This window comes from Microcebus murinus, chromosome 12 (assembly GCF_040939455.1).
Source record: "Microcebus murinus isolate Inina chromosome 12, M.murinus_Inina_mat1.0, whole genome shotgun sequence".
Lineage (NCBI taxonomy): Eukaryota > Metazoa > Chordata > Mammalia > Primates > Cheirogaleidae > Microcebus > Microcebus murinus.
Window position 1 is genome coordinate 65,680,567 of NC_134115.1, and position 72,089 is coordinate 65,752,655.

The 72,089-nt window shown below is 33.8% G+C and overlaps 1 protein-coding gene across 1 annotated transcript; it reads left to right on the forward strand.

The window, feature by feature from the left end:
* Positions 1-18,532: 18,532 nt before the first annotated feature.
* CYLC2 (cylicin 2) lies at positions 18,533-49,111 on the forward strand. Its single transcript, XM_012768939.2, has 6 exons — positions 18,533-18,602; positions 24,571-24,611; positions 33,511-33,632; positions 35,051-36,787; positions 37,185-37,286; positions 48,952-49,111. The coding sequence occupies exons 1-4, from the start codon at positions 18,586-18,588 to the stop codon at positions 36,101-36,103; spliced, it is 1,233 nt and encodes a 410-aa protein (XP_012624393.2). The 5' UTR covers positions 18,533-18,585; the 3' UTR covers positions 36,104-36,787; positions 37,185-37,286; positions 48,952-49,111.
* The last annotated feature ends 22,978 nt before the right edge of the window (positions 49,112-72,089 follow it).

Here is a 72,089-nt window from a genome sequence, read left to right on the forward strand (position 1 = left end):
GCTTTTTGTTTTACCACATAAATGATTCTACTTGAGATTTATTTAATTTATTGTCATTAATAGTGACTTGTTTGATTTAATTCATTTGAGTTTCATATTTTTATTACTAAAGTAAACAGATTTCTTTAATATAAAGACATCTCAATTCTCTTTCATCCAGGATGCTTTATTAGACAGTCCAAGATAATTTTTCATGCTAGAGAAAAGAAACAAAATAAAGCAAAACAAACAAAACAATCTAGCCCCAACAAGCTTCTGTTGTAAACTCAAAATGAAGATAAGTTTTGGTGAACTGACATAATTATACAATTGTGATAGTTATATATAGAGATACATATAGTTATGTATGTAGATATAGATGTCTCAATTTTCTGATTTCTAGTTGTTTATAACTCTAAAGTGATAATAACTGGCAAGCATTAGTATCATTTGTTGATGGCCTTAATGGGAGATTTGGCTATATTTGCTCTTGAGAGAATATTCATTCCTATATACAGAAACTCAGGAGAAATATGTGTGTGTGCATGTCTATATATATTAGAGTACTTACTGCAAGTCAAGCACTGACCTTCCCTTTGCGGGAGTTACTTTCTCTTGTGGAAGGGATAGATAATAACAAAATAAAGGCAAATAGATGAAAGTGACCAATTGCAGGAGGAGTCTGTCTATTTTGGGTGAAGTTAGGCAGACCACTTGCATGATGTTACACCTAGGCAGAAACCTAATAAAGTGAATATGAAAGTTCTGTAGGTAACTGGAAAAGAGTCAGGGCTGGCTGTACATAGCCTCAGACATGGGCTCATATCAACCTATCTTCATGTTCTGATGATTTTTATGAACTCTCTGATACCAGGAATGGTTACTTAAAATACCTGAATCTTAGTATACCTCAATCCCCAAACTGTGATGTGAATATGTATTTTAAATGTTGGTATAAAGATTAAAATAATCTAAATATATTAATTAGGAAACAGTGCCTGAATATAATAAGCATTCCAAAATATCAGTTCCATGTATTGCATTTTTTGCATTCTGAATATTCTAAGCTGCTTTAAAGCTTTACAATATCAAATATTTGATATTTGCTCTTTCTTTCTCTCTCTCTTCTTTCTTTTTCACTCACTTAAATTTATTCAGCATCAACATTTAACGCTATGTAAGTGGCCTAGCCACTTTTATAAACAGACACCTTATACACATTTCTAGCATAACCTTGGAACTGCTTGTACTTTCTTTTCAGCACACCAATGTTAGGACATTTACAATTCATATTATCAGAAAGTCTTTTCATGTCTATATACAGCCCCTGGCATTTTGTACAATACATGTTAGTCCTTGAAACCAATGCATGGTAGCAACATAAATATTTTCAGAAGCAAATATGATTTGAATTTGTTTTTGTCCACACACTAAACCTCCACCTTTGTGGCCTCATTATATATTACAAACAAAAATTTCCTTGAGTTGTTTGACAAATGGCTCGGTTCTATATGTACGGGAGCTGTTCCAGAGTGGTTTCAATAGTGCTTACACTTTCTCAATAGCATGTTTTTAGTAGGGGAAAAGATAAAATAAAAAATGGCTCAGCTGTCCTGAGATGGTAACAGCACCAAAAAAACAGATGGATATGGTTAAAACTAAAGTGAGGTTAATTTAGCATCTTTCACACCACATTATTATTTAATATTCTTTGTTTTCCTATTTTAGAGCATTAGGTAAATGTGGTATATACATAGTCCCATACTGTTACAGAATAAGAAAACCTACTCTTTATATTTTCAGTGTGCACAAATGAATTAGAATGTACAGTCTTGTGATGATATTCACGTGTTCATAGATTATAGAGTCATCTAGTATACAGTATGAGAAGAACACTTTTGGAAAATAAAATGATAAGATATATAAAATGCCCACGCTCTTGAATCTAGTAATTATATGTCTTGAGACTTATCCTAAAAAGTAGTTTATAAAATAAGAAAAAATAAATACATGCTTATATGCTTAAAATAGCTTGAATATTTGTTACAGGTTGAATATACCTCATCAAAAATGCTTGTAACCAGAAGTGTTTTAGATTTTAGAGTTTTTTGGATTTGGAATATACATAATGAGATATCTTGAGGATGAGATCCAAATCTAAATACAAATTCATTTTTGTTTTGTATACATCTTATACACATAGATTGAAGGTAATTTTTTAAATTTTTTAAATAATTTTGCACATGAAACAAAGTTTATGTATATTGAACCATCCAAAAGCAAATGTGTCACTATCTCAGGCACCTGTGTGGACAATCTGTGGTTGTTGGGCACCACCATCATTCCTGACTCTGAATTTGTATGCTACTGATGAGCAATCATTTTCCTATAGTTATTCACACATAAGTACTTAACTTTAAAAACATGACATAGCATTAATATTATGAAAAATTAATATTTTCTTGCTAACTAACCAGGATAATAGTGTCACCAGAATACCTGTATCAGATGTTAAGCAACAAGAATAATGATGGCTTTCCTTATACCTATGAATATGTGTTTTGATTAGAACATTACTGTTCATTGCATTTTATATTTTTGAAGTGAGAAGAAACATCAGAAGCAGTTGAGGGATCAAAAAGTGGGTTCTCTTGTGATGGGGAAGCATTCTGCTAAATAGTTTTAAAATGTTTCCTCAAAAAAATGCTTAATATCACTAATCATCAGAAAAATGTAAATTAAAACCACAATGAGATATCACCTTACTCCTGTTAGGATGGCTTTTTAAAAAAAGTCCAAAAATAATAGATGCTGGTGTGGATGTAGAGAGAAAGGAACACTTATACAATGCTGTTGAGACTGCAAATTAGTATAACTCCTATGGAAAACAGTATGAAGATTTCCCAAAGAACTAAAAGTAGACCTACCATTTGACCCAGCAATCCCACTACTGGGTATCTACCCAAAGGAAAAGAAGTCATTTTATCAAAAAGATACCTGGACACAAATGTTTATTACAATACAATTCACAATTGCAAAGATGTGAAATCAACTCAAGTGCCCATCAGTTCATGAGTGGATTAACAAAATGTGGCATATGTATATCATGGAGTACTGCTTAGCCATAAAAAAGGGTGAATTATTGTCTTTTGCAGCAATTTGGAAGGACCTTGAGTATACTATTCTAAGCAAAATATATCAAGAATAGAAAAACAAACACCACATGTACTCTGTAATAGATTGGAAGTAATCAATGGGCACACAAGTGCACAGAGGAAGGTAAAAATCATTGGAAATCAAGCGAGGAGTGGGAAAGAGGGGAGGAGAAAAAACGCCTAATGGGTACAATGAACACTATTCAGGTGATGGGCGTATTTATAGCCCTAACTCAAGCCATGTATCAGAAACATCTGTACCCTCTTTATATTTTGAAATAAAAATATAAACAAATAAATAAATGTAAAGAAATAAAATAAAATGTTTCCTCTGGAGTCATCTGCCTCATTAAAAATGTCCATTATTAAAAAGTAAAAAAAATAGATGTTGGCATGAATGTGGTGAAAAGGGAATGTTTATACACTGTTGATAGGAATGTAAATTAGTACAAGCTCTATAGAAAACAATATGGAGATTCCTCAAAGACCTAAAAGCAGATCTACCATTCGATACAGCAGTCTCACTAATGGGTATCTACCCAAAGGAAAAGAAGTCATTTTGTTAAACAAGGCATCTACACCTGAATGTTTATTGCAGCACAATTCACAATTGCAAAGATATGGAATCAACTGATAAGTGGATAAAGAAAATGTGGGGTCATGCATACACACATACACACACACACACACACACACACACACACACACACACCCATAGTGTAATATTCAACCATAAGAAGCAATGACATGATATCTTTTGCAGCAACATGGTTGGAACTGGAGGCCATTATCTCAAGTGAAATATCTCAGGAATGGAAAAAAAAAACATGTTCTCTCTTACAAGTGGGAGCTAAATGATGGGTATATGTGGTTGTAAAGTGGTGTAATGGACATTTAAAACTAAGACAGAGAGGTTGGGAGGGGGGTGAGGGATAAAAATATACTGTATCAGGTACAATGTACAGCATTCTGGTGATAGGTACACTAAAAATCCTACCTTCCACATTATGCAATTCATCCATGTAACAAAATCACTTGTACCTCATAAGTCTATTGAAATAAAAATTGAATGATTTTTGTCTTAGAATTTTCTCTTTTATTTTATAAAATGACATAATTTCTCCTTTAATTTTTTAAAAAACATTTTCACAAATGCATAATAGTTGTATATATTCCTGAGATACATATTATATTTTCATACAAGCATAAAATGTGTAATGATCACACCTGGGTAACTGAGACATTCATCACCCCTAACATTTGTCATCTTTGTGTTGGGGACTTTTCAAATCTATTCTTATAATTATTTTGAAATATACAATACATTATTGTTAACTGTAGCTGCTCTACTGACTACCAAACACTAGATCTTATTCCTTCTATGTAATTGTATATTTTTTACCTTTTAGCAACCCATTTTTATCCCCTCCTGCTAAACAATACTCCACAGAAAGACAAATGTCACATGTTCTCACTCCTATGTGGGAGCTAGAAAAGTTGATTTTATGGAGGTAGTGAATATAATGATGGTTACCAGAGGCTGACATTATTTCTTATTCTCTTATTAATATATACTGCTCTAATCCTTTAATGAGCCTGTCACACATTTTTACCATGTCATCTATAGGCACTCTTTCTGCAGTGTTAACAATGTCATCTTTATCATCATTACTATCATGATCACCTAGATTCAGAATCATTTAGGTAATTTTCCCATCTGTCAATGAAGGAATAACTAGTTTCATTATCAGTGTTTAAAACGTTTCTGATATCCACTTTTTCCAGATTACTGATGGACTCTGAAGGTATGTTTTGCATATGTAAGGAAGTTAGACATCATTTATGTTCTCCTTTGACATACAGATGTTAATCCTTCAAAGTTAACATTTTCTTTGTCACCATCAATGAACATAGTCATAGGCCAGAGGTTGTGCCACGTATACACAACTGTGTTTTTAGTCACTGGGTTCCAAGCATTGTCAACAGACTATACAGCATACATGCTAAGCATTTTTGAAAATCTTCTACATCCATGCCTCTGTCCACTGCTGCTAACATACTATTCAATAAAGTATTTATATATTTACTCCTCACTGATCGAAGGATGCCCAGTCACATGGCTAGATTAATGAATTCACATTTGTTGAAAAGTACCTGGTACAAACATTATTTTTGATGGGAATTTCAGCTGGAGGATGTGCATAAGAATTGTCAAGAAATAACAAAATCCTGCTATTGTCATCCAGTCCAGCTTCCCTGCAGTGAGCATAAGCCACTGTTATAGAATGTTTATGAAACCAATCAGAACAGACGTCCCTGGTGATCCATGCATCTTGTTAGAATAAAGGACTGATAAGAAATTCATTCCTTGAAACCAATGAGGATGCAAGCTTTTGCTTATCACAGCAAGTTTATACTTAGGCATGTCTGCTGCATTGGCATATCCCAGCATAGTTATTCTGTTCCTTGCATCCTTAATTCCCATAAGGCCTGTCTCATCAGCTGTAATCAGTGTCTTTCTGGGGCAGTATCACCAAAATAGTGATGTTTTATCATCATTATAGACTTGTTCTGGCATCAAATTTTCCTTAGCAATAACTCTGGCAAACTCATCAATGAATTACTCTACTTCATGATTAGTAGATGCTTTATCACCAAAAATCACTAAAAATGTAATGCCATGTATTTTCTTAAATTTATGCAACCAACCTGTTGGACAGTCATCATGGTTTCTTCAATTTCCAGTTCATCGTGATAGATCTTTGCTTGTTTCATGATCAGCACACCATGAAGTGGCATGTGTTACTGCAATTCTGATGGATCTCATCTTTCAGTACATGATTGAGATTTTAATTTTTAGCTTCATGCAGTTTTTTTTTTCTATTTTTCATTAACTTCTGTTCATCACTCTTGGCACAGAACTTCAACAGTTTATCCTCCTGTTTATTCAGATCATATATGGTGGTCATTATAATACCATACTCTTCTGTAAGACATTTCACACTTACACTGATGCCCACTTTCTTCAAAAGCATGACTTTCTGTGCTATAAATAAACATACATAACATATTGCCTATTTTTCTTATCACTATTACTCATAGGGATATCTGCAACCCTGTTGACATTTTCAACAATATCTTTAAATCACAAAGTGGAGAATAAACAAACAAACAAAAAACACAGTGAGAAATACATGTAGGTCTTGGCCCCATTATGGAGAACCTGCCATTACTGCATTTGACTTGCACATGTGCCATTTTATTACTCTTTGTGGGTGTTCTTTCATAGGGGAATCTGGGCGTGCACTGAGGAGAAATATCACAGCAGAAGGGGACTAGAACAGTCCCCCCCTTAGGGATGCTGAATAAACTGTGTTATGTGCCTGTGTTTTAACTACGACACATTACATGAGGTCATGTGTGGAATTTTCCACTTGTGACATCATGTTGGCACTCCCAAAGCTTTGGATTTTGGAGTACTTAGGATTTTGGATGTTTTAGATTAGGGATGCTCAACCTTTATAGGCCAGAATATCGCTGTTGGAAACCTAGTGATGTTATAAGAAATAGAACATGGAAATATAGAAATATGGTATAGCAAGAACATCCTATATGCTAGGGGCTTTGAGTGCCAACTTGGCCCTTCCCACAGCATAATAACAATAAAACAGTACATTCCAATAGGCAATCATTCCAATAGGCAATTTTCTTATTTTGTGTAAATTACATTGACCACAAATATCAGAGTCTACCTCCAAAGAACTAGGGAGAAAGCAAGGTGCTAGGACTATTATATATTTATTGCCATGTTTGTTTTCTGGTTCAGTAGTAAATGCAAGTAAAAGTGACTTTACCTGAGTATCTCCAAATTTCTTATAGACATGGTTTTGTATTCTGGTTTATATCAATTGGTGCATATAGCAGGATTGGCAAGAAGATAAAAGTTTATTTTCCAGCCCCCACCATCTAGTTGAAAGAATTTATCACGTAGTATTTGGAAGCATTTAGGCTACATTCTATGGAAGTCCTTTGTAATTTTATTGGGACATTTTATATTAATAGTTGGAAGAAAATCCTTTCTTAACAGCTAGGGCAGAGTTAATGGTCTCAAAAGTACAGATAAAAATGGAGGCACTTGGCAAATAGGAAGTATCGGAGGCCAAGATAACAGCTGAGTGAGGGATGAGGCTGTGAGTTTAGAGGGGTTAGCATTAGTGACTGGACCCATCAGAGCTTTTCATCAGGATGCAGCTGTGGTTGTTCTTAAGAGCATGTACCAAAAACCTGGGAAGCTAAGCCTAGTCTACTTGTCCCTGGCCCCTTTCCTCTCCATACCCTATAACTTCATGGCAGTGTAACACCAGAGAAAGGCTTCATTCCAATGATAGACTTTCTCTTTTCCACTTAGCTTTGTTGAAATATAACTGAAAATATTTAATAAAAATTGTACATATTTACAATGTACAACATGATGCTTATATGTATGTATATATACACCTTATGAAATGACTACCATAATCAAGCCAATTAACACATCTATCAACATATAGTTACCATTTTTGTGTGTGGCCAAGAGCACTTTAAGATATACTCTCTTATCAGATTGCAAATATATAATACAGTATTAACAATTATAGACACCATATTGTACATTATATTGCAAATATATATTCATCTTATAACTAAAAGTTTGTATTCTTTGACCAACATCAACCCATCCCTTCCCAATCCCAGACCCTAGAAACCACCATTCTATTCTCTACTTCTATGAGTTCAGCCCTTTTGGATTCTACATATAAGTTGAGATCATATAAGTATTGGTCATTCTATGTCTGGTTTATTTCACTTAGCATAATGTCCTATACGTCATCTATATTGTTAAAAATAATAGGATTTCCTTCTTTTTATGGCTGAATAATATCCCTTTGTATGTATATATCACTTTTTTTATCTATTCATATATCATAGGCACTTAACTTGTTTTTATATGTGGCTATTGTGAATAATGCTGCAATAAACATGGGAGGGCAGATATCTTTTGAGAGACTGATATCATAAAAATGGTGAACAGTTATATAAAAAAGTACTGAAAATCACTAATCACTAAGGAAATTAAAATAAAAATCACAATGAGTTATCATCTCATACCTGTTAGGGTACCTCTTATCATAAAGACAAGAAATATTTTGATATAAGCATAAATTGTGAATTAATCAAATCAGGGTAATTGGAGCATCTGTCATCTCAGGTATTTTTTATGTTTCTTTGTGTTAGGAATATTCTAATTCCACTCTTTTCCTTATTTGAAAGTATACCCTAACTTACTGTTGATTATAATCACTTTGTTTTGCTATCAAATATTGTATATTCTATTTAACCATCTAACTATATTTTTGCATACATTAATCATCCCACTTTATCCCCACCTACTCACTACCCTTCTCAGTCTCTGGTAACTGTTGTTCTACTCTCTGTCTCCATCAGATCAATTGTTTTTAATATTTAGCTCCTACATATGAATGAGAACTTTTGAGCACATCACATGTACCCTATAAAGATATACAACTACTATGTACACGTAATAATTTAAGAATAAATAAATAAATAAATAAAATAAGAGATAAAAAGTATTGGTGAGGATGTAGATTAAAGAGAACCTTTGTATATTGTTAGTAGTAATGCAAATTGGTGCTGCCATTACGGAAAACAGTATGGAGGTTCCTTAAAAAATTAAAAATAGAACTACCTTATGCTCAAACAATCCCAATTCTGGTTATATATCTAGTCAAAGCCTTCCTATTGTTTCTTTCCAGGTGACAGTTTCTCGCATGTTTATAATCTCTTTCCCATTACAACACTTCAGTGGACATTATGCATCAAACAAGAACCTGGAGAAAATCTCTAAATGGAAAGATTGTTTACTAAATTTTACAGGCTTTATTGATGAGTCTACCTGTGGTTTTATGATCTTGTCTGTGACTTCTATTAAGGCCAAAAGATCTGATTCATAACATAGTAATTTTATTCTTTTAAGTATAAGCAGAGAACAATTTTAGGGAAAGTGACTGATCTGGATTCTTTAGTCGTACAACAGGTTTATTTGGTAGTTTTGGAAAATTAACCTAATATTTGCCATAGGAAGGAAGAAAGGCCAGCTCAACAGGATGATGGCCAGCTTAACGGTCAGCTCTGAGAGCACAGAGTCAAGGAGAAAAGTCTGCACTTAAAAATGCCCAACCTACTGCTCTTTGTAGAGTTGGTTGGGTGGCCAGTAATGCCATGGCTAAACTTTTGTTCTAAAGTCTCTCAAAAATAAAAAAATGTAAGCGTTGTGTCCACTCTAGTTCTCTAGGGAGAGACTTGATCTGTGTAGACGGATGAGGACTGAATGTCCTATCAGATTACTAGGTTGCCTTTTGTTGAAAGATGCTGTCAGTAGTGGCAGCATCCATGGAACCTGTCCAGTGACAAGATTCTGAGTGGAAGTACCTGGCACAGCAACTGGTATGCATACTGCAGCACCTTCTGCAAAGCATACGACTAAATAAACCATAGCTGATGTGGTAAGACAGGTGCTAGCTAAGAGTCAGGAGGCACCAAACTGTATCTCCTAGATATCTGGGATTGCATATATGAGTGGTCATCCATAATGATACCTTCATAGTGTTTTTTATTAACTTCTGCATAAATTCAGATATTGGATAGTTGTTTTATTTGGGGGGGGGTGTTTTTTTTACTCAAGAGGTGTCCTGGACTATGAATCTGACTTCTTAGTCTTTGAGGTCCCAAGGATAAGTGTGCGAAGAGAGCAGCTGCCATGACTAGCAAGCGACAGGGCATCTCAAATTTTTTTTTAATTTATTCTTTTTTTTATTTTAGCGTATTATGGGGGTACAGGTGTTAAGGTTACTTATCTTGCCCATGCCCCCCTGACCCCTCGAGTAAGAGCTTCAAGCATGTCCATCCACCAAACGTTGCACATCTTACTCGTTGTGGTTGTATATACCCCACCCTTTTGCCCCCTCCCACCCTCCCAACACACAATAAATGTTACTCCTATATGTCCACTTAGGTGTTGATCCGTTAATACCAATTTGCTCGTGAGTACATGTGGTGCTTGTTTTTCCATTCTTGAGATACTTCACTTAGTAGAATGGGTTCCAGCTGTATCCAGGAATATACACGAGGTGCTATATCACCATTGTTTCTTAAAGCTGAGTAGTATTCCATGGTATACATATACCACATTTTATTAATCCACTCATGAATTGGTGGGCACTTGGGTTGTTTCCGTAGCTTTGCAATTGTGAATCGTGCAGCTATAAACATTCCAGTGCAGGTGTCTTTTTCATAAAGTGACTTTTGATCTTTTGGGTAGATGCCCAGTAGTGGAATTGCTGGATCAAATGGTAGATCTACTCGTATTGCTTTGTGGTATCTCCATATTGCTTTCCACAGAGGTTGAACTAGTTTGCAGTCCCACCAGCAGTGTAGGAGTGTTCCTCTCTCTCCACATCCACACCAACATTTATTGTTTGGAGACTTTTTGATAAAGGCCATTCTCACTGGAGTTAAGTGATATCTCATTGTGGTTTTGATTTGCATTTCCCTGATGATTAGAGATGTTGAATATTTTTTCATATGTTTGTTGGCCATTATTCTGTCTTTTTTTGAGAAGTTTCTGTTCATGTCCTTTGCCCATTTTTTGATAGGGTTCTTTGATTTTTTCTTGCTGATTTTCCTGAGTTCTAAATAGATTCTAGTTATCAGCCTTTTATCAGATGTGTAGCCTGCAAAAATTTTCTCCCATTCTGTGGGTTGTCTGTTTGTTCTCTTGACAGTTTCTTCAGCTGTGCAGAAGCTTTTTAATTTCATTAGGTCCCATTTGTTTATTTTCGTTGCTGCTGTGATTGCCTTTGGGGTGTTCTTCATAAATTCTTTGCCTAGGCCAATGTCTAGAAGAGTATTTCCAACATTTTCCTCTAGAAAAATAGTTTCACACCTAGGGTTCAAGTATGTTACTCAGCGTGAGTTGATTTTTGTGAGAGGTGAAAGGTGTGGGTCTTTTTTCAGTCTTCTACATGTGGCTATCCAGTTTTCCCAGCACCATTTATTGAATAAGGGTTCTTTTCCCCAGTGTATGTTTTTGTCTGCTTTGTCAAAGATTAGTTGGCTATATGAGGATGGTTTTATATCTGGGTTCTCTGTTCTGTTCCACTGATCAATGTCCCTGTTCTTGTGCCAGTTAAAAGCTGTTTTAATGACTATAACCTTGTAGTATAGTTTGAAGTCTGGTAAATTGATACCACCTATTTTGTTTTTATTGCCTAGGATTGATTTTGCTATATGGGGTCTTCTCTGGTTCCATATGAAGCGTAAAATTATTTTTTCTATATCTGTGAAAAATGATGATGGTATTTTGATAGGGATTGCATTGACTCTGTAGGTCACTTTGGGTAGTATAGACATTTTAACAATGTTGATTCTGCTGCCCCATGAGCATGGTATATTCTTCCATCTGTTTACATCCTCTGCTATTTCCCTCTTCAGTGTTTCATAGTTCTCCCTGTCGAGGTCTTTTACCTCCTTAGTTAAATATATTCCAAGGTACTTTATTTTCTTTGTTGCTATTTTGAAGGGAATTGAGTCTTTGATTTTGTTCTCACTTTTACTGATGTTGGCGTATATGCATGCCTCTGATTTCTGTGTATTGATTTTGTATCCTGAGACTTTACCAAATTCATTTATCAGTTCAAAGAGTCTCTTGGTTGAATCCTTGGGGTTTTCTAGGTATAATATCATGTCATCAGCAAAGAGTGAGAGTTTGATCTCTTCTGCTCCCATTTGGAAGCCCTTCATTCGCTCTCTTGTCTGATTGCTATAGCAAGGACTTCCACCACTATTTTGTACAGAAGTGGAGATAGTGGGCAACCTTGTCTTATTCCAGTTATAAGTGGGAATGCTTTCAATTTTTCCCCATTCAGTATGATATTGGATGTGGGTTTGTCATATATAGGTTGTATCATTTTTAGGTAAGCCCCATCTATACCTATTTTGTTGAGCGTTCTTATCATAAAAGGGTGTTGAATTTTGTCAAATGCTTTCTCTGTGTCTATTGAGAGGATCATATGGTCATTGTTTTTGCTTCTGTTTATATGGTGAATTACATTTATAGATTTGTGTATGTTGAACAATCCCTGCATCCCTGGGATGAAGCCCACTTGGTTGTGATGAATTATTTTTTTGACAAGCACCTGGATTCGATTGGCTAGGATTTTGTTGAGAATTTTTGCATCTATATTCATAAGGGAAATGGTCTGTAGTTTTCTTTTTTTGTTGTATCCCTTCCTAGTTTTGGTATCAGGGTTATGTTCACTTCATAAAATGTGTTAGGGATAATTCCATCCTTCTCAATGTTGTGGAATAATTTCTGCAGGATAGACACCAGTTCTTTGTAGGTGTGGTAAAATTTAGGTGTGAAACCATCTGGTCCAGGACTTTTCTTTTTAGGAAGGTTTTTATTGCTGTTTCAATCTCAGTACTTGATATTGGTCTGTTCAGGAATTCTATTTCTTCCTGGTTGAGCCTAGGGAGGCTGTGTGTTTCTAACAAATTGTCCATTTCCTCCACATTTTCCAGTTTGTTTGCATAGAGGTTTTTGTAGTATTCATAAATTATATCTTGTATCTCTGTGGCATCAGTTATAATTTTCCTTTATTGTTCCTGATGGAGCTTATTAGAGATTTTTCTTTTCTGCTTTTCATTAGTCTAGCCAATGGTGTGTCATTGTTTATTTTTTCAAAGAACCAACTTTTTGTTTTATTAATCTTCTGTATCGTTTCCCTGTTGTCAATTTCATTTAGTTCTGATTTGATCTTAATGATTTCACTTCTTCTGCTGGGTTTGGGGTTGGTCTGTTCTTCTTTTTCCAACTCTTTGAGACGATTCATTAGGTTGTCTATTTGTGATCTTTTCAACTTTTGGATATAGGCATTTATGGAAATAAACTTTCCTCTCAGGACTGCTTTAGCTGTGGCCCATAGGTTTTGGTAACTTGTGTCAGTTTGTTGTTTAGTTCAAAGAATCTTTTGATATCTATCTTGATTTCCTCGTTTATGAAGTGATCATTCAGCAGAAGGATGTTTGGTTTCCATGACTTTGTGTAGAAATGAGGACTCCTGTTAGGATTGATTTCTACATTTATTCCATTGTGGTCTGAAAAGATACATGGTATAATTTCTATTTTTTAAAATTGTTTCAGATTTGCTTTGTGTCCTAGGATATGGTCAATCTTAGAGAATGACCCATGAGCTGATGAGAAGAACACATATTCAGTGGTTTTGGGATAGAATGTCCTGTAAATGTCAGTCAGGCCCCTGTGTTCTAGGGTCCTGTTTAAGTCCATTATTTCTTTGTTGATTTTCTGTTTGGAGGATCTGTCCTGTGCTGTCAGTGGGGTGTTAAAGTCTCCAACTATTATGGTGTTGTTGTTTATCCATTTGTTTAGATCAAGTAGAGTTTGATTTATGAATCTGGGTACATCAAGGTTGGGTGCATATATATGTAGAATTGTTATGTCTTCTTGTTGAACTGTACCATTCACCATTATATAGCGACCTTCTTTGTCTTTTTTTTTTTTTTTTTTTTGAGACAGAGTCTCACTTTGTTGCCCAGGCTAGAGTGAGTGCCGTGGCATCAGCCTGGCTCACAGCAACCTCAATCTCCGGGGCTCAGCGATCCTACTGCCTCAGCCTCCCGAGTAGCTGGGACTACAGGCATGCGCCACCATGCCCGGCTAATTTTTTGTATATATATTTTTAGTTGGTCAATTAATTTATTTCTATTTTTGGTAGAGACGGGGTCTCGCTCAGGCTGGTTTTGAACTCCTGACCTTGAGCAATCCGCCCGCCTCGGCCTCCTAAAGTGCTAGGATTACAAGCGTGAGCCACCACGCCCGGCCTTCTTTGTCTTTTATTACTTTTGTTGATTTAAAAACTAAGTTATCTGTAATCAGCACCGCCATGCCAGCTTTCTTTTCACTTCCATTTGCTTGAAATATCATTATCCACCCCTTTACCTTTAGTCTAATTGCATCCTTGCAGGTTAGATGTGTTTTCTGAAGGTAGCAGATACTTCGCTTGTGTTTTATTATCTATTCGGCCAGCCTATGTCTCTTGAGTGGGGAGTTCAAGCCATTCACTTTTATTGAGATAACTGATAGGTGGGGCAGATTTCTGTTCATTATGTTCAGTTGAACTTTGTTGCTCTGTTTTCTCTCTTGAGCTATTGTAGTGTCTGGGCTTTGATCTTTAGCTTTGAGTAGGTTTACATTCGTGAGTGTTTATTGTGCTGATCTGTGGGTAACACTGTTTTGAGTACTTTGTGAAGGGCTGGTCTTGTCTTGGTGAATTCCCTCAGTCTTTGCTTATCTGAGAATGTCTTGATTTCTCCTTCATATACAAAACTTAGTTTTGCAGGGAGGAAGATTCTAGGCTGGGCATTATTCTGTTTTAGAAGAGTGAGAATGGGGCCTCAGTCTCTCCTTGCTTGTAAAGTTTCAGTATAGAAGTCTGGTGTTATTCAAATTGGCTTTCCCTTGTATGTTACTTGCTTCTTTCATCTTACAGCTCTTAGAAGGGCCTCTTTAGTTGATATTTTGATCAGTCTTATGACTGCATGTCGTGATGTCTTCCTGTTTGCATTGAATCTCACAGGGGTCCTCTGACCTTCTTGAACTTGTATATTGAGATTTTGAGCAAGGCCTGGGAAATTTTCCTCTATTATATCTTCGAATAGCTTGTCCAACCCTTTAGTGTTGTCTTCTGCCCCTTCTGGTAACCCTATGACCCTCACATTAGGTTTCTTCACATAATCCCACATCTCTTGTAGGCTTTGCTCTTTTCTCTTATTTCTCTGCTCTATCTCTGTGACTGATTTATTTAATTGGAGGGTGTTATCTTCAATCTCTGAGATTCTTTCTTCTGTTTGATCTACCCTGTTCTTGAGACTTTCCACTGTATTTTGTAGTTCCCTGAATTGATTCTTCATTTCTAGGAGTTCGGTTAAACTTTTCTTCATTGTGTCGATTTCTTTAGTGAACTTTTGTTCCAGGTTCTGGAGGCTTTTTGTGGTTTCTTTGTGTTGGTTATTGAGTTGTTCTTGAGGTCATTGAATTTTCTTATGATCCACATTCAGGATTCCTCTTCTGTCATTTTGGTTGCCTAATTTTGGTTGGTGTCTGTTTCTAAGGGGCTAGTGCTCCTCTTTGGGGGTGTGTTTTCGTTTGGTTCTTCATATTTCTGGAGTTCCTTCGCTGATTTCTTCCCATGTCAATCAGTTGTTGCTTCTTTCCTTTAGGTTTTCATTTGGGTATTCACATGCCTTGTTTAGTTTCTGATCCAGTAGGTGGTGTCTGTGGGTGAGATTCGATCACTCCTGCTCACTGTTGGTGGCCATCTCTGGGCTGGTGTCCGCAGGTCTCTCCACCTGCTGGGGAGCCCACCACCAGTCTGAGATGCAAGGGAGGGGACAGTTAATTGCTGTGCCTACCTTTGCCACTGGTCTCCAGGCTGCTCTGGCGGTCTCTGATTCCAGTTCTCCTCTGCAACCTTCTTCCGTGGAGTCTCCCGTGGTCTCAGGTACCCCTCCTTCTAACCCTCGTCCGATGTATGCTGGTCTGCTTGCTTCTTTCTTCTAATTTCTGCTAGAATCTGTCTTTTCTTCAGATACACTGTGTCTGGCGGTGTTTCTCGTCTGCCATCTTTCAAGAAGCCCCTTGGATCAGGACATCTCAAATTGAAAACTAGTTGCAGGCTGCTATGGTTGGAAGTGAATAAAGCCCTTATATCTGCAATTGCTGTTTTCTTCTTTTCCTTATTGAAATCAATTCAGACCATCAGAGTAAAACATTGTTATCTTGTATGTATATAATTAAAGGCTCACTTTATGAGAACTACATTGACCATCAACCTTCAGCTACGTGTATATGAAAATCAACAGGCAACCAGACCCTTTCTTTAATCCTAGATTGCACATCCTTCCCACTGCATATTTTCTGCAATTGAAAAAAATCTTAAAATAATCCCAGACACTTAGGTTGATGCCATTATCTTGGCTATTTTGAGCAATAATGCTGCCATAAACATGAATGTACAGATATCTCTTCAACATAGTGATATTATTTCTTTTGGAAGGAAAGATTATATAATGTTAAAAAGGTGTGTATTATATTTTAAAAATCAGTTACATAAACAGTCCCATTTTATATAAAAATAAAAAATAAATAAAAATAAATAAATTTACGAACGATTCTCATCAATTTTTAAACTCAGACAGCCATTTTTGATCTAGACAAGCTCACATTTAGGAGCTTAATTTTTGTGGACTTTATGATTAGAAAACGACTAGATATATCTTATGAGCTAATTAGTATAAGCCATTTAATAACTCATGTACAGAAAGGACAGTATCATTTTGTGGAAAATAATCATTTTCATTTAATGTTCAGAAACAGTTGAACAAACAGTCCTGGTCAATTAGCATGCTTCAATTGTCCAATTCCAATTATACGGATAAATAGAATATTTAAAAATTAGAGTAATAAGTGTACAATATCAATGATATAGAAATTTTATATTTGGAGGTTAATTTGTGGATATATATTTGTGCTGTCTCAAATTACACACAATAAAAAAATGAATAAAATATCAATTTCTATTTCAGAATACCTGAGAAAGAATAATAGAACATATGAACAGAAGCAGCAAATATTCCTTAATATAAAAATGAAAGAAATAAACAAAAAGTAAGTGAATATTAGTGGTAAAATGATTATACATTGATAAATTGAACATTTGGGAAAAAAAATGAAAATGGATCACTTGGATCACTTCAATCCAAGATACAGGAAAAACAAAAAATAATAAAAATGAGAAATGGGGGCGGGCGCGGTGGCTCACGCCTGTAATCCTAGCTCTTGGGAGGCCGAGGCGGGCGGATTGCTCAAGGTCAGGAGTTCAAAACCAGCCTGAGCAAGAGCGAGACCCCGTCTCTACTATAAATAGAAAGAAATTAATTGGCCAACTGATATATATATAAAAAAAAAAAAAATTAGCCGGGCATGGTGGCACATGCCTGTAGTCCCAGCTACTCGGGAGGCTGAGGCAGAAGGATCGCTCCAGCCCAGGAGTTTGAGGTTGCTGTGAGCTAGGCTGACGCCACGGTACTCACTCTAGCCTGGGCAACAAAGCGAGACTCTGTCTCAAAAAAAAAAAAAAAAAAAAAATGAGAAATGGGATAATCAAAACTGAACAGAGGATTAAAGTGAATGAAGTGTGTGTGTGTATGTGTATATTTTATTTTTGAGAAAGAGAAAGAGAAAGACATGGCATTTCATGATGTTGCCAATGTCGTTCTCGAATTCCTGGCTCACATGATTCTTCTGCTTCAACCTCTCAAATAGCTTTGACAAATTATATTTTCTATTCCATTGTTATTAATCTGAAAATTATGATGAAACTGTAAAAGTTCAGAATAATCGGTATTATAAAAATCTACCTAAAAACAAATTTAAAAGCCCAAATTAACCTATAGTTATGGGAGAAAGTCTGTAAAAGTCATGAAAGAATTTCTTTCAAAAAAAAGTTGCCATTCTTATTTTATAAAAAAAATCTTTGAACTTTAAAAAAAATGTTTATGAAACAAAAAAAAAAATGAAAAATGAGAAACATTTCAATTCACTTAAAACTTTCCTTGAGTCAAAACACAGAGATTTTTATAGTTTATCTCTTACTGAAGTTTAATAAAAATTTTTCCCTGAGGAAAAAAACTAGTTGAAATGCTCTAAAAAGAGTTAAATAAGACATGTTTAAATCACACTTTATACAGTACTTATATTCATTTATTAATGAGGTAGAATTATACATGTACTAAAAATGTACTAACTCAAATCTGACTTTATGTTTATAAGTTCAATAAGCATTTCCAAGTTTATAAGTAAAGTTATTGTTTAAATTTTATATCAATGAACTAGCTATAAGAATAAGATAGAAAAAGGAAATATAAAATTATGCAAAGTATTTAACAAAACTTACACGTATATAAGGATATATAGATTACAATTGATCTTCGTGGATAAATGTTTAGATTTATCTTTTTTCTCATATATCAACAAATCACAACTACATGAAAATTAAAACAAGTATTTTATTAAGATATAAAATCAATTTGTTATTTTTAAAACTCCCAGCTAAATTTAGTCTGGAATAAGGAGTAAGATTATCCTCCAATTCTAAGCATTAACCTTAGAATTTTAGAAAGCATAAAACACAAGTGCCTTTTCTTGGTTTTCCCCTTTAATTCCCAGTGCTCTTGGCCTCTTTATGATGTCACCTATCATCATCACTAATTTGAATTAACATACTTAAGTCCTGGCAAGTAAGAGGTGGGAATAATGTCTGTACCAAGATTGTAAGTCAAATTTGTCAAATTTTATGTTTTAAAATAACTGAACTACTCTAGTTAGCTTTACATTTATCCTCTTTATTATGAAGAGATGTTTATTTATTATTGTTATGCCATCGATAAGCAAGAGACAATGTGTTTAAGCAAAAATATATGCTCTGAAGCAACATCAAAAGTTGTTTAAATCCAAGATCAAAATAGATACATAGCTTTTGATTTTTTTTTACATTATTCAGTTAATGTAAGAATAATGTATTTCTTACATTATTTCTCATCACATTGTATTTTGGGGAATATAAAATAAAATAATTCATGATTCTCAGTCGGAAGATTATCAGCCCTTTAGGATCCATTTGGAAATTTCTGGGAACAATTTTTGTGTATGTGACAATGACAGAGAAGTGTTACTGACCTAGAGAGGGCGTAAGTCAGGAGTGTTAATCTTTAGTAATAAGTAGGGCAGCCCTTCCCAAAGAAGACCAACCAAATGCTAATTGTATTCTCCCTTGAGAAATATTGAGTGTACAAAACTACTTTTTAATGTAAAGTACATTATCCAGGCATGAGAAGTAAGTTTGATGACAGTAGTTTGCTTATGCTTAAATTATTTTGTGTTTCTAAAAGGTAGGCAAAGAACAATTTTCTATTATGCATACATTTTTGCAGAGGGCATGGAACAAAGATAAAGGAATGGAATTTTGAAATATTAAGAAAAGTGTGGCTGATTTTCTTTTTCTTTAACAGTGACTAGGTACTGTTAAAGAGACAAAATGTAAATCTTGAAAATAGGCTTTCCATAGGCACTTGTGTCTATTTGCTATAACATTACTTTAAAGGCCATTTTTTGATAAAGCTTTGAATGCATTTGTTGTGATTGCTTTAGAGACCAAATGACTTCATGATTGTTGCACAGTAGTAAACTGTGTTCTGGCACCTAACATTTCCAGAAATATACTGTACGTTAATTATTTCTTTAAAATATTTAAATCATTGTATAGCTTTCAGAAGACTTTATCACAATGTGTGAAAATGTATTTTTAGGTTTATGATTCTTTATGGTGTTATTCTAGTGTAATCTCAAAACTCTCGTTATTTTAGAAGGAAAGTGTGATAGAAATCGTAATCAAATGGCGTCACCATTAGCCAAAGCAGCATACACAAAAATCCTTAATAACAAATTAGTGTATTTTTAGAATCAAGTGACAACTGCCAATTTATTTAATACAGAGAATTTAAGATGCAGAAAATAATTTTTCTTTTTTCTGAATTCTTCTAAGAATGACAGAGTCTTAGTTTTAGACCTAACATTTCTGTGCCCATGGATACCAACTTGAACCTGATAAAGAAAATTTTCCTCATTGAGCTCAGTTCTCCCCTCCCCACTTACTCCTCTTTAATAACTTTGCTCTGTTTATACCTTAACTGCCCCGCTTACTGGTTTTACCTCTTTTTGCCTTGGCCTCCAACTCAGGTTGTATTAGTCAACTCAGTCCTCCATTTCTAATGTTGAATAGATCTAAGAAGACTTATGAAGCAAGTGGGAGATATTCTCACAAACATTTGGTATCAGACAGGGTGCCTAAAAATATGAACATTTAACTTTCAGTGTTAGCTTTCTGATCTCATATCTACTGTATATTTTATATTTTTCTCTCCCTTGAGCAGCATTAATAAAGTCTTCCCTTACTGTCTTGGCTTAGGAATTTACTTTAATCTAGAAAAGTGTTTATCAACCTTGGCACTACTCATCTTTTAGGCCAGAAAACTCTTTTGGAGTGGGGAAGGGAAGCAGTCAGAGGCTGAGAGAGGGTTATACAGCATTCTGTGCATTGTAAGATGCATTTTAAAATGTTTAGCAGCATCCCTGGTCTCTACCCTCTAGATGCCAATATCACACACACACACACACACACACACACACACACACACACACGCACACACACAGACAATTGTGATAACCAAAATGTCTTTAAACATGGCAAAATGTCTTTGTGGAGGCAGTTTCAAAATAAAGGTATGCTGAGAATAACTGCTCCAGAAAATGTTTGTGAAAGATAGAAAATTTTACCACACACAGAGCCATCCCTCAGCCAAACAATAATTGTGGGGAAGTTGACCTTTGCCTGTACACAAACACTCCTCTAACATATATAGGAATGACGCGAGCTGCAGTCCCAGTCCCTGGAAAACTTTCTACCACATCTTTTATGGTCTTATTTTCCCTGAGCTTATGTAGAATTCAAAAATCTAAAGTCATCTGGCAGTGTACCTGGGGATATTTATACAAACAGGAGGACTGTTGACAATTTACATGAAACTAGGGGAGATATCAGATTGTTTAGAACCCTTGACTTTTAAATTTATTATACATTTTTAAAACACATCCAAGCAAAGATACAATCACAGGCAAAATAAAGGCAGGTGTATTTTTAATTTAGAATAAAACTATTTCAGACTAAAATGGAAAAAAATAATAAATACAAAGTTGGTTAAATATTTACCCCTTTAAAAAACTTTTTATGGTAATAATATAAAAAAAACAGATTTTGTCTTTTAAGAAAACAAAGTCCCACATATTTCCTACACTGGAATGTAAACTTTTTGTTTAGGAAAACACAAACCTAGTTTCCCTTTCTAAGTTGCAAATACATTATATTCCACATTGCTAAAAATGGGATACCTTCTTTACTTCAAAAAACTTACAGATAACTTAAAAATATTTTAAAATGATTAAATAGGTTTAAAGTGAAGGCAGAATTGTGGCTTCTATATTCCATTTCATCTTGTTTCCTTACATATATGTAGAGACTTTAATTCAAGTCCTAGTCATAGTGAGAAAAAAATATCTTTTTGACTTGTCACATTTTTTTCCTCTTCTTAAGGTAAGTCATTAAATTAGATCTTATTCTTGGGAGACTTAATTTTAAATGATGCAAATATATGTGCAATCATATAAAATGTTTCAAAATCAAACATTTAAAAAACTAATAAGTGATAAACTTTGTTATGATTTTTTAAAATAAAAAATATCAAATATTGAATCCAAATGCATCCTAATCTAGAGAATTTCTTGACTGTCCCAGAGAGGCAAGGAAAGAGATATACTTTCACCACCAGAACCAAACTTGAGAAAAAGGGCGGGGAAATGCCATCTAGTCCAAAAGATTAAATTAATTTAATTGCTTATGACATATGCAAATTTACATAGTGAGTGGTGACTGTGGTATTTTGATCATTGCTATTTTGGGTTCCTATAAATTCTTCTTAGAAAAAATGCAAGAAATCAAAATATATTGAATGGTCACTAACACTAACTTAATCAACCCTAAGAAATATTAATATATAGAAAATTTTGACCACACCAGAAAGTTACATTGTGCCAGATTCCAGTCAATACACCTTGTCTCTCTCCAATAAATGTCTGTTCAGTTACTATAAACTAACTTGCCTAAAATAAGTTGCACATATCAGTAATTCATAGTGTTAAATTGCTGAGGAGTATTGCATTGTATTAATATACCACAGATTTTGTCTTTTAAGAAAATAAAGTCCCACATATTTCCTACACTTGAATATAAAGTTTTTGTTTAGGAAAACAAAAACCTAGTTTCCCTAAGTTGCAAATACATTATATTCCACATTGCTGAAAATGGGATACCTTCTCCTGTTACTGGGCACTTGTTTTTAGTTTTGGGGTTATTGTGAATAAAGCTGCTATAAATATTGTGTCTATGTCTTTTAATATACTTCTCTTTTTGGTTGTTTTTCTTTTCTTGTTCTTTACTTTCCTGAAGAAAATTTTTATATTTCTTATCCAGGTCTTGTATATATTTGAATAACTTGTTTCTATATAATTTGTTTTTATGTTATTACAAATTATATTATTTACTTAAATTTATATCTTCCAATTTTCCTGGTATATAGAAGTATAATTAACTTATGTAATTAGACTCTGTATTATATAATCTTACTATATCTGCTTATCAGGTCTAATAATTATTCATGTAGATGTCATTAGATATTCTATTTATCCAATCATGTCCTCTGCAAATAAAGACAATTTTACTTATTCTTTTCTAACCTGATGCTTTTATTTTCTTATGGAACAAAATAGAGTCTGGATTACAATGTTTAGTAGACATGGTAGGAGTGAGCATATTTGCTTTATTTCTTATTTATAGGGAAAGACAATCAACATTTTACCATTAAGTTTGATTTTAACAGTAGGCATTGTCTAGATACATTTTATCCATTTGAGGACTATGCTTTGTGTTACCAGTTTTCTTAGAATTTTTTATTATGAGTGAATGTTACTTACCTTTTTTGTTAAATTTTAAGAAATTGTGTATCTATACTAATGGAGGGTATTCATCTGTAATATACATTTCTGAAAATAAAAATTTGGGAGGTTTGGGTTATTTATATTGGTCTCAGAAATGAGTGGGAACATATTTCCCCCTCCTCTACATTTTTCCTCATACTATTTTCCTAATTTTAATACAGAGATTTAAAACATTGATTTAATTGTTATCCTAATGCAAAGCATTAAAACTATAAATTCTCCTCTATGCACTTTTAGCAGTAGTCCAAAAGTTTTGATAAGTAATTGGTCAGTTGATTCTTAAATAGATTCATATTGTGATTTCTGTTTTACCATTTGTTCTTTAGAGGGAGCTATTTATTTTTTAAATATTTATGCATTTTCCAGATAATTTTATTATTGCTTTCTAATTCAGATTCTTGGTGATCAAAGAATATGTCCTAGAGATTATACAAGAAATTAATGAATAATTCCTATGTAACATTTAAAAAATGTCAAGTTTAACAGTATTGTTTCATGAAACTGAAATACTTCCTCTTTCAAGGCATTTGTAATACATCAGCTGAGAAGCAAAATTTCTTTAGCAGTGTAAAAATGTATATTGGATGGATCTAAACTTAGAGATTCAGATATAGTGGGGCAAGTAATTTTGGTATATATACTCAGTTAAATAAATACTGGGCTGGATAACATATTGTTCAACAAATATTAAATTTCATGCAATTAATTCAAATTTTTATATGACAATAAATATGTGCAAATTTCATGCTTTGGATTTCATTTTTTAATCAAGGTATTAAGATACTGTTTTTATGTACTTAATTCTTAATATACATATTGTCAAACTAAATAAATTATATAAATGTGTGTGAGTATGTGCATGTGTGTGTGTGTGTGTGTGTAAGTTTCAAATTTATTATGATCAACAATGGCTCTATGTTTGTAATATAATAAAACAATATGAAATAATATTTCTTTATCAAGTCTTATGATTGGCCTCAATTACAAACAAATAAATATTAAATTATAAAACTGTCCTTCATGGGAAAAACATGTTTATATAGTAATAAATGGAAATTTATAAATGAAAAATAATTTGCAACTTAGTTTATTTTTCAGATATTTTTAGAGAACAAAAACAATGAAATTCCTTATTAATACTTGTGGTGCATGCTGACATATATACACACACATATATTGAAAGACACACATATATGCCATTTAATAATTTGGAATTGGTGGAGTTTTCATAATGTTTGAGGACCCCCTTTTGCTTAAGCATAGTGTTTATAAACTTGTATCTTGTTTCAATTACAAGAGAATATGGAATATGAGGTGGGAAAATAATTCAAACATAGTTTTGCAACTAAAAATGTATATATTTCAAATGAGCAATTTGCTGAGTTTATATATCTATTGTATATTTTAAATATGTATATATATGAATATTTGGTAAACTGGTTTGGTTCTATTGAAGTTTGAAAACACATGTGCTTATCACTACTATCATGGGGATAATTACATAATAATGGAGCTCTGAGAATGCAAAATATTTCTCTAGTTATTGGTTGAAAGTGTTTATGTATAGTAATTATCATTAAATACAGTGATTTTGTATAAATTAATAAAAACATTTTCCTTTTATTTTAATAGCCAAAAAATAAACTTTGGGACATATGATAATTACATTCCAGGTAAGAAACAGTTCAATAATTATTATAAAACATGCATGATTAATTTTAGAGATAAGTGATTATTATCCTTCATTCAGAGAGAAGAAAGCAAAACAGCGATGGAATAGAATTAATAATCAACTTTTATTTCCCAGGGAGCCATTCTCATGGGCTCAGCAAATACCTTTTAAATATGTTTTGTTTTGTTTTAAATTCAAGGAAGTTTAAGAAAATAAGTTCAGCAACATAAAGGTGGACATAGTTATATATGAGAAATCATACAATCAGATAATCTTATGGTTGAAATGTAATGTAGAAATTGTTTCTTTTTCTTTTATATTTTTTTTTTTTTGAATTTCAGAATATTACAGGAGTACAAACATTTAAGTCACATATATTGCCTTTGCACTACCCAAGTCAGAGCTAGAGTACTCATCCCCAGACAGTGTGCATCACACCCATTAGGTGTAAATATACCCATCTCCTTCTTCCCCTCTCCCACCTGCCACACACCCAATGAATGTTACTTCCACATGTGCACATAAGTGTTGATCAATTAGTATCAATTTGATGGTGAGTACATGTTTTTCTATTCTTGTGATTCTTGCTTAGAAGAATGGGCTCCAGCTCTACCCAGGATAATACAAAAGATATTAGTTCACCATTGATTTTTGTGGCTGAGTAGTACTCCATGGTATACATGTACCACATTTTATTAATCCACTCATGTATTCATGGGCACTTGGGTTGTTTCCACATCTTTGCAATTGTGAATTGTCTTTTTTTATAGATTGTCTTTTTTTCCTTTGGGTAGTTGCTCAGTAATGGGATTGCTGGATCAAATGGTAGTTCTACTTTTAGCTCTTTTTTTTTTTCTTTTTTTTTTACTTATTATTATTTTTTTATTTCGGCATATTATGGGGGTACAGATTTTAAGGTTTCGATAAATGCCCATTTAGCCTCCCCCCACAAGTCTGAGTCTCCAGCATGACCATCCCCCAGACCATCCCCCACATCTCACTCATTATATATGTATATACCCGCCCCCCACCCCCCTGCCCAATACCCTATTACTGAAGTACCTATGTGACCACTTAGGTGCTGTTCAGTTAATACATATTTGCTGGTGAATATATGTGGTGCTTGTTTTTCCATTCTTGGGAAACTTCACTTAATAGTATGGGTTCCAGCTCTAACCAGGAAAATATAAGATGTGCTATATCACCATTGTTTTTTAGAGCTGAATAGTACTCCATGGTATACCATGGAGTATACATGGTATACATATACCACATGGTATACATATGCCACATGGTATACATATACCACCATGGTATACATATACCACATTTTATTAATCCATTCTTGGATTGATGGGTACTTGGGCTGTTTCCACAGCCTTGCAATTATGAATTGTGCTACTATAAACATTCGAGTGCAGGTGTCTTTTTTTTAGAGTGTCATTGGATCTTTTGGGTAGATGCCCAGCAATGGGATTGCTTGATCAAATGGTAGATTCACTTGTATCGCTTTAAGGTATCTCCATATTGCTTTCCACAGAGGTTGACCTAATTTGCAGTCCCACCAGCAGTGTAGGAGTGTAGAATTTTTTTATTTCCATCTAGATTTCTTCATTTATGAATTAGTCATTTACTAGGAGGTTGTTTAATTTCCACGTTTTTGTGTAGAAATGTGAGTTTCTGTTAGGGTTGATTTCTACTTTTATTCCACTGAGATCTGAGAAGGTACATGGTATGATTTCTATTTTTTTAAATTTCTTGAGATTTACTTTGTGTAAATCTCTAGGATATGGTCAATCTTACAGACTGTCCCGTGAGCTGATGAGAAGAATGTATATTCAGTGGATTTTGGGTAGAATGTCCTGTAGATGTCAGTCAGACCCAGTTGTTCCAGGGTTTTGTTTAAGTCCATTATTTCTTTATTAATTTTCTGTTTGGAGGATCTGTCTTGTGCCGTCAGTGGGGTGTTGAAATCTCCAGTGATTATGGAGTTGCTAATAATCCTTTTGCTTAGATCCAGTAAGGTTTGCTTTATGAAACTGGGTGCACCTAAGTTGGGTGCATATATATTTATAATTGTTATCTCTTCTTGTTGAAGTGTGCCCTTCACCATTATATAATGACCCTCTTTGTCTTTCACTACTTTTGTTACTTTAAAAACTAAATCATCTGAAATTAGAACTGCCACGCCAGCCTTCTTTTGGCTTCCACTTGCCTGGAATACTGATCTCCACCCTTTTACTTTTAGTCTATATGCATCCTTGCAGGTTAGATGTGTTTACTGAAGACAGCATATACTTGGCCTGTATTTTCTTATCCATTCAGCCAGCCTTTGTCTCTTGGGTGGAGAGTTTAAGCCAGTCACATTTATTGAGATAACTGACAGGTAAGGTAGATTACTGTTCATTCTGTTGGGTTAGATGTTGTTGCTTTGATTTCTCTCTTGAGCCATTGTATTATCTGGTCTTTAATCTTTGGGTTTTGGTTGTTTTTATATTCGTGAGTTTTTATTACGGTGTTCCGTGCGTAGCACTGTTTTGAGTATTTCTTGTAGGGCTGGTCTTGTCTTGGTGAATTCTCTGAGACTTTGCTTGTCTGAGAATGTCTTTATTTCTCCTTCATATATGAAGCTTAGTTTTGCAGGAATAAGATTCTAGGCTGGGCATTGTTTTGTTTCAAAAGAGTGAGAATGGGGCCCCAGTCTCTCCTTGCTTGTAAAGTCTCATTAGAGAAGTCTGGTGTTATTCGAATTGGCTTTCCCTTGTATGTCACTTGCTTCTTTCATCTTACAGCTCTTAGAAGGGCCTCTTTAGTTGATATTTTGGTCAGTCTGATGACTGCATGTCGTGACGTCTTCCTGTTTGCATTGAATCTCACAGGGGTCCTCTGACCCTTCTTGAACTTGTATATTGAGATCTTGAGCAAGGCCTGGGAAATTTTCCTCTATTATATCTTCAAATAGCTTGTCCAACCTTTGAGTGTTGTCTTCTTCCCCTTCAGAGAGAAGAAAGCAAAACAGCGATGGAATAGAATTAATAATCAACTTTTATTTCCCAGGGAGCCATTCTCATGGGCTGGTAACCCTATGACCCTCACATTAGGTTTCTTCACATAATCCCACATCTCTTGTAGGCTTTCCTCTTTTCTCTTGTTTCTCTGCTCTATCTCTGTGATGGTTTTATTTAGTTGGAGGGTGTTATCTTCAATCTCTGAAATTCTTTCTTCTGTTTGATCTACCCTGTTCTTGAGACTTTCCACTGTATTTTGTAGTTCCCTGAATTGATTCTTCATTTCTAGGAGTTCAGTTAAACTTTTCTTCATTGTGTCTATTTCTTTAGTGAACTTTTGTTCTAGGTCCTGGAGGCTTTTTGTGGTTTCTTTGTGTTGGTTATTGAGTTGTTGTTGCAGTTCGGTGAGTGTTCTTATGATCCACATACGAAATTCCTCTTCTGTCATTTTGGTTGCCTGATTTGGGTTGGTGTCCGTTTCTAGGGGGCTGGTGCTCCTCTTTGGGGGTGTGTTTTCTGTTTGGTTCTTCATATTTCCTGATTTCCATCGCTGATTTCTTCCCATGTTGATCAGTTGTTGTTTCTTTCCTTTAGGTTTTTGTTTGGGTATTCACACACCTTGTTTAGTTTCTGAGCCATTAGGTGGTGTCTGTGGGTGAGATTCGACCACTCCCTGTATAATGAGTCAGTGGGTACCGTGAAAAGGCTGTGCAGGATGCCGTCCCTGTCAGTAGGTGGCGCTTGCTTGGAGGAACAGGCTATGCTGTTGTTTTTGTGTCCTGTTATCAGCTCTTGTTCTGGGCAGAGCTGGATTGGATAAACCTGCCCTCAGGCACCACCAATGCCCTTAGCAGGGGTCAAAGTTCTGTTCTCTTCTTCCAGGAAAAGCTGTCAGGGTGGGGCTGGAATGGTCCTGCTCAGCCAGAAAGTCTGCTTGTGGGGGTGGGGCTGTCTGACACGGCAGTCTGGAGCGGGCCTGGCTTCTTTCCACCCTCCCAAACTCCGCAGCTACTCCTGGGCCTCTGCCAGCAGGCCAGACCACACACCACCAGGCCTCCCGGGATTGTGATGCTGGCGGGGAGGTTCCCTGCGCAGGAACGTCACCTGGGCTGGGCACACGGCCTCCCTTTGGGGGGAGGGTTGCCCTCTAGGATGCTGCTCTGCCCCTGGAGGCACACACACCTCAGTAGGCTGTTCATGAATATCCCTTCTGTGCCCTGGGCAATGCTAGACCTCGGTGCACGGGATCTGGTCTGCAGGTCCGACCTCTGGGTCCCAGAGTTCAAACTGTATCCCCACCAGGGAGAGGAGTTCTGGTCCCAATTCACCCACGGGGAGCCCAAGCTGTGTCTGTGTCTCTCAGCCTCTGAGTCGGCACCGTTCTCCTGGGACACCGTGCCAGCAGCACCTGGGAGAGCTGGCGGGTAGGGAGCTCACAGTCTGAGTTCCCCTTAGTCAGCTGTAGGGTCCCAAAAGGGAAGGTCCTGTTCCCTGGAGGTGCCTCCAGCTGGTGGCTGTATTGTCTCTCTGGGCAGCCGCGGGTAGGGTTGGTGGAGGGGAGAAGGAGGCAATAAGGCTCGGGTCTGTGCACACGGAGGTGCCCCAAGGGATTTGGGAGTCTGGTGCCACGTCCGCTATAGGCTCACCGCTAGCTGGCGGTGGCTGTCTCTGGGCTGGAGTCCGCAGGTCTCTCCATCTGCTGGGGAGCCCACCAGCAGTCCCAAATGCAGGGGAGGGGAAAGCTGATTTATCCACCTACCCTTGCCGCTGGTCTCCGGGCTGCTCCGGCGGTCTCAGCTTCCAGTTCTCCTTCGCAGCCTCCTCCCATGGAGTCTCCCCGGGGTCTCAGGTACCCCTCCTTCCATCCCTCGTCCGCTGTATGCTCGCCTTCTTGCTTCTTTTTTCTAATTTCTGCTAGAATCTTTCTTTTCTGCAGAGACACTCTGTCTGGCGGTATTTCTCGTCTGCCATCTTGATCCTCTCTCTACTTTTAGCTCTTTAATATATCTCCATATTGTTTTCCACAGAGATTGTACTAGTTTGCAATCCTACCAGGGGTGTGTTAGTGTTCCTTTCTCTCTATATCCATGCCAATATTTATTGTTTTGGGACTTTTTGATAAAAGCCATTCTCACTGGAGTTAAGTGGTATCTCAGAGTGGTTTTGATTGGCATTTCCCTGATAACTGGAGATGCTGAGCATTTTTTTCATGTTTGTTGGCCATTAGTCTATCTTCCTTTGGAAAGTTTCTCTTCATGTCCTTTAGCCAATTTTTAATTTGGTTGTTGGATTTTTTTCTTGCTGATTTTTCTGAGGTCTATATAAATTCTAGTTATTAGCCCTTTGTCAGATGCATAGCATGTAGATATTTTCTTCCCTTTGTAGGTTGTCTATTAGCTCAAGTGATAGTTTCCTTTTGTTGTGCAGAAGCTTTTTAATTTAATCAGTTGCCATTTACTTATTTTTGTTGATGGTGGAATTGCTTTTGTGGACTTCTTTTCAATTCTTTGCCTAGGCCAATTTCTAGGACAGTTTTTCCAAAATTTTCTTCTAGAAATATTATGGTATCATGCCTTAAGTTTAAGTCTATTATCCATTGTGTGTTGATTCTTGTGAGAAGTGAGAGGTGTGGATCCTGTTTTAGTCTTCTTTGTGTGGCTATCTAATTTTCCCAGAACCATTTATTAAATAGGGATTCTTTTTCCCCATTGTATGTTTTTGTCCACTTTGTCAAAAATCAGATGGTTATATCATGATGGTTTTATGACTGGGTTCTCAGTCCTGTTTATTGGTCTAAGTCTCTATTCTTGTGCCTGTAACATGCTGTTTTAGATACAGCATGTACATTTGCAGTCTGGTCAATTGATGCTTCCCAATTTGTTCTTTTTGCTTAAGAGTGCTTTTGCTAAATGGGGTCTTTTGTGGTTCCATACAAAGTGTAGGATTATTTTTTCTAGACATGTGAAAAATGATGTTTTTATTTAATAGGGATTGCATTGAATCAACAGATCATTTTGGGTAGCATAGACATTTTAACAATGTTGATTCCATCAATCCATGAGCATGGTATGGTTTCCCATCTGTTTTCATCCTCTGGTATTTCCTTCTTGAGTGTTTCATAGATCTTCCTGTGGAGGTCCTTCATGTCTTAAGGTAAATGTATTCTTGGGTATTTTTATTTCCTTTGTTGCTATTGCAAAAGGTATTGAATCTTTGATTTGGTTCTCAGTTTCACTGTTCTTGGTGTACAAAAATGCTATTGATTTGTGTAATTGCTTTTGTACCTGAGACTTTGCTGAACTTATTTATCAATTCCAATAGTCTCTTGGCAGAATCTTTGGGGTTTTCTAGATATAAGGTCTGCAAAGAGTGGTAGTTTGACCTTTTCTGCCCCGTTTGGATGCCCTTGATTTCCTTCTCTTTTCTAACTGCCCTGGGACTTCCAGCACTATGTTGAATAGAAGTGATGATAGCAGGCAACCTTGTCTGGTACTAGTTCTGAGTGAGAATCCTTCCAATTTTTTCCCATTCAGTATGATATTGGCTGTGGTTTTATTTTATATATATATATATATATATATATATATATATATATATATATATATATTTACCTGACATTTACAGAACATTCTACCCTAAAACCACCAAAACACATTCTTCTCATTAGCTTACAGGACGTTCTTTAAGATTGATCACATCCTAGGCCACAAGACATTTCTCAAGAAATTTACAAAAATGGAAATATCAGGCATCTCCTCAGACCACAGTTAAATAAAATTAGAAATCAACTCCAACAGAAACACTCATATTTACTCAAAGTTATGGAAATTAAACAAGCTACTGCTGAATACTAGGTCAAAGTAGCAATTAAGATGGAAATCGAAAGATTCTTTGAACTAAATAAAAAAGGGGATACAAGTTATCAAAATCTGTGGGATACAGCTAAAGCATTCCTGAGAGAAAAATTCATAGTGATAACTGCCTACATCCAAAAGACAGAAAGATAACAAATCAACAATCTAATGAATCATCTTAAAGATCTGGAAAAGGATGAGCAAACCAATCCCAAGCCCAGCAGAAGAAAACAAATAACAAAGACCAGAGCAGAACTAAATTAAATTGATAATCAAAGAACTATAAGGAAGATTAATAAAACAAAAAGTTGGTTCTTTGAAAAAATAAGCAGAATTGAGATGCTTCTTAATGAGAAGCAGAAAATAAAGGACTCTAATAAGCTCAATTAGGAGTGAAAAAGGAGAAATTACAACTGATATCATATAAATATAAAATATCATCTCTGAATACTATAAAAATCTCTATGCACATAAACTTGAAAATATGGAAAAAATGAACAAATTCTTTGAAACATACAGACTCACTCACCTCAATCACGAAGATATAGAATTCCTGAACTGATCAATATCAATTACCCAAATTTAAGTGGTAATAAAAAAAACCTTCCTAAAAAAAAAAGTCCCAGACTCAATGGTTTCACACCTGAATTCTATGACATCTACAAAGAAGAACTTTTTTAGGTGCCCATCCTACACAAATTATTCTACAATATCAAGAGGGAAGGAATCCTCCCAACATGGTTTACAAAGCCAATATCACCCTAATACCAAAGCCAGGAAAAGGAACAAACAATAAAAGAAAACAACAGACCAATATCCCTTGTGAATATAGATGCAAAAAATCTCAACAAAATCCAGCTGCTCATCAAAAATATTTTCATCATGATCAAGTGGGCTTCATCCCAGAAATGGTTCAACATAGGCAAATCTATAAATTTAATTCATCACATAAATAGAAATAAACACAAAGACCATATGATCCTCTCAATAGACGCAGAGAAAGCATTTGACAAAATTCTGCACCCTTTTATGATAAGAATGCTTTACAAAGTAGGCATAGAAGGGACTTGCCTCACAATGATAAAAGCCATATATGGCAATGTAGAAATTAAATAAACAATTTCTCATCTGTGTCAGCTATTTCTTCTACTACATCCCTGATAGATTGTATCTGGCTTATAATTGGCCAAAAATTTCATTGCTAACCAAGGCAGATTTATATGATTTTCAGGGACTTCAAATATGTGGTTTTCTCTCATACATTGAGCTTAGATATGACTTTCTTTCTGTATATTATTTTCTATTGATCCTGATACTGTCTTTAGGAAACTAACAAGAAAAGTCTATTTTCTCCACACAGTAATATTACAAATATTTAAATACAGTAATGAACTCTCCCATTGGTCTAATGACTTAAATATTTTAATTATTTCTATTATAGCTTCAGGTAAATTTATCCTCTCAGTCACCTTTCTATAGACTTTTTATTTGCCAGTATATATATATATATATCCTATATCAATACAGTTCTTGTGTGCATCTACTCTTGTAGCTAGGAAAATGATTACAAACTAAGGAGATCTGAAGCCTTAGCACTTAGATTCAATCATATATTTGTGAATATTTTATGCCAGACATTGTGCTCAGTACTCTGGGGGCTACAGAAGGGGTTAACATATTTTTGTTCTCAGTAGAATTGTATGCTAACTAAAAGAATAAAGCAAAAACCTAGGTTGGAAGAGATAGATGCAAAACGAAGTAGTAAAACTATTTCCTTTTATTTATATTATAGACTATATTCATTTTGCAATGAATATTTCATATAGTTATCTGCACAACTGATCAGAATAGAAAAATCAATTTTATTTGCTTATATTGATATTTAATAACATAAATTTTCAAATATTACCAAATACGTGAAACCATAATTTTAGTTACTTATTTGTTCATTTGTATGATATATACTTATTGCCTTTTCACTTCTGATTAAATTCTAACTATTTATGCCAAAGTGTATGTTTTATCTTTCTTATTTTAGTCAGTGAATTAAGCAAAAAATCATGGAATCAGCAACACTTTGCCCTGGTTTTTCCCAAACCACAACGGCCAGGAACAAAAAGGAGATCAAAACCTTCTCAAATACGGGACAATGCAGCTACTGTAAGTATTGAAAAAAATCATATAAATGTTAGTAATAAGTAATTATTAATTACTTAGTAAGAATTAGTTATATGTGTATAGTTATATGTGTTATAGATCAGAGCTCACCAACACAATTTCTGTAGAGACGAGAATATTTTCTACCTTTCTAGTGTAATGTGGCTATTGAACATTTGAATTGAAGCTAGTGTGACTGAGGAAATAAATTTTACATTTAAATTAAATTAAAGTACAGTAAACTTAATCTGTGGCTGTTAAGTGCCATATTGGCAGCATAGTTAAAGATAATTCAAATTCTACTACTTGGAAAAAATAGAAATATTTTATTTGCTTCCTTGTTTTATATTGTTAAGTAACCTCACATTATTTAAAAAAAAATATGTCCAGGAAGCACAGAAATCTGGAGACCCTAATTTTACAGTTAGTATAAAACTTCAGCAACTCTTCACCAGCTGGAGAAAGCCCCTTATTAGAGTCATAGGAATACATTATACTTTGATGAAGTTTCAATTTTTCCTCAGTTCCTGTAAAACAGAATTCATGATTATAAGTATTGGCAGATAAATATTTTCCAATGTTTCTGAAGTCAATATGGGATATGCAAATATTCAAAGAAATGTTTCCACAAAATGAATGTATCATCAGCTCTTGTTTGTTTTAGGAAATGTATCCCATCAGTAATGATCAAAGTTCTTTTCTATTCCTTTTTTTTTTTCTTTACTGAATTTATTTCTCCATTATTTGTTAACATTTCAACTAAAATGAGCTATTATTGCCATTTAGTTTTTGCAAATGTTAAATTAGGAGGTGAAACATAACATATCATTTCTCTCAAATTAGCATGCACTGTTACACATTTTATTATTTCAATTAGCTATGATGATATTCAATTTATATTCTGCCAAGCAAGAGCAGTTTCAAGCTTTTATCTTTAACCACAGGTAGCATTCTACCTTCCGGAGACTTTGAAAATAGCAATAGACACAAAATTATGCCTTAACTGAAACTTAGATATTAGAGAATAGCTAGTTAGCCTAGAAATGGAGGTGTGCATGATATTCTAAGAATTCTCAAGAACACCAAGTCAGAAGAAAAAAAAAACTCTTCTGACTATAAAGAGAGGTTCTGACATGCAATGAATCAATGGTGGTCTATACCAACTTAATGTAAAATCTCAAGGATAATATAAAAATCCCCTAAATTTAAAGTAGGCCCCAAATAAGGCATGATTTTCCATTAGTTTAAAGAAAGATGAAATTTTGTAAAGCATAATAAACTATGAAATCTATACTTTATCCATTTTTGAGCAAAATATAAAATCTTTTTATGGTTGAAGTTAAAATATATTTGGTATCTATTAATAAAAACTGTGTAACTCACCCACAAATTGCTCATTATTATTCTAACCATTATTTCAGAAAATTGATGAAGAACAATTAAAAGGTCGCAAGAGACCATTATGGATGTACCGTTCTTTAATGAGAATTTCTGAGAGACCATCTGTTTATTTAGCTGCCAGGAGGAAGCCACCACAAAAAACAGTTCCATCCTCTAAGGGAGATGCTAAAGGAGCACCTTCAGAGAAAACTTTATCCCCAAGATTGAGTAAGAAAGTTAAAGGAGACAAGAAAGCAGAGGACACATCAGATTCAGAATCAGAAGCAAAAAAAGATAAGAAAGATTTAAAGACAGACAAGGGTAAGGATAAAGGACCTAAAGATGGAAAACCAGATGCAAAAGGCAAGGGCAAGGATTCAGCTTCAGAATCTGAAGGTGAAAAACCAGGTGCAAAGAAGGATAGCAAAAAAGATAAAAAAGGTGTGAAGGGCAAGGATTCAGCTTCAGAATCTGAAGGTGAAAAACCAGGTGCAAAGAAGGATAGCAAAAAAGATAAAAAAAGTGTGAAGGGCAAGGGTTCAGCTTCAGAATCTGAAGGTGAAAAACCAGGTGCAAAGAAGGATAGCAAAAAAGATAAAAAAAGTGTGAAGGGCAAGGATTCAGCTTCAGAATCTGAAGGTGAAAAACCAGGTGCAAAGAAGGATAGCAAAAAAGGTAAGAAGGATTCAAAGACGGGCAAAGATACAACTTCCGATTCAGAAGGTGAAAAGAAGGGTAAAGATGCAAAGAAAGGTGATGAAGCAAAGGATGCCAAGAAAGATGCAAAGAAAGATTCAAAGAAGGGGAGTAAAAAAGATGAAAAGAAGCCTGGTGGTGAAATAAAGGATGAAGCCAAGAAGGATGCCAAGAAAGATGACAAGAAAGATGCCAAGAAAGATGACAAGAAAGATGACAAGAAAGATGCCAAGAAAGATGACAAGAAAGATGACAAGAAAGATGCCAAAAAAGATGACAAGAAAGATTCTAAGAAAGATGCCAAGAAAGATGTCAAGAAAGATACTGACACAGAATCTGCTGACTCAAAGGGTGATGCAAAGAAGAACACAAAGAAGAGTATAAAGAAGGCCAAGTAGGCCTTGCATCCTAGTTTAAACTGAAAGAAAAATTGAAAATAAAAACATATTTGACAAACCAATTTTAGTAGCCTGAAGCTGAATCTATGAGTAAAAATGCAGTTTCAAACAATTAATCAAGTACTTTTTAAAGGAGGGCAAAGAAGAATACAAGGGACTTGGAAAAGATGTGTAAAAATGTAAGAAAGATGTTAAGAAAAATCAAGGGAGGAGCCATTGAAGGAATTAAAGAATACTTATGCTAAAGTTGGAAGTATGAAAAATTCAACCAAAGATTCCTAAAAAGATTCAAAGAAGTATCTTCAAATAAGGACATAGAAGATAATGACACTGAATACAAAAACAAAAACAGAAAACTGTTCAATAAAGGCTTAAAATAATCCAAGGAGGCCGATGATGTATGTATGATTCAAATAATCTCAAGCTGTATTCATAGATTTAAATAAGGAATTACAGGAGTCACAAAAGGAAGTTAAAGAACTTTCCAAAAGTTTACTTTCAATTAAATATAAGTTAAAGATAGCTTTTCTCAGGGAAAAAAAAAAAAAGAAAGAAAAAGAAAAGAAAAACAAAGAAAATATGACTTCCCTGTGAGCTTACACCATCCTCTCTGAAGATTAAACAACCACAATCATGTTTATGGTTGTTGAATGTTCCACTTCCAAGCCAAGATAAGCACAGTGGGTAAGTTAGTTTTGTATTATTTTAAGCCAAATTGAACTTAAAAATAATTGAACCAAATTATGGTTAGTTAGCAGGAATAAGTTCAAGAGGGTTTTTTTGTTTGTTTTTCACAGCATGGTGACTGTAGTTCCTGATATATTGCATTTTTGAAAATCACTCAGAGAGTGGATGTTAAGTGTGCTCCCCAGAAAAATGATGACCATGTGATGTGATGCATCTGTTAATTAGCTGGATTTAACCATTTCACAATGTATATATACTTGAAAGCATCTGGTTGTACACAATAAATACAATTTTATCTGTCAATTAAGAAAATAAATTTGGAATAGTAATGATAATTGAATGAAATTAAAAATGTAAATTGATACTGTTTTTATCTCTGTAACTTTCCTATTAGGTTTCTACTAGAATTTTATCAAGTTTGGGCTTTCTCACTCTAAGAAATATTTGAAGAACATGGAGAAACCATCAAATAAATGAAGCTTTAAAAAGTGTCCAGGTAAAGGTTAAGGGAAGTAGAACTACCTATTGTGAGGGAGAGGTGACTGGTTTATGATATATGAAAATACTAATAATTCATTATATAAAGTTTTTTAATGGAAAATAGTAGCCAGCTTCTTTCCCTTGAAAGAAGGATGAAAATCAAAATTTTCCAAATTACCAACAAGAACAAGTTTAGTAGAAGCGTATGAAAGAGCTACTTGATAAATTGCTAAATACTTATATAAAACTATTAATAAATTAACCAGAATTTAAGATATATTTAAGTAATAATATCTACATAATATTATTTAGATGTGCAAAGAACTTTCTATTTTTATAACCATATTAAACTCTGTTGTGACCCACAAGTCCTATTAAGGTGTGAAAAAATTAAAAAAAAAACAGTATTATGTTAAATGCAAAACCCTTTAACTTTTAGAAAAATTATTGGCAATTCATTCATTTCTGATATAAAGCTCCTCCTTGACATTAAAAAAAAAGGGTCTTGTATTCATCATATTCTCAAAAGCTAACTTTTTAGGAACAGGAAGGTATAATTGCTTTGACTTGTCATTCAACATTGGCTCCTGTTCCTCTTGTATCAGCTACTAAGAAACAATGGTTGTTGTAACTCACAGCCTGCCAGGCAATCTCACTTTGTTAATCTGGATCAACTATAAAGGCAAAGAGAGTCAAATCCTGTCCCTCTGTTCTCTCCTCCCTCCAGAAACCTCCCTGACTTCCCCTTTTACTATAGTAAAAATTTTTTTTCCGTCTGTTAAACTTTTCTGGAAATGTTATCCTCTCTCTGAGGATTCAGGGGATCATTTTAAATCTTCTTTTTCCTCTGAGAAAAGGCCCTTAAATTATTTTCACCCATAGGATTCAAAAGTCAACTTTTGGATTCAAACTTAATGTATAGTGACAAAACAACTGAACTGTCTTTATTCTACTGAAATGCACCAAGGTCACCAAGAACCTCTCCCATCAGAGTGGCACATTTGTGACAATTGATGAATCTACTTTGACACATCATGCCAACCAAAGTTGATAGCTTACAATGGGTTCATTCTAGGTATTGTACTTCCTATGGGTTTGGGCAAATTTATAATATTTTTACTCCCTTTTATAGCATGCAGAATAGTTTCCCTGCCCTAAAGATTCACTCCACTCCACCTATTCATCCTTCCCTCACTCCAATTCCTGGCAACCAACAATATTTACTATCTCCATAGTTTTGACTTTTCAACAATATCATAAAGTTGGGATCCTACAGTATATAGCCTTTACAGAATGGTTTCATTCACTTAGTCATATGCATTTAAGTTTCTTCCATGTATTTTTGCAACTTGATAGCTCATGTCTTTTTCATGATGAAAAGTATTTCATTGTTTGAGTGTACCACAGTTTATTTATTCCTCACCTACTGAAGTGTATCTTGGTTGATTCCAAGTTTTGGCAATTATATATAAAGCTACTATAAATATCTGCAGGTTTTTCTGTGGACATGTGTTTTCAACTTTTGGGGGTAAAACCAAGGAATGTGACTGCAGGACTATAGGATAACAGTATGTTTTGTTTATAAGAAACCATCAAACTGTCTTCCAAAGTGGCTGTACCATTTTGCATTTTCACCAGCAATAAGTAAAAGTTGTCTACATTTTCTTATAGAATTTTTAAGGTTTCATGCCTTACAGTTAAGTCTTTTATACATCTGTAATTAACTTTTGTATATGGTAAGAGATAGGGGTCCTGTTTCATTTTTCTGCATGTGGCCATCCAATTTTCTCAGCACCATTTATTGACTAGAACTTCCTTTCTCCAGTGTATGTTGTATCCACTCTGTTGGAGACCAGTTGATTATATGTAAATTGTTTTACATCTGGGTTCTTTATTCTGTTCCATTGGTCTATGTCTCTACTTTCATACCAGTCCCATGCTGTTTGGGTTACTATAACAATTGTAGTATCTATTTCTTCATGATTGTATTGGCAGGTAGTATGTTTCCAGGAACGTATCGTTTCTTCTAGGTTATCCAGTTGGTTCATAGTAGTTCCTTCTGATCCTTTTTGTTTGTTTGGTATTAGTTGTAATGTTTACTTCGATTTTATTTTAGTCTTTCCTTTTTTTTCTTAGTCTAGCAAAATGTTTATTTTTTTATGCTTTTATGTTTTCAAAAATATCATCTCTTAGTTTTGATTTTTTCTATATTTTCTATTTCACTTATTTCTGTGCTAATTATTCTTATTTTTCTTTTGTTAATTTGGGGCTGCATTTATTCATCTTTTTCTATTTCTTTTAGATGTAAAATTAGGTTAAATTATTTGAATTCTTTTTGCTTTCTGATCTGTATAAACTTCCCTCTTTGTATTGATTTTTCTGCATCACTTATGTTTTGGTATGTTTTGTTTTCTTTTTGTTTGCCTTGAGATACTTTCTAATTTCCCTTTTTGTTTCCTCTTTGTTTCATTGGTTATCTTATCCCTTTTTCACATTGTGACTATCATTACTAACACTGTAGTGAACATGGAAGAACACATATTTATTTGAGATCTTGAATTTGATTATTTTTTATATGTATACCTAGAAATGGAATTGTTAAACCATTATGGTAATTTCCATTTTTAATTTTGAGGGGAAAACCTCCATTATGTTTTCCCTAGTGGCTTTACCATTTCTCCACATCTTTGTCAACATATATCTATTTTAAATAATAATAATAATAGTAATAACAGTGGTGAAATTATACTGTGACACTGAATTCCATGATCCTGATAATTAGTGATGTTGGGTATCTTGTTTAAATTCCATAAATTTGCCACCAACCCCATGCATATAATGTTAACTCTTCTTCAACAAGGTTGCCATAGTATACAATGGGGAAAAGTTAGTCTCTGCAAGATGACATCAGAAAATCTGGATATTTATGTATGAACTGGATCCTTATCTTACATGTACACAAAAATTAATTCAACATGTATTAAAAAATTAATTATAACACCTGAAACTTGTAAAAGACAGGACAAAAACTTCATGATATTGCTCTTGGCAATGATTTCTTGGGTATACCACCAAAAATACAATAAACAAAAGCAAAAATAGGTCAGTAGGACTACATCAAACTGAAAAAAAACAAAAACAATCAACAGACTAAAAAGCCAATGTGTGGAATGGGAAGAAAACATTTGCAACCCACATATCTGACAAGTAGTTAATATTCAAACTATATAAATAACTCCTACAACTCAATAGCAACAAACAAAAAACCAAACAAAAAGAAATTACTTAAAAATGGACAAAGACTTGAATAAACATTTTTCTAAAGAACACATACAAATGGTCCAGGTATATGAAAAGATACCCAACATCACTAATTATCAGGATCATGGAATTCAGTGTCACAGTATAATTTCACCACTGTTATTATTATTATTTAAAATAGATATATGTTGACAAAGATGTGGAGAAATGGTAAAGCCACTAGGGAAAATATAATGGAGGTTTTCCCCTCAAAATTAAAAATGGAAATTACCATAATGGTTCAACAATTCCATTTCTAGGTATACATATAAAAAATAATCAAATTCAAGATCTCAAATAAATTTGTGTTCTTCCATGTTCACTACAGTGTTAGTAATGATAGTCACAATGTGAAAAAAACACTTGAATGTCCATCAACAAACGGATTTAAAAAAACTGTGATGTATACATTCAATGGAATAACTGTTCAGACTTAAAAGAGAAGACACTCTCTCCATGTGTGACAATATGAGTGAACCTAGAGGACATTGAGCTAAATTGGTCAGTCACAGGAGGACAAACACTGCATGATCCCAGTTATATAAGGTATTAAAATAGTCAAACTTACATAAACAGAGAGTAGAATGGTGGTTTCCAGGAGCTGTGGAAGGGAGAAATCATGAGTTGCTGCTCAATATACACAAAAATTCAGTTAAAAAAGATATATTAGTTCTAGAGATCTGCTGTACCTTATGTCTATAGTTGACAATACTACATTGCACACTTAAAATTTTGATCTTAAGTGTTCTTGAAACAATGAGAAAAAAATGAATGGATTAGATTGATAACCTTAGAATGACTACTACCTCTACTACAAAAACATATGTTATACCTTTTTCTTGGTAAAGTACTTTTCTTGGCTTATCAGCATTTGCCCATTCCTTATGATACTCCTTTTAGATCTACTAAATTTTCCAAATATTTGGATTTTATAAACTATGAAAGATAGAGTTCAATGAAAGAAATTGCAAAATCTAGAAATAGAGTAAAATGCAGGAAGTTTAAAAAAGTTTAACATGTTAAAACACGCTAAGGATGGTATTCAAGGATTCAGTGAGGAGATGGAATATTCATTAAGTTATTTGGAATAACAATAAACTGACTTAGAAAAAATACTTTATATCAATCTTAACTCTTATATCAAAATAAACTTTAGATGACTTAAAAAGTTAAACGCAACTGATAAAAAACTTAAAACCTTAGCATAAATGATGGGGATGGGAATACTATTTTATAATTATAACATAAACCTTATAAGACATAAATGCAAATTTTGACTACACAATTTAGAAAAATTTATGTGGTGAAAAAAATAAAAAATACAGCTGAAATAAATGGTTAAAGTGTGAAATACTATCAACCTAAAAACGGGCCAAATAAGGTAATTTTATAGGTAATAGCTAGATGGATAAAAAGAGATCACAAATCATTTGATGAAGAGCCCAAATGATATGTGAGGGATACAAATGATGTTTTACAGAAATTAAGAAACATAAAAATTGTTAAATTTATTGAGGTATGGAACCTATATTTTAATAATAAAAGTGGAAATAAAACTATGAAGAAATGCATTCCTTTGAACATCCAGTTTTCAAAGATCAAAATGAATTACTTCCAGATGAGAGGCTAACAGCTACTAGCAAGGCAGAACAACAAAGACTGCTAGAAAAATGGAAATGTCATTTGAGGGCAACAGAGAGATACTATGAAAATGAGAATGGAAGGGTATAAAACTCTGATGAGGAGAGAACCTAAACGTGGAGAATCAAGATGTGCAGATGATTTGAATCAGGATATTTGACAGTCCTGGGCACAGACATCTTTGCATCTCTAGAGAGCTATTTCTCATAGATAAAGAAACCAGTAAAGTTTTGTTGGCTACTCAGAGACTCAGAGTATTCAGATGATCCCCCTCAGTATATTTGCTCAATTCTGGATCTGGGAAAGATGGAAGACTAAAATACTAACTTGAAAGGCTCCTAGACACAGCAATCAGGCAAAGGAAAGAAATAAAGGCATCTGAATTAGAAAAGAGGAAGTCAAATTATTTCTTTTTACTGATGATATGATCTTATACCTAGAAAACCCTAAATATTCCTTCAAATGACATCTAGATTTGACAAATGAATGCAACAAAGTATCAGGTTATAAAATCAACATTCAAAAAAATAGCAGCATTTTTATATACCATCTTACTCCAATCAGAATGGCCATTATTAAAATGTCAAAAAAAAATAGATGTTGGCATGAGTGCAGTGAAAAGAGAACACTTATACACTCCCCAAAAGTTAAATTATATAGTGTTAAAACTCATTAATAAAGTAAAAACAAATATTTTTAACAAATGGTAAATCACATAGACCAAAGTCAATCCTACATTGCATGTGAAATTTTAATCCATAGTAATATAAACTACTACAAGTGCAGTAAACTTAATTATTTACAATGAAAAATACATATTAATATTAACAATTCTAAGAAATTTGAAGGATAGTCATCAGAATACCAAACTTGAAAACCTTATACTTAATTTGAAAAATAAAATTATAGGTTTTAATATTATGTTTCTATACTTTTATTACAGTAATGTCAAATAAAATATATGATAGATTTAGACTAAAATGGAAGTTATAATACACAGAAATATTTATTAAATATTCATAATATAGAACTTATCTTTTCATTGAAAGAAAATATAAAATATATTTTATTTTGTTTTACTTTCATGAAATGATATTTTTATTAAAAAGTAGTGGCTCTCACCTATAATCCTAGCACTTTGCAGGCCAAAGTGGGAGAATTTCTTGAGACCAGGAATTCAAGACCAGCTTGAGCAAGAGCAAGAGCAAGACCCTGTCTCTACTAAAAATGGAAAACTTAGCCAGGTGTCATGGAACGTGCCTGTAGTTCCAGCTACTCGGGAGGGCAAGGCAAGAAGATGGCTTGAGCTCAGGAGTTTGAGGTCGCAGTGAGGTATGAAGATGCCATTACACTCTAGCCTGGGCTTCAGAATGAGACTCTATACAGAAATGACTAAGAAAACAAAGAACAAACTTGAAAAACAGGAATGCTGGTATTCATTTTTTATATCATACCATGTTAGATATAATGACAGATCTTTGAGGAATTATAGCCATGAATACTGGAGACTTATGAATGTTGTTTCTAAATCATCAAAAGCAGATCAGCAATTAGTGAACCAGAAAATATTACAAAACCAGGGTGAATTTGTCACATAGGTGTTTCATATAACATGGAATAACAGGAAAAAAAAAAGACCATCTGCTAATGATCAGTGATGTTCTTTAACCCTGAGAACATAAGAATTTTCTTGGTATACATGTATTGAAGGAGTGATAGTTAACACTAAAACTGCCTATACATGCAAATACACACATACAACTAATTGACTGGGTTTTTAAAATATTTGTTTGCTATTTTTATACCATGAGGAAAACATAATTTTTTTCTGTATTCTTTTCTTTTGTGAATTTCAAAGTTGTTGGGTTTTTTTCTTTTGTTTTGATGTAGCTTTCTGTACAACTTTGATGATGTAGGTTTTTCTAGTACTAGGGGACATGAAATGTATATTACATAAAATACGTTTCATGTCTAACATTGTCACATAGGCATGACAGCTAAGTAACTTATTATTGAACTTTGGTACTTTAGGTTAGAGGAATTTAAGTTATTTTTATAAAAAAGCTGACAGTTATTTTATAATGGTACTTGAAACCTGATGAGACCACATGAGTGACAAAAATGGGGTCCAAGTGAAAATAACCAATTTTGAGAAAATGGGGTAAGGGAGAATGGCTAAGAGGATAAAACACCATTAATACATTTCTAACAGGGCTCAATTTCCCAAGAGATAGCAAAAATACAAAACCATTACTCTGTGGGTTTACACACTAATGTTTTCTAATGTTTCTTCATTAACTATACAGAAAAGTTTGCTTCCAGAGAAAAAGGTATTAACCAAAATAAACATCCCAAACTTATATGCAAGTTTTGTAGCTACATGCATTATTTTTATATAAAGTTTGACCTTTTTAAAAAGTGAGAGTCCATGAAAAATATGAAAGGAATTCTGAGAAAAGAAATCACATTATTTCAATTCTCTTTGCAACATATATCTTTGTCAAATCATGAAGAAATAACTTGCTAAGACTTAGGTCATTATCTTTAAAAAATGAAAGGAGTAGGATAATGTTTTAAGATAAAGAATTGTTCAAGAAATCATTGATAATGAGGCACATATACATATCTTCTGGTTTTCTTTTAGTAACTTTAATATTTTTACATCATGTTCTATGAGGTCTATTTCTTAATCATTGGATAGTAATTCATTAGGAAACATACAAAAGGTAAGAATTCTGGGGTTTTGAACATTATTGAATATGGTCTCTGAAAAGACCTAATAATTTCTAAGAAAGCATACCTTATATTTCAAACCTCTAAAACTTTGTATTTACTTTATGACAATTTTATAGTTTTTCTTTGTTAAACAATTTGAACAAAACTTCTTCCCTCAGCCTAATCTGGAACCCAATCCAGGATAAAAGAAAGTTGACTGTGTGAATAAAATCTATTATGAGTAAAAATATTGTGGAAAAGTATCAGGTAATAAAATCTAAAGAATGACTCAGTTTTTTTATCAGGCTGAAGTATTAGGGGAAAAATAACAGAAATCTACTCCAGGTGATAAATATGTTTAAGAATTAATTTTATAATTATCAAAACTTTATCATACTGCTATATTTTTATTAATACATTTTCTCAGATATTGAATCCTAAAGAGAATAGTTACCATATGCATCATGTTTGCAATAGGAAATAACAAAATGTTTGCAGGGTTTATAAAGAGAGGATAAGAGGGAAACAAATCAGAATTGGGATAAAAAGAAGTTAAAAATGTATGTGGACATTGGAAATGTATTTTTGTTGATTAGAGAAAAAGATAAGTGTGTGACTTTATTGGTAGCACGATTAAGAACCCATGATACATTATAAAAACAAATGTCATGTCTAGAATAATAGAATCCTTCAGATAATTTTAACAGAAATCATTTAAAAATATTTCTCTTAATTGTTTCTTATCTGTACTTGAATATTTCAAGAAATAGGGATCATTAAACTTTTCAAAGTAGTTCATTTTTGTCTTTGATTAGCTTTGCCTTTTGGAAAATGTCTTTTTTACATCTGGTTATAAATTGTGCCTGTGCATCTTCTAACATTATAGTTTCATTCCTTGCTTTTCCCCCCAAATACCAATATTTATTCTACTTAACTGTATAAAATAGAAATAGAGTTATATCTTTATTATACATCTATCTAGATCTAGATACATAATTGATACATATATTTATATATCAATTCTCTATATAAATGTATATCTCTATTAAATATAGATACTGATATATAATTGAGAACTCAAAAAATTATTGATAAATTATTACTGATAATTATTAGTGATAAATTATTACTGATAAATTATTGTGTTAGGAGAATGGCCCTAAGGGTCAGAGAAAGTGGCAGCCATTGGCATACAAGTTCAGCACCATGGTCAGGGAATAGGCTGTGGGACAGCTTTTCTCTCCAGCATATTGTTATGGGAAAATTGTTGCCTGCTGCTTTTTCTGGGCAGAAAAAAAGTAGAGTCATGGTAGCACCAGAATTGTTGTGAGGGGCAGGTGGCAATAAATGTAAGTTAATTCTTATTCCCTGTCCTCTAATTACCCAAGGACTATAATCAATTAAGAATAGCTTTCAATGTGACTGACTCCTTGAATCACCTAATGGCCAGTGAAACAAATGAGGGTGATCAATATATTATGGCCATTTAAAAGGTCTCCCACCCACTGCATGTTTGGGCTTACTATATAGTTTTTTTTCTATTTGTAAACAATCTCATTCATTTATCCTGTCCTTCAGAATTTTAATAAACTCTGTGTGTGTGTGTGTGTGTGTGTGTGTGTGTGTGTGTGTGTGTGTGTTCACAAGCCAGTTTTTGCATGATTGTTCTATTTTCTGCTACTTTTTACTTCTAAGGCATTTTATATTCTGGTGTAGGATTTTTAAGCTGAGGAGCACTTAATTTTTTTTCTTATCTCTGTTTTAGATTGTTACCTTAGCTTATCATTAATCATTGCTTGTACAAAAATGGCCCAAAACCCCCCAGAAAATTAAAACTGTGTGTTGTTTTATTGAGTTCATTTAGAAAGAAAGGCAACTTCTTCTTAGGAAGAGAAATTTTCCTTGTCTTAGGTAAAGTACCTTAATGGCATAAGAGATAGTGGAACATGAGAGATGAGGCCCCTGAGCATAGCACGAGCAGAAGAAGTTTACATTAGAAAAAGTTAATTTATCTACATAAGAGATAATTTTTTTTGAAAGGGAGAGAGAGAAGTTGGCAGTTGGTACTTGGGAAAGTTATTGAAATCTCTCAATAAATGGCATAAGAAAGCCAGGGAGAATGTCTCCTTTATGTGTAGTGGACATCTAATTTTAGGGTAGTGATATTTAGTAAGTAATTTAAAGTTTTTATCTTATCACATTCTATTATTATTATTTGCTGCCCCATATATGCAATGAAAGTCATTGACACAAGTAGCCTTGTTTGAATGATGTTTAAGCGGAAGAAATGAAAGCTATCTGGGCTAAGGATAGCAATAAAGAAGAGAATAGAATTTTAAAATGGGATTTAGGATGAGTAGCATTTGTGCTATAAGCTTAAAATTGAGCTAAGCATTAGAATCCTGTTAATACCCAATCCTCTTAAAACCCAAAAATAGCATTAAAAGATTGAAAAATCTCAAAGTACATTTGATTATCAATAAAATTTTCTTATTTAAACATAAAGGACATATACAGAATGCTGGATATTTGAATATATATGAATTCCATTTATCTTACAATTGGGTCTTTAATTTTTTTTTATTTTTTATTTATTTTATTTTTTTTCCCAAATTCGGTGGGTACAAATATTGTTAGGGTTACATATCTTGCCCCTGCCCCCCTCCCCACCCCACTCTGCCAGAGCTTCAAGCATGTCCAATCTTCAAGTGGTGCGCCCTGCACCCACCATGAAAGTGCGTACCCTTCCCTTTTTCCCCCCTTCCACCTGTTCACCTCCCATTAACAAATTTTTTTTTTTTAGACATTTTGGTTACAGTGTGTTTCTTTGCCTCTCCCTAAAAAGGGATAGAGGTAATCCTTCCCCCCCTACAATGCTCATCACATCCTTAAGATGTGGGTCTCCCCCTTCTCAGATCCCTGTTGAACACTACAATTATTTGAACACCATAGTTTTAGGGTGTCAGTACCAATTTGATGGTGAGTAGATGTGTAGCCCATTTTCCAGGTCTTGTGTTGTCTCGCTTTGTATTACAGGCTTAAGCTTAATCCACGATAGCATAAACGGTGCGAATTTGGAGATTCCTCAAACAACTAGAAATAGAAATACCATTTGACCCAGCAATAGCATTGTTGGGCATCTATCCAAAAGAATATAAGTCACTCTATTATAAAGACATCTGCACCCGAATGTTTATGGCTCTTTAACTTTTAAACAAAATAGAATTTTAATTCATTGCTTCTAATTTGCTTTAATGAATTAATCTGAAATAAATTATTATTTTCAAATATGTTTAGTGTATTCTGCTTACCTCTTCAAATACTTCTCTTTCATCTCATTTCCCTTTATATATGCATACTTAAAAGTAAATATATTCATAATATATATTTTCTTAAACCTAGGATAAATGGCTATCAATTGCTCTTTAACATTTCCTAAATATAGTTGATAACTTTTTCTTAGTATTTATGCATTAGGGGTATTAATTTGCTAGGACTGCTATGACAATGTACCAATGACTGGGTAGCTTAAGCAGTAGATATTTACCTTCTCCCAGTTCTGGAGACTAGAAGTTCAAGGATCAAAGTGTTGGCAAGGTTGACTTCTCCTTAGGTCTCTTTCCTTGGATTGTAGATGGCTATTTTCTCCCTTTGTTTTCCCATGATGTTTCTTCTGTGCATGTCTGTGTTCTAATCTCTTTTTATAAAGAGACCAGTCATGTTGTATTAAGGCTTATCTTAATGACATCATGTAACCTTAATTACTTCTTTAAAGGCCCTGTGTCTAAATATAGTCACATTTGGTGGTATTGAAAGTTAGAACTTCAACATATGATATTAGGGGGAGAAAATTCAGCCCATAGCAAGTATATGAGGCTATATTTTTAGTTTTAATCATTCAGAGTCCTAAAGTTCTGAAGTCACAGAATTTTATACAGGGGAATTATACTTACTTTCTGGTAGAAATTGCTTCATTTGGGAAAATCTGTATTATCTTATCTGACTCTAGTTTTATTTTGTTCCAGGACTACTATGAAGATCTATTGGACATTATAGCACACTGGAGAAGTGCAACGTCCCATTCAGCTGGTGATCTTCCTGTCTTAGAAGTCGCTTGACAGCTCTAATTTTGAATGGATCACATTAAACACCTCGTGAGAATATCTATTAAAAACATCTACTCACCAGAGCCATGGTGTCTATATCCCTGTGTTTTATGACCTAACTCACAACCATCTACGCCTAGTTGTCTATGGCTTCTGTTTTGACAAACTATGAAAGCAGTATTAGTTAAAATCTTCTATTTTTTCCCTGTGGTTCTACCTACTTTTCCTTCAGTTCAATATTGGGCATGGAGGGATCCTGCTCCCCTTTACCACACAATTTCATCAGGACTAGTGGGTTCTGTTGTCTTGAAGCCAGGTCAAACAAAACACATACCACACTCAGGCTTTCTCAAAGTTTGCAGATATGTTTATGATTTTATTATGTAATTTCAACAGATATCTTCATTGTATGTTTTCCTATGTCAGGATTTGGGATGGATTTTTGTGTGGTTTTGAAAATCCATGTACTTACTGTCAGTTACTATTTCCTAGAATTTCACTTTCACAGGGTTTATTCATCTTGGATCATCTAAATATACACAAATACTAGAAGACAAGTCCCTAATTCCTGACTTCTTCCACTATATCACATCTCTCTTTGACAGTCTGTAATTTATCCAATGAATTTGTGAACATATAGCCCTTTTGAGTTAACACAAAACCATCATGAGGCAAGACAATTTTTGTCAAGAAATTAAAGCTTATATCAATCAATCAATATCAGGCCATATAATTCCCCTTTAAAGGATGACTTTTTCTTCCAAGTAAATTTAAGTCACAATCTGGCCCTAACTCATTGTTCAGTCTTATTCCCAGTACTACTCCATCTTTCTTATTTAATTCAACAAAATATGTCAACATTCTTTTTTTTTATGAGACAGAGTCTTGCTCTCTCACCTAGGCTAGAGTACACTGGCATGATCATAGCTCACTGTAACTTCAAACTCCTGGGCTCAAGCAATTTTTCCTCCTCACCCTCCCAAGTATCTGGAATTACATTCACTCACCACTATGACTGACTAATTTGTAAATTTTTTGTAGAGACAGGGCCTCATTATGTTGCTCAGGCTGGTCTGAAACTCTTGGTCTCAAGCAATGCTACTGCCTCAACCTCCCAAAGTGCTGGGATACAGGCATGAGATACCGCACCTAGATGAAACTCTTCTTAAAAAAAAAAACACAACAAAACAGCTTTATTGATGAATAATTGACATTAACAAACTTCATGCATTTAATATATTTTCTGCATTTAGCCTGTGTATATACCTTGAAACCATCACTATCATAAATTGATATGTATCTATATATATGATAATAAAATATATAATAGATGTAATATATATAGATGTAATAAATATATATGTATCTATATAGACATCATCTCTAAAAGTTTCTTTGCATCCCTTTTTTGTTGTTTTGATTTATTTTATTGTAAACACTTAATATGAGATCTCTCCTCTTAAGAAACTTTTTATTTGGGATGAATCTTCCAGGAATTGGCTGATCTTCTTGTACCTGAATGTCTAAATCTGTAGCAAAACCCACAAAATTTTCCTCCATTACTCCCTCAAATAGGTTTTGTTTTTTCATCTTCTCCCTCGGGGATACCTGTGATTCTTATGTTTGGGTGTTTTACATAGTCTCATATTTCTCAGAAATTTTGTTCATTTCTCTTCATTCTTTTTTCTTTATTTTTGACTGACTGGGTTAATTTGAAATCCTTATCCTCAAACTCTGAAACTTTCTTCTTTTTGGTTTACTCTTCTGTTAAGGCTTTATACTGTATTTTGAAATTCCTTAAAAGATTCTTCATTTCTAGAAGTTCTGCTGTTTTTATAATTATCTCTTTAATGAATTTATAATTCATGTCCTGAATTATTTTTTTATTTCTTTGTGTTGGTTTTGAACTTTCTCATTAATCCCATTGAGCTTACTTGTGATCCATATATTGAATTCCATATTTGACATTTCAAAAATTTCCTTTTGGTTGGAGTCCATTGCTGGAGAATTAGTGATATATAAGACAATTTTGTTGACTATAGGCACTACTCTCTAGATCAGTTATCTAGAACCAATTCATCTTAAATATATGTAACTTTATGCCAATTGAACACCAAGTCCCCATTTTCCCACTCCCTTGGCCCCTTAGTAAACATCTTTCTATTCTCTGTTTTTATGAATTTGACAATTTTAGGTACCTCATATAAGTGGAATCATGCAGTCTCTGATCTTCTATGACTGACTCATTTTACATAGTATAATGTCCTCAGGTCCATTAATGTTATCATATTTGGAAGAATTTCCTCTTTTTAAAGTCTGAATGATAGCCCACTGTATATCTATACCATACTTTTTTCATTCATTTATCTGTCAATGACTATGTGATCTGTTTCCATACTTAGCTATTATGAGTAGTGCTGAAATGAGCATGGGAATACAGATATCTCTTAGAAATCCTGAGTTTAATTCCTTCAGGTATATACTCAGAAGTGGGATTGATGGATCATATGCTAGTCTATTTCCAATTACTTGAGAAAACTTCATACTGCTTTTCATAGTAGCTGAACCATTTTGTAGTCTCACCAATAGTGAGATGGATTCCAAATTTTTCCATATCCTTGACAATACTCATTACCTTTTATTTTTCATAATAGCTACCTTAACTGATGTATGTGAGGTAATATTTCATTATGGTTTTGTTTTGCATTTTTCTGATGATTAGTGATGCTGAGAATCTTTTTATATACTGATGATTATATGTCTTTTTTAAGAAATATATATTAAGGTTTTTACCTATTTTTTTCATAGGGTTATTTGGATTTTTTTTTGCTATTAATTTGTGTGAATTCCTTATAAGTTTAGGATATTACTTCTTATCATATATATGGCTTATAAATATTTCCCCATTTCACAGTTTGCCTTTTCATTCTGTTGATTATTTCTTTTGCTGTGCAGAAGTGTTTTTAGTCTGTTGTATTTTCACTTATCTATTTTTGGTTTGGGTGGCAAATATTTAAGAAATCATTGCCTAGATTGATGACAAGATTTTCCCTTATATTCTATAGGAGATTTATAGTTTGAAGTGTTAAATTTAAATCTTTAATCTATTAATTTGATTTTGAGTATCATTTAAAATAAGGGTTCAATTTAAGATTGCTTTTTCCCTAAAATATATTTTAAACTTCCCTTTCTTGGTGTTTTTATCACACTGTATAGTTGACCTGGAATACAATTTCGTTTCATTGACTCTGTCAATTTGTTTTGTTTCCTAATGTCCCTATTTAGACAGCAGCTTCACAGAAAGCTTTCAGGTCATCTTCTATAATCTGTGCCTAACTCTTCAGGTAGGCATCTGCTAGGGAAATATGGGATTTTCTTATCTTCATAAGCAGGAATCCAGAAAAGTATGAAAGTATTATGATTCTTCCAAAGGACCAGTATTTATCTCTGTCAATTCCTCTAATAAGGGTTGGCTTCATTACAATATAACCAGTGAAATTGCATAGGGCCCAGTGCTCAAAATACCTTGCAACTTATATTTAATTTTCTGCAGTTATCATCTTGAAATTCTTAATACTTTTATCTTTGAATCTGTGTTTTGCAATAGAAAGTCCTGTCAGATAGAGTGCATTGAGGGTAGGTAGGATCAGTTTTAAGTTACGGCCCTGCAACATCTGGAAATGGGTAAAAATCAAGGTGGCAGTCATCCCTGACTGAAGTAGCTAGATCCATGGTGCCATCCAGGTAAATTTGGGATCTCAATCATCCCAATCCATATTCTGAGCATGTCTTCAAATGGTACTTGCAATGCCTTGGTAGTTTCCTGGATGCTATGGTTTGGAGTTGTAAGTTTTGGGGAAGGAGAGACTGATTTCTTGTCACTGGCCAGGGTTTTGCATTTTCATATTGCACTGGGTCCCTCAAATTATGTAGTTGACCATGCCTCTAATAAATTCCCCATCAATGATCCACTCTATATTAATTATTTCAAGCCAATGGGAGTTTCTTTGTTGCCAATATACTCACATGGTTGAACATTTCAAATTAAATAACAGCAACACAGACATAAAAGTTACTCCACCAGCCATTGATTATATTTTTTAATATCATTCTGTAGACAAGATTTATATGTATCTCAATAATTAAAAAGCACATATAAGTGTAATCTGAGAAAAAATTTTTATATTTCAAAATCATAAAGGGATATTTCAATATAGTATGGTACAAAGAATGTGTGTCCAGATTCTGGACCTGCTACTTTCTAACTGTGCATTTATGCAACATTCTTTGGTACCAAATCCCATATTTTTATTTTTTCTTAATATTTCTTTGTTTAAACTAAAAATATGCCTGCAAAGGTATATGCTCAATTGATTTTAACCATCTCCTCTCTCTAAAACAATTATCTTCTATTATTAACTCAGAAAAGCAGGTTAAGCTGCTAATTAGCTCCTAAGATATATCCCATAGGTCATGGTCAGAAAATCAGAGCATTCACACAAAAGAATAAAATTAATCATTAAAATTAAGTGAGAAATTTAGAGTTTCCAAAAGGATCTGAAGAAAGGATAGATTGTGCCTTAGTGGAAAGAAGAGAAAAAAAAAATGATGATGCAACTGGCATGCTGTAAGTGTCAATGATTAGTAATAATCACAAAAATGCTTTTTTAAGACATGAGTGAACTCTTCATTATAGAGTAATAAAATATTACCCAGCACCTAGTAAAAGTAATAACTAGCTATAGCCTTGAGTAGTATTTTTGTGCAGGGTGATGGAATCAAGTATTATCTACTGAAGTGCACCAGGGTGGAGAACAGTGAAAACTCATGAGCATGGCATAGTTTACCAGCCGAATTAATTCACCAAGAGTAGGCACTTAGCCCAGATTTGCAAGTATCCTATAGTGCTTTGCGAGAGAGAATGGGGTATTAATGAACTACTACTAAAATTAGCAAGCACCTAGATAGTATTAAATATGTAATAGATACTATTATATATGACATAAATACTACCTGAAATAGATATTAACACCATACAGATAAGGAACCTGAGGCACAGAGAAGTGATTTGCTCACAACCACACAGAATACAAGTGGAATAGCCAAAATTCGAATCATAACTCTTCATCTCTAGAGCCTGTGCTCTTAACCACTACATCATATGATCTCTCTGTACCAAATCTTATGCAAATGTGATTTTAACCTTATTTCAATTTTCTACAGATAATATCTGAATTACACCAACTGGGATTCCTTCCTCTCCTTTTGTCAATCAACATTGGAAAATAAGAAATGTAACCAGAAATGTAAAACCATCATGATGCATTTTTTTGACAACAGATGAAAAGCCATATTTCACACCATTTTCTTTCTTTTCTCTCAATTGTTTGGGATAATGTAGTACATTTCTCATGGCCTAGAAGCAATAAGATGGCACATTTTAAAAACAGATTATACTGAACCTATTTTATGTTTATTTCAACCTTATATGATTGTCTTTTGAGGAGGGATGTATGTGATATTACTTATTCAGAATTGGCAAATATAATATTTTCCAATTAGGTAATTGTTTTAGCTTCTACAGCAACTTTGATCCTTCACCATTTTTTACAATATGTTATGTAAAAAAGGACAAAAATGTCTAGATTAGACTTTGCAATTACTATTGTAATGCTGAGCCTGCTTCTGAGGATTGGCAAGCTACCTCTATAACAGACCTTTCGACAGGTAGTGTTTATTTGATAGATGACATTAGACGAGGCAGAAAAAAAAAGAGGCAGAGACAGACATGGCAAACATATCTGAACAATGTTTCACTCTGAAATTTGTTAGTTTTCAGTGGCTTTAACGGTTGGAATAACACAAGATTATTGTCACTGCTGAATGATTTGTTAGGAAATTCATTCTATTTACCTTAGAGCTAATGGGTCACTGTGTTCCTAGCCAAAACTGTCAATAACAGGGTCACATAATATATAGAAAACTGCATAAAATGCACATGAATTAATTATTGTTTTCATATACTCAGTCTATGGACTATAATGGCAGCTTGAGACAAACAGGACATTTGCAGTGCAAGATCTCAGCATTCAGTTGCATACCCATAATTTTACCTGGTATAGGAGATACTAAGCAGAATGAAGTATTTATTTATTTATCACAATGGTGGTATATTCATTATAAAAACTAATCAAGCAAATGTGTGTGTGTGTGTGTGTGTGTGTATGTGTGTGTGTGTGTGTGTGTGTGTGTGTGTGTGTATTTTTGAGACAGAGTCTTGCTTTGTTGCCCAGGCTAGAGTGAGTGCCGTGGCATCAGCCTAGCTCACAGCAACCTCAAACTCCTGGGCTCAAGCAATCCTTCTGCCTCAGCCTCCCGAGTAGCTGGGACTACAGGCATGCACCACCATGCCTGGCTAATTTTTTTGTATATATTTTTAGTTGGCCAATTAATTTCTTTCTATTTATAGTAGAGACGGGGACTCGCTCTTGCTCAGGCTGGTTTCGAACTCCTGACCTCGAGCAATCCTTCTGCCTCAGCCTCCCAGAGTGCTAGGATTACAGGCAGGAGCCACCGCACCCGGCCAGCAAATATATTTTCTATAACAAACATTTTGTGTACATAACCTTAAGATTAAGGATACATAATATCTTCAAATAATAATATTTCAAGTGAATTTCTTGTAACCAAAATTTGTCAAAACACATTTCTGTCATAAAAAAATACTACTAAGTATAAATGTGACAAAAAAGGACTTTAACAGAATGAAATCTTTTATGCATTGTTGGATGAAACGTTTCCTATCTGTTAATTGCTAAGCTACTGATTTGCATAAATGCCACAGAGAAATTATGTCTGAGCTTCTAGCTTTAACTTGCTGATGCCCTTAGGTAGGCAACACTAGATAGGCTTCCTCAAGTTATATTTGGGAATGGGAGTAAGGAAAGAAACAGGAAATGTTCACCTAGATACATCTAATTGTCCCTAGATACAAGAATTAGTATCATATGTGGTCTTATGTTGATTTCAGGCTTGAAAGATGCCTGAGATCCAAATATGAGTTTGTCCATGACATTGATGGCTTCATTAAAACACAAATAAAAAGAAATGGTTGCTCTTATTATGGCAAAGGTATGACAATTTTTAAATCAAGTTAGTGAAAATATTCATGAAATTATTGTAAACCCAAAGGACAAAGAAACAATTTTAAAGGCCTTTGATTGTAGCACTGCCTCTGGAAACCAGGTTCGCAAGTAAATCAAAATAGAACTAGAGTGTATTCTGCCTTACTGTCAAAATCAGAAGAAAATAAAGGAATATAGAAGATAATTAAGTTAAACTGGAGAAAAATTTCCTGGAGAGAAATGAATAGATATTAAAGGGAAAATTAGATACACATATCATAAAAATGAGATATTAATGGCCAAAATAGACAAACATAACAGGGAAGTATACACATACTGACATCTAATATGGCTCAGTAGTATCCCGTTGTGTATATATTCCACATTTTCTTTATCCATCCATCTTTCAATAGACATTTAGGTTGATCCCATATGTTGGTCATTGTGAAAAGAGTTGCAATAATCATGAGAGTGCAGGCATCTCTTCGATATACTGATTTCATTTTCTTTGGATATATAACCAGCAATAGGATTTCTGGAGCATATGGTAGTCCTCTTTTTAATTTTTTGAGGAAGCTCCATACTGTTTTTAATAATGACTGTACTAATTTACATTACCACCAACAGTGTGCAAGGGGTAAAAAATGAAATTTATAATGGACTTTGTGTTGAATTTAAAGCACTTTTGAGTTATTAAACAACTCACTATTATACTGTATAGAAATCACTAAGATTGAAGATGCTATTTGAACCACAGCTCTACCTATAGCTTTTAAATTAATACATATTAGGAAATAAAAACTAGATCTTCATCTATCAGGCTAAAGCCATCATTTAAGTCCACCAGCTATTTACTTAACATTCAGCAATGTATATTTTTGGTGAGATTTTGGGTACTTTATATTAATGCCAGAGCTGCTCAGATAAGCTGACACCAATTTTTGCACAGAAATTGTGAGGTGATAAATGTTCACTATTATTTGAACCCATTATGAGCTGGCATAATTTATTACTTAGCAATGAATAAATGATGTACAGAGCAAAGGATATAAATAAAAAGCTTTGACTTACTATCTGAGTATTCCATTTTGGTGAGCTAGCCTGGACCATTTTGCAAATTCCTTTCCCTACTCCTGAGGTCCTCAGTTCTAAACAATGCAGCCAGGTGACATTAGCAAGATAGCAAAATAGGTTTCCCCACTCATATCCTTCCACAACAACAACAATATGACAACCATCCATGCACCAAAGTACCTTTGTAGAAGTTTGGGGATCCAGGTAGAAGCTTGCAAAACACCAGTGGAATCAAAGACTGAGGAAGGTCATTGGGAAGACCAGCCCATGGCTAAGTGTCAAGCTCATCAACCATGGGCCTGGCTATAGACCCAGAAACAGTCTCATATGGTCTTTGTCCTGCCACTGGCACCATTTGCCAAAAGACCAAAAAGGAGCCATGCCCACCCATGAATCAAGTAGCAGACCCATTGACCTTGGTTTTGGCTGTAGATCCTAAAGTAGCCTTTGACCTGGCATTAGCCCCTCCTAGAAGCAGCCTGGGAACAGTCTTGCTCTCCCAGGGAGCTGGTGGGAGGCATACATCTTGGTATCCTAGAATCAGGCCTGTAGACTTTGATATGCCTGAACATCTAGAAGCACCCCTGTGACTTACCTTCAGCTCTGTTTACTCTCAATCTGAAAGAAATTCTGCCTACCCTGGAACATACCAGGAGGCACATTTTTCCATACTTCTGAAGGTAGGCTTACAAACTTAGCTCTGACTGTAGAACCTAAAGTGACCCTGTGACTCATTTCCAGTCCACTCAGCTGTGGCCTTGGGCCAGTCCTGCTCACCGACCCAGTTAGCCAGCAGAGGCATTCCTAGGGATCTAATGGGAGCCACAAGCATCTGTGTACCTGGTAACAGGCCCACCATCTGTCGTCCTAACCATGAACCCTGAAGCAGACACTTTTTTTTTTAGCACCAGACCTACTGGGCAAGGTCCCTAGAGGCACTTTCATCTGCCCAGAAACCAAACAGAATGAACACCTGTCCAAGTCCCTGATAACAGGCCCTCCAACCACAAACACTACAGAAGACACAGAAGCAGCCCTGTGTCTTGGCTCCAACCCACTTGACTGAAATCCCAGATACAATACCATAAGCATGGAGACCTGACAAAAGAAGGTCTTTATCTGTCAAAATCTGACATCAAAAAATGGAATAAGTGTTTGCTCCTTCAAATGTGAAGACCAAACCAAGAATACATGGATCATGAAGACTCAGGCAAACATGACACCACTAGAAAAACTAATAAAGCTTCAGTAACAAACCCTAAAGAAATAGAGATCTACAAATTATTTGACAAATAATTCAAAATAATCATCTTAAAGAGGCTCTATGAGATGCATGAGACAAGAAGAGATAAAGAAAAGAACAAATAAAGTGCAAAGCAGTCAAAAACAATAAGATGGCGATAGTAGGTCATAACCTGTCAAAATCATTTTAAATATAAATGGTTTCAATTCTCCAATCAAAAGACATGAAGTGACTGAATGGGGAAAAAAAGGAAAAAAACAAATTTGAACAATATGTTTCTGGAAGAGATTCACAAACTCAGGTTAGCTTTTAAAACATACAAGGCTACAAGTGAAGGAATAGAAAAATTATTCCACACAAATTATAACCAAAAGAGAATAGAGACTGCTACATTGCTACTCTTACATCTGACAAAATAGACTTTAAGTAAAAAGTTGTCAGAAGAGACAATGTAGGTCACTATATAATGATAAAGGGGTTAATTCATCAGAGGACATAACAATTGTAAATATAAATGCAAATAACATTGGAGCAACTAAATATACATAGCAATTATTACATAACAAAAGGAAGAAATAGGCAAAAATACAATAATAGTAGGGGAATTCAATGCCCCACTTTCAGCAATGGATAAATCATCCAGACAGAAAATCAATAGAGAAACATTGAACTTAAACTACACTTTAGACTAAATGGACCTAGTAGTCACACATAGACCATTCCTTTCAACAGTAGCAGAAGATAGATTCTTCTCAAGCACTAACAGAACATTTTCCAGTATACATCATTTTTTAGAAACCAAAACAGAGCTTAACAAATTTAGAAAGATTGAAATGATATTAAGTATCTTTCCATCCACATTGATATGAAACCAGAAAATAATAACAGGAGAAACATTGCAAAATTCACAAATGTGAAAATTTAAACAATGTGATCTGGAACAACAAATTAATCAAGAAGAAATCAAAAAGTGTTTTATTGAGAATATTTTCCCCAATTATTTCTTCCTTTTATTTATTTATTTTAATTGTCAAATATAAATTGTGTAAATTTATCTGTATGTCATGTTTTGAAATATGTACATGTTAAGAATGGCTAAATCAAGCTAATTAACACATGTATTACTTCATATACTTATTTTTTGAGTGGCAATAACACTTAGAAATCTCTTTTAGTAATTTTTAAGAACACAACATATTATTAACCATAGTCACTATGTTGTACAATAAATCTCTCTCCTGCTATCTAACTGAAATTTTGTATCCTTTGAAAAACATCCCAATTCCCCCTACCCCTCAGCCCTGGTAATCATGATTCTACTCTCTATTTCTCCAATTTCAATTTTTCTAGTTTCCACAAAGAAATGAGATCATGCGTTATTTGTCTTTCTGTACCTGGCATATTTCACTTAACATAATATAAATAAGGGTCATCCATGTCACAAATGACAGAATTTCCTTCCTTTTTGAAGGCTGAATAGTTTTCCATTGTGTATATATACCAAATGTTTGTATCCATTTGTCTGTGTATGAACACTTAGGTTGATTCCATACCTTAGGTATTGTGAGTAATGTTGCAATGAAGATAGGAATGCAGATATCTCTTCAATATATTGGTTTTATTTACTTTGTATATATACTCAGTAGTGGAATTGCTGGATCATATAGTACCTTTATTTTTAACTTTTAGAAATCTCCATATTGCTTTTCATAATGGCTATACTAATTTACATTCCCATCAACATTGTGCAAGGGTTCCTTTTCCTTCATATCCACTCTAACACTGTGATCTTTCATCTCTTTGGTAATAGCCATTTTAATAGTTGTGAGGTGATAGCATGATAGGTTTCATTTACATTTCTCTGATGATTAGTGATGCTGAACATTTTTGCATCTACCTATGGGCCATTTGTATGATTTCTATTGATAAATGTCTATCCAGGTTCATCATTTTTTAATTGAGTTATTTGTTTTCTTTCTTGTTTTCCTCTTATTTATTTTCTTTTTTTAAATTTCAGAATATTACAGGGGGACAAACATTTTGGTTACATATAATGCCTTTGCATCATCCAAACCAGAACTACAAGCATGCCCATTCCCCATACAGTGTAGTCCACATCCATCACTTATGAGTTACGCATCCCTTCCACACCCTCCCACCTGCCCAGAACCCAGTGAATATTACTTCTATGTAAGAACCTAAGTGTCAATCAGTTAGTACCAATTTGATGGCAAATACCTGTGGTGCTTGTTTTTCCATTCTTATCATATTTCACTTTGAAGAATGGGCTCTAGCTCCATCCAGGATAATATAAGAGGTGCTAGGTCACCATTGTTTTTTGTGGTTGAGTAGTACTACATGGTATACATATACCACATTTTATTAATCCACTCATGTATTGATGGGCATTTGGGTTGTTTCCACATCTTTGCAATTGTGAACTGTGCTGCCATAAATATTTAAGTATAGATATCTTTATTATAAAATGTCTTTTTTTCCTTTGGGTAGACACCTAGTAGGATTGCTGGATCAAATGGTATTTCCATTTTTAGTTCTTTGAGATATCTCCAAATTATTTCCTCAGATGTTGTACTAATATGCAATCACACCAGCAGTATAAGAGTGTTCCTATTCTCCACATCCACGTCAGCATTTGTTTGGGGACTTTTTGATAAAAGCTATTCTCACTGGAGTTAGGTGATATCTCATTGTGGTTTTGATTTGCATTTTCCTGATTATTATAAATGTTGAAAAAATAATTCTAGCTTTGTATGTAACCAGAGAAGACCTCATATAGCCAAAGCAATCTTAAGTAAAAAGAACAAATTGGAAGGTATCAGTCTACCACATTTAAAGCTATAAAACAAGGCTATAATAAACAAAAAAGCAGGGTACTGGCACAAAAACAGAGACATACACCTATGAAGCAGAACAGAGAACCCAGATAAAACCATCCCCATATTGCCATTTAATCTTTGGCAAAGCAGACAAAAACATACACTGGTAAAAGGAATCCCTATTCAATAAATGGTGCTCAGAAAATTGGATAGCCACATGCAGAAGTCTGAAAGAGGATCTGCACCTTTCACCACAGACTAAAATTAATTCACAATGGGTTAATTTAAACCTAAGACATGAAACTTAAACCTAAGACAGGAAACAGACTTAAACCTAAGAAATGAAACTATAGGAATTCTAGAAGAAAATGTTGGAAAAATTCTTCTAGATATTGGCCTAGGCAAAGAATTTATGAACAGGACCCCAAAGGCAATCACAATGACAACAAAAAATTAACAAATGAGACTTGATTGAATTAAAAGGCTTCTATAGAGCCAAGGAAACAATCGTTAGAGTGAATGGACAACCTATAGAATGAGAGAAAATATTTGCATGTTATACATCTGATAAAGGACTGATAACCAGAATCTACAAAGAACTCAAATACTAGCACAACAAATTGAACAGCACATTAAAAGGATCCTACACCATAATCAAGTGGGATTTATCCCTAGAATGCAAATATGATTCAACATATTTAAATCAATAATTTTAATACATAACTGACAGAATGAAGAATCAAAACCATATTGGGCATTTGAGATAATTAATCTTTTAATGATAAAAGCTCTCAACAAATTAGGTATGGCAGGTATATAATTCACATAATAAAAACCATATGTGACAGGACCATAGTTAATATCATACTTAATGGTGAAAATATGAAAGTTTTCCATTAAGTTCAAGATCAGGATAAAGTACCCACTGCTATACTTCTATTCAATTTAATGATGGAATTCCTAGCCAGAACAACTAAGAAAGAAAGATAAATAAAAGGAATCCAAATCAGAAAGGAAGGAAGCAACAATGTCTCTCTGCAAATGACATGATCTTAAGGGTAGAAAACCTAAACAACTTCATACACACACATACAAAACTGTTAAAGGTAATACATGAGTTCATTAAAGTTGCAAGATACAAAGTCAACATACAAAAGTCAGTTGAATTTCAATACACTTCCAGCAAGCTTCCAAAAACACCTAACAAAACATCTACAATAGAGTAAAGAAAACAAAAATATTTAGGAATTTAACCAAGGAGGAGAAAAGTCTTTACATTAAAAACTATAAAATATTGATGAAAAAATTGAAGAAGACAAGAATAAATGGAAAGATATTCTATATTCATGGATTGGAAGAATTAATATTGTTAAAATGTCCATACTACCCAAAGTGATTCACAGATTTAATTCAATCTTTATCAGAATTTTAATGGTGTTTTTTAAAGATTCAGAAAAATAATTCCTAACACTTGTATAGAACAATAAAAGACCCTGAAAAACTAAAGCCATCTTAAGAATGAAAAACAAACCTGAAGACATCACACTTTTAGACTTCAAACTATGTTACAATGCTATTATAGTCAAAACAGTATGGTACTAGCATAAAAACAGATACATAGACCAACTGAACCAAACAGAAAGCTTAGAAATAAACCCAACCACGTATAGTCAATTCAGGTTTTTTATCCTTTTATTTTATTATATTATGAGGGTACAAATATTGTTAGGGTTACTACATATATTGCCACTGTTACCCCCCCCACACCAGAACATCAAGGATGTACAACTCCCAGGTGGTGCGCACCACACCTATTATGTAAGTATATATCCTTCCCCCCCTCCCCCCTGCCCACCTGCCCACCACCTGATAAAAGTTTTTTTTTTTTTTTTTTGACATTTTGGTTACATTGTATATCTTTGCCTCTCCCTAAGAAGGGAGGTATTTCCTTCCCCCCTCACAGAATGTTTGCTACAACCCTAAGATGTGGGTCTCTCCTCCCACGAATCCCTGGTGCAATACTACCAGCATTTGAGCACCATAGTTTTAATCAAGTCAATTCAGTTTTGACAAAAGCACCAAGAAAATACAATAGGAAAAGGAAAGCCTCTTCAATAAATGATGTTGAAAAAACTGTATATCCACAAGCGCAAGAGTAAAATTGGACCCTTATCTTACACCATACATAAAAATTGACTGGAAGTGGATTAAAGGCTTAAGTGTAAAACCCAGAAACTTTAGAACTCCTAGGGAAAAATCATTTAAAAAAAGATCCTTGCCATTATTCTCAGCAATATTTTTTTTATATATGACACCAAAAGAGCAAGCAAATAAAGCAAAAATAAACAAGTGTGATTATGTCAAGCTAAAAAGCTTCTGCACAATGAATCAATAGGGTGAAAAGGCAACCTACGACATTTGAGAGAATATTTGTAATCCATATATCTAATAATGGGTAATACCCAAAATTATGAGGAATTCATTCTATTTGCTAACAAAAATAAATAAATACATTAAAAAATTATGGACAAAGAATATGAATTTTACCAAAGAAGGTATACAAATGGCCAACAGATATATGAAAATGTGCTTAACATCACTAATCATCATGGAAATGCAAATTAAAACCAAAATGAGATATTGCATGCGTGTTAGAATAGCTATTACCAAAAAGACAAATGATAACAAGAGTTAGCAAAGATATGGAGAAAAGGGAACTCTTGAACTCTTTTGGAATTAGTATAGTCATTAAAAAAAACAATATGGATATTTCTCAAAAAATGAAAAATAGAACTATCATATGATCTAGTAATCCCATTTCTGGATATATATCCAAAATAATTGGATTCAGGATCTCAAAGAGATATCTGCACACTCATGTTCATTGTAGCATTATTCACAATAGCTAAGATGTGGAAACAACCTAAGTGCCAATTGATGGATAAATTTATTAAGCAAATATGAGATATATAGACAATATATACACACACATGCACATATACACATAGTGGTCAATTATTCAGCTTTAAAAAAATAAGAAAACCCTACCACTTGCGACAACATGGATGAACCAGGAGGACATTTATGTTAAGTGAATTAAGCCAGATATAGTAAGAAAAATATTATATTATTCACATATATGTGGAATCTTAAAAAGTCAAACTCACAGAAACAGTGTAGAATGGTAGGTGCTAGGGGTTTGGGGTGGGAGAAATTGGGAAAATTTGGCCAAAGGGTACAAAATTTCAGTTATAAGATAACTTCTAGAGATCTGAGTATAGCAAGATGACTCTAGTTATAATAATAACACTATACTGTATACATGAAATTTGCTAAAGAATAGCTATTAAATGTTCTCATCACAAGGAACAAAAAGTGGAAACAATGTGAGGTGGTGAGGAATGTGTTAATTAGCTTGATTGGGGTAATCGTTTAACAATGTATACATATATCAACTCATCACATTGTACTCCTCAATATATATAATTTTGTCAATTACATTTCAATAAAGTTGGAAAAAAATAAAACATTGTAGCCAAAACACCTGTTACGGTTCTAATTCTTAATCAGAGTTTTAGATCTTAAAAGTTGTATAAATATACAAGAGAAACAACAAAGCAAAACAAATCATTCCACTTATCCCTAGAAAATTCTCAGTGCTTCAGAACTTTCCTATACATGGCAAGGGTACTTTTCCTTGGTGATTAGAAATGAGTGTTTTCTGATCAATAGCACAGTTTATATCTTCCTTTCTGGGAAGTTATAAAGGTGAGGAGTGAAACATAATAAAAATGAATCTAATGTTTATCTGGAAATAAAAGGAAATTATTATCATTAGTATTATTACTGGTATTATTATTTTAACAAAAAAGCAAAGCTAAAGATAAAAAATAGATCAGTGGTTGACAGATGATAGATGTGGAGTGGTCAACTTTAAAGTAGATACACAGGAAGAACATTTATGGTGATAGACTTGCAATGCATATTATTGGGATGGAAGATATATGACTTCAGGCACTGGTTAAATCCCATATAACTGCATTACTACAAACGAGCTTGAATGTATATATATTTAACAAATAAAGAAAGAAGTAAAATTTTCTCTCTCTCTCTCTCTCTACACACACACACACACACACACACACACACACACACACACACCCCCAAGATGGGATCCTAGGATAGAATGCAGCTGTGACAAGTGACTCTAACTATATTACAGATATATGACATAACTGTATTGAAAGGGTTAGGGGGAAAATACAAGAGCTAATCTAACTTTCCAAAATGCTATTTTTTTTTTAAGTTTGTTTTCTTGTTTGTTTTAACTATGCACAGAAACTCCTTTTTCTTGTTTCTTTCTTATTTCAAAACATTCCAGGGGTACAAATGTTTTGGAGGCATGTATCAATTTTGTTATTCTTGAGTCAGAGTTACAAGTGTTCATTGTACCTGTTAAGTAGGTTTTTGCACTCCCCCTTCTCCTGCCTCCTGCTTGATTTCCTCTGAGTTTTACTTCTCTCTGTGTACATGTGTGCTCATTGGTTAATTCCAATTTAATAGCAAGTACATGTGGTGTTTATTTTTCCACTCTTTATATATTTCACTTAGGATAATCATCTCGAGTTCTATCCAAATTGTTGCAATAGACCTTAATTCATCCTTCTTCATGGCTGCATAGTATTCCATAAAATACAGTATACCACATTTTGTTGATCCACTCATGAATTGGTGGGCACTTGGGTTGATTCCACATCTTTGTAATTTTGACTAGAAACCATAAAATTAAAGACAAATTTAACTTTTCAGAAACACAGTACTCAAAATTTAGTTGGTAAATTTATTTTTCATCATGATACAGATTAACAATTCATATTTACATGTAAACTGGGGTTGAATGAATAACTAAATGAATGGCTAATTTTAAGAGTCCGGTTTCTCATATTCAGTGAGAGAAGTTACAGATAGTCAAGAAGAGAAGGCTAGTCTGAATCCTGAGTTCCTGAATTAGAGTTGAAGACATCAGTACAAATTCAAGTTTAGCTATATGTAGATAGATAGACAAATTGATATAGATACATAAAAACATAGATATAGGAACATTCATTAGTTAGTATACACACATAAACTACCTGTCTCTGTCTTTTGAGAGAACTTAGACACAAAGATACTACAATAGCAATGAGCATACCCATCATTGGGTGCTTGATTAAAAAATACTCTATGACAATAAAAGAACCAGAATTCTTGGTAAAATAGCTGATTCTAGGGTGGTGTCAGGGAAAATAACAGATCAAATGGTAATATCTTATAGATATGAAAAGTAAGAAAGTGCTCAGGAAATGAAAGGATGGGGGCATGTCAAAGTGCTATAAGAATCAACCCCAGCAGGAAGATTCCCCACTGGAACAATTTCAACAACAAAAATATAGTATTGGATTACAAAAATAAGATTAAAATATATATTGATGATTTTAAACTGATGTAAAGCATTAAATAATTTAGTAAATGGCAGAGAATAGACAAATACCCCATATAGAAAAAAATCTCATATATTATATGCAACTATCCCCTTCTCAAGACAGTGGATTTTAAATCCCTATGCCTTGAATGATGGCAGGACTTAGTGACACCTATAAATAATAGACTACAGAAAGGGAAAACTAACTTTATAGTGAAATATCTGGCAGACATTATCTTGATCAAATGATCAAGGTGAACACTGCCAGTAATGTCATGTGGATATAATGCAACCCCTCATACAATATAATGAAAAAGATACTTTTCCTTGGAGATATTCTTCTATAAAAATCCATCACCTTTGTCTAAGAAAAAACATCAGACAAGCCAAAATTGAGGCACATTCTACAAAATACTAACTAGTAGTCCTCAAAATTTTCAAGAACGTGAAAAACAAAGAATGATCAAAAATGATCAAAATTATCAAAGGAGGATAATAGAGGAGACATAAAAACTAAATGCAATATGGTATTCTGGAATAGAGAAGGAACATCAATGGAACAACTGGTGATTTATGAATTCATTAAGGAATATATTTAATATTATTGCACCACTGTTGCTTCTTATTTTGACAAATGTGTCAAGGTGATATAAAACAATACAAGAGCAAACTGAACCTGGATAGTGGGTATATGAGAGCTCTGTGCATGATCTTTGTATTTTTGTACAAAGTATATATACATATACAAAGCATATGTATATATATTCCAAAATTTATAAAAAATCATTTATAAAGCAGATTTTAGTTTTGGTAAGTTAATAAAATTGATAACTATTAAAATTTTTAGATTAACCTAATATAATCAGAGTATATTAAATTTAACTTAGTATACTTTGATTATGTGGTGAGATAAATTGATAGATTAAATAAACTATTATAAAAAAACAAAGGCAATTCTTTTCTCTGCATATCTGAGTTTAATCTGAATAAATAGTTAATCTCTCTATAAATAAATGCATTTGTCATAGTTCACTGTACAGTTTTGTTAGTAAAAAGTGCATATTGTATTTTAGGCCAAAGCTTATAATTTTTAGCTATAAAGATATTTTAAAAGAAAGCATCCACAGAAAAAAATCATCATTTTCATATATTATTTGTAACCTATTTTTAACCTTATGTTAAATAATCTGAACATTGTGGCTTTAAAATACATTTTGACATCTAAAGGCCAAATTCTCTCATTACCCTTCCATTTGAAATTGTCTTGAGTAATTTTGAAAGCGGAGTCTTTCAGAAGTATTATAGACTCATTTTAAGTTTTATATAAATTTCATTGGGTTTTATAATAGGAAGGCATGTATTGAATTTAATTTAGAGAGGTTTGGTTGATTTAAAAATACATAATTTATTGGATTCCATATTCATGGCAAATCTTGGTTATAGTTTATCATCTTAGAAAGCATAGTTCCTCAATATTACTTTTTTTTAGAAAAAAATTATTTTTGCATTTTTCTCATTGTTGTGGGTAAAATATTTAATTTTATGTAAATTTCCTATCACTCTAATAGAAAACAAATCTGTGATTTTTGTTTATTTATTTCAAACAAAACATTTAACAGAACCACTTATTATTTCTGATACTTGTTCTTCAGATTATTATGATTTTTTATATAAATAATCCTATTATCTGCAAGATTAAAAAAAAGAAAAAAGTACTCTTCTCTTCTAATACTTACACCTAATGTAATTTTCCTAGATAATTTCATTGCCTAGCATTTTCGGACACTGTAATATTAATAGCAATATTAATATTACCTTGTAGTAATTTTTTACTACACTTTAATGTGAACACCTTTAAGGTCCCATAGTCTCCAGGTATTCCTTGCTTACTTTATTTTTTATTTTGCTTATGCAATCTATGATTCATTTTCAAACACTGCAAAAAGAACTCTAATTCCTATAATTTTATCAGTGGACATCTCAAGGTTTCTCCTTTGCCTAGTTATCCCTTTATTTATTAAGAAGTGCTGGGAGTGATAGAATGTAATACATGGGCATTGTACAATGCCTCTATTATAAAAGAAGCCCAGTTGTGTTTCTGACTCTCATTTTCAATTCCTTTGTTAGTCTAATGCTAATTTTTCTCTGCCAAAGTACACAGCAATTTTGACATGATACCTGCTTTAGTTTTGAGTTTATTCTAAGTATATTAAAAGCAAAAGAAACCATGGGAAGCATAGAAAGTGCTGACTCTTTTTATCACTAACTTCTTTTCTTCTTTATTGATATTTTAATAGGGGATTGTTAAACATTTAAATGGAATATCAGTTGAATAGTACACTGGAATATCTTATTATAGGATATTAATAACTTCTAAGTCATTAAATCCACTTGAAAGTTTTAAATTTCTATATGACTTTACTAGGCAGTACCAAAATAACCATATCCTTCTTCTAAAAGGACTCTCATCTGTAACGTTATAGACAATAGAATTGTGATGTATTCATTAGGCTGATTGTTCCTTCACATTTCCATTGTTACCTACTTTTCCTTCAGCTACTCTTTAAATGTTGAAACACTTCTACTTTTTTTTAGTCTCCTCTTCCTCTTTTTTCTCTCTATCACTCTCATATATATATATATGAGAGAGAAATATATATATATTTTCATATATACACACATATGTTCATATATATTTTCATATATACACATATATTCATATGTTTATATATACACATATATTCATATATACACACATATATATTCATATATTATATATATTCCTATGAAGAGATCCTATCCACTCCCGTGACTTAAACAACTATTGCTTAAATAAACAATATGGGCTTTAAGCTCTCTCTTAAGCTCTATATCTGAATTCTACTGGTTCTTCAAATTCCTTAATTCATTGCCTTATTGGTGCCTTAAATTAAAAATATCCCCAGCTAAATTAATTTTGTTCCTTTTCAGAGCTGATCCTTTTTTTCTCAATATCCTCTTTCAGAAATTACAGCTACACTTCAACTGATTGCTCAAGCAGAAACCTGAATGCTATGATTTATTTCTTACTCATGCTCATTTCCCAAATCTGCCTACCCAAAGATCTCTCATGTTTATTTAATCCTTTATAAATGTATTGCCACCACCCTCGTTCACTCACTAATACAGGTTAGTGGACTGTCAAAATAGCCTTCATTTTCCTGCCCCTAGTTCTTTTCCAATCTGTTCTTCCTAGTGGTAGGTGGAAATGTGGTTGAATTTTTAGTACAAAAATTGTACTAAATTGTACATTTTTTTCTTCTGATTGTAATCCAATTGTAATCCTTCTAATTAAATTATCTAATGGCTTTTAATTTTTGTAGGCTGAAAAAAATACATCTTTTAGGACCTCTCAAGTTCTCGCATTTATCCCTCACTTACATCTTAATTCTGTAAATTCCTACTGATTCACTTTAATTCAACTCTAAAGGACCACTTTTTGTTTCCTGAATGCAGCATGTTCTCCCTTAAGGTGAAAATATTTCTTCAGGATAGCCTCCTATGACATCTTATGCTTACATAGTTTCCTGTATCTGTGTCTTTATAACATTTTTTAGACTTTACTTAGCTTTTTAATATCTATCTTTGCCACCAATTGGATTCTATTTCTCTACAGTTTTAAGCATTTGATTTCACTCTTACTACAGTTACAATTGTTTTTCATTCTTCAGAAACACTCTCATAGTCATACACATACACAATCATTCCTGTACAGCTTCATGAACAGTCTCATATTAAGCTTTCATTACAGTTGTTTCTTATTGCTTATTCCAGTTTTTTAAATAATAACCTAGGCCAAAATGAATACCTAGGATGTAACCATTATAAATAAAATTATTCTTTGCCAAAACGCAAACTGTTTGTCTGCTATGTTTAATGAGATCAGCTCACAATTATCCATTATAACTCTTTTGCCTGAGAGAACTAGTAAGAATGATGTTATGTTTCATTGTCATTACCTTTGTCCCTTCTCCCTTAATGTTTTATGAGTTATATTTTTGGCTATCTTCTTGCCTTTAAACTTATTTTTTGTTGGAAAACACATTTAATTTGCCTACTGATAATTATAGTATGCATTTGTTATGCATATTAAAATTGAGATAGCACCAGAACCTTAGGCATTATTTGCCACTTACATATCCAAATCCACAGGAATTAGATACATCCATCACTATGGGAATTGTTGATGTGCTAGAGAGCTCATGCTCCAAACACATGCTATATTCTGCACCAAGGGTTGGAAATTTGTCACTCTCTCCTTTGCTGTTTACTATCAATAACACTGGGATAAAAACTCCTACATTTCATTGATATTTCTTCCAAAAGTAATTCTTTTAGTGTTGTATATATTTGTGTTAACTTGTCTGCTTATGACCTACTTTTCAATGAATTGACCAACAATTTCATGGTGAGATGGGATTTTCAGAATGGTAGTGTGAGGAGCAAGGAGAAACATCTCCCTTGAATGACATCTATTAAGTTGTTCAAAATTTGCAAATGCAACCATTAGAAATCTCTGGAGATTATTCCTAGAGCTTACAAAAATTTGATAGAATTGATCAAATTTAACAAAAATCCACAGAGCTCAAAAAGGAGAGCTTTAGCCTGCTCCCATCTACTCATGGCTTTGCCTTGAGGAAGAACTGTTTCAGCAGATTCAGCAGCCAAGTGGCAGTTCTATCTCCCCCAATACTGTGGGTAGAAGAGCTCTTCTGAGTGAGTTAGGCTGGCAGACACTGTCAGACCTCATTTTCCATGCATTCTTACTGCAGAAGGCATACATGAAGTGGGTGGTGAGAATGAAGCAGTGGTGCCATTCTCCTACTCCCAACTCCCAGTATCTAATGGTAATGTTGGTGGGGCAGCTGATGAAGAGTGGAGTCACCATTTCCTGCAGAGCTCTGTATTTCAGGCAATTGCTCCAGTGGGATAGACAGGTATGAGCTCTAATCTTCCCCAGCTTCCTTTGGCAACAGCATTGTCCCTAACAAATTAGGCAGTCAGTGAATATAGCAGATCGCATCTTCCCAGTTCTTGTCTATAGAAGGTTCATACTGGGTAGTTTCTACTGCTCCACCCCAACTCCTCATACAGACTTATTCTCCATAGGAGAGATACCTATAAGACAGTAGGGGTAGATGAAGCTCTTTCTAATGCCCACAACCCACAGATTCTGCTGTGTGTAGCTCAGAGTGTCTTCCAAGAGAGGTGGTGCAAACCTCAAAATGGCAATATCTCAGCCCTTGCCAAGTGACCCAACATTAATTGGATTAGGTTGT

Excerpts from the sequence above, each read along its gene's own strand:
- CYLC2 (XM_012768939.2), top strand. Across the intron at positions 24,612-33,510 it reads ATATGATAATTACATTCCAG|TCAGTGAATTAAGCAAAAAA; the intron begins GTAAGAAACAGT and ends TTCTTATTTTAG. Across the intron at positions 33,633-35,050 it reads TACGGGACAATGCAGCTACT|AAAATTGATGAAGAACAATT; the intron begins GTAAGTATTGAA and ends CCATTATTTCAG.